Genomic DNA, 70,449 nt, shown 5'->3' on the forward strand with positions numbered 1-70,449 from the left:
TAGGTTCGCCATAACTGCCCTATACACTTTGGTTACATATGTGCTTTGACTAACTGTGGTGAGAGTGGGCTAATAATCACAAGTGCTTCTCTGCAAGGCCTGTGGAAGGTGGGGTGGGGGGGCCTCTCTCTAAACAGCAGGCCTTCATCCCCATATACTTGTTCACTTATCTAGCCCTCAGCATGTGACTTGGGTCAGTGGAGTTGGAATTGGAGACCCACCTGCACTCCTCGCCTTCTAGCAGCTTGCGGTAGGTGGCAATCTCCACGTCCAGGGCCAGCTTGACATTCATCAACTCCTGGTAGTCACGCAGCAGCCGGGCCATGTCATCCTTGGCCTGCTGTAGGGCAGCCTGCAGCTCTTGAAGCTTGGCATTGGCATCCTTGAGAGCCATTTCCCCACGCTGCTCAGCTTCCGAGATTGCTGCCTGAAGGTTGGCATTCTGGGAAAGGAGGAGGTAGGAGAAGTGATGGGCCCAGTAAGAGTGTCCCAGGCTCTCTGAGTCTTAGAATAGATTATCCTAAAGCAAATGTCTTAAAGTCAGGCAACATCATCCCTTCGCTAGCACTTGTATCTTGTTTTCATCCATGAAGATATTTCTCTTGTGGATTACTAGTCATCTAGACTGGCTTGGTATTTGAACTCCCTAGAAGCCGATGCTGCCTGAGATGAACCCAGAAGTCCATTTCAGACTGTGAATCCTGATATTCTAGCCCCCACCCCTCACCAGTAATCCCAGGCACTAGCATTTATCACCATCCCACCTGCTTCTTGACGTTCTCAAGCTCGGCCCGCAGCCTCTGGATCATCCTGTTGAGCTCCATGATCTCACTCTTGGTGCTCTTCAGGTCATCCCCGTGTCTGCCCGCTGTGGTCTGCAGCTCTCCCAACTGGAGAACAGAAGGGAAAATAAGGTGTTCATGCAGCTTTGTCTGATTTGTTTCTCTATTTCTAAATCCACCCAACCTTGAGGTGCTTCGTAAGTATTTGTTAAAATGACATTGAGTCATGTTTCAGCAGGGACACCTCTGAGGCAGCAGGGAAAAGAACATCTGGTTTGTCATGATAGAAGGTTCTTCTATCCTGCAGTCCTTGAGCAAGCTAGAGTCAGTCCTGTGTGTCATGGCAGGGGGAAGTGGAACCACCTCCCCCAGGGGCAGCACTTTCTAGAAGCTAAACAACCAACCATTAGAGGGATGTCTTCAGAGAGTAGAACCAAAAGGGGTCTACCCAGGGACACTGGGGACTCATCACCCAGCAGCCCCACAGGCCTCAGACTCCCTGAGAACCTCAATGGATCCTCTGAGAGGTGCTCAGCTCCCACCTTGGTCTGGTACAGGGCCTCAGCCTCGGCCTTGCTCCTCTGGGCGATCTCCTCATACTGGGCCTTGACTTCAGCAATGATGCTGTCCAGGTCCAGGCAGCGGTTGTTGTCCATGGACAGAACCACAGAAGTGTCACTGATGTGGCTCTGCATCTGGGACAGCTCCTGCCAACACAAAGAGATATGTTGACTCTCAGGCCCCTACAACAGGCACACAGAGGCTCAGAGAGACTCTTGATTAACAATCCCATTCACTGACTCAGCTCTGAATGCGCATCAGCCCTACCATGTCCCCTAGCCCCTCAGAAAACCCTATGTCTGCAGCCCATCCTGCAGAACCCCAACAAGGGACTTATTTCTAAGCTCGGTCTTTCCAGACCTTAATACTAAATGTCTGAGCCTCAAATCTGTAAACATCTCACCCTCCTTCTCTCTCCCTCTTAGTAAGAAATATCTTTACCATATCATAGAGGGTCCTTAGGAAGTTGATCTCATCCATTAAGGCATCCACCTTGGCCTGAAGCTCTACCTTGTTCATGTAGGTGGCATCCACATCCTGAGAAAGAAAGAAGCATGGAGGCTTTGTTCTCCCAAGGACCAAACAACAAACCATGATCTCAGCATGAGTTAGGAGGACCAAGGCTGGTAATTGATTGGTCCTTTTCTGAGGCTGGTCTCCACATAACGAAATGATTCACATCTCACTGTGGAGGTTTAAGTTCAACCCTATTTTAAAAACTAAAAACAAATGAACTGACTCACTGAGGAATTTTTCCAGACTAAGATGCACCTGGTTTCTTTTTTTTTTCTCCAACTGCCTGAACTTGATGGCTCTGTAGTAATGGAGTAAGGAGATTTTCTCCAAAGCAGCCAGAAATCTGCACCTACAAGCCCCAGGAACCTCACACATTGCCCTTACCTTCTTTAGGGTCACAAATTCATTCTCAGCAGCTGTACGCTTATTGATTTCATCCTCATATCTGTAGGAGTTAAAAAGAAATAACTGAGTTTGGGTTTTGAGGTAGTCATAAACACAATTCTCTGAAACTCTGAAAGCTCATTTCTTCCAGCCCTCTGTCCCTCTCCCAACCCACTTAGATGAACATATCCTTCTTACTACCTCCTTATTAGTTAGGAGGGCCAATCATTCAAATTTGTCCAGACATACTATCTCAGTTTTAACACTGTAAGTCCCTTGTCCTGGGCAAACCAGGATGGTTGGTCAACACACTATGAGTTGTCCCAGCATCCTCCCGATCCTAGAACCAGGATCTTCCTCAACCTTGCTCCTGAATAATTGCTCTCTCAACTCTACACTCATTCTACTTGCCACAATTTCATTTGTAAAGGAGTACCCTTAAAGAAGGAAGGTGAGGAGTGAACCTAATGAACCAAGCTATCCTCTATGACAATAAGGAAAGGAAAATAGACTAAGTGACACCACTGGCCAGCAGACAGAAGGAATGCAGTAAGGGCTGGAACTCTGAGACAGTTGGCCCACGGCATCTGCCCACTCCTGCTCCTGTCACTCACTTCTTCTTGAAGTCCTCCACCAGGTTCTGCATGTTCCTTAGCTCTGAGTCCAGTCGGCCTCTCTCTCCCAGGATGCTGTCCAGGTAGCTTCGCAGGGAGCTGATATAATTCTCAAAAAGGGGTTCAAGGTTGTTGGTGCCTGTGATGGAATTGGTGCCCTGCTGTTGGAGCAGGTTCCACTTGGTCTCCAGGACCTTGTTCTGTTGCTCCAGGAACCGTACCTGCAATGCATTGAGGAAAACATCAGGCAAAGGATCAGAGGGACCTTGGCTCGGGTAAGACAGGTGTCTGTATCTGCCCATATCCCAGCACAAAGGCCTAGAAAGGACATGAAGATAGGCTTCTACTATGGTTGGAGAATATGGTCAGACAATCCTATCAGTCAGACTACTAAGGATGCAGCATGGTTTGGAAAGTTACAGAAGGAGGAAAGATGGACAGGGAAACTGAAATGAGCTCTGCCTGGACACAGAAGTAAAGATGACCCTTCAGTGTTCCCAGGGATTTCATGATTCTATCCTAACTTCCAAAAATACACTGCACTCTGCAAAACTGTACTTAAACCTTGCAGAGTCTTTTCCACCTAAGGCTCCATTGACACTCCAGTTTTCAAAGGATGTGAGTCACTGGGAACTGATACTGATTGACAGGAGAGCGATAGCCTGTGTGAGCTATCCTAGCCTGGAAGTCACTGACCGTCACTCCCTTTCTAAAAGATTGATTAGGGGTGCGGATGAGGTTGCCAGCTTCTCTGCAGCCCTTGGGACTAAGGTTCCATGTAAGCCTCTTTAATCCCTTCTCTTGGGCACCCACCTCCATTGCCTGGCACAGAGGCATAGAGGGAACAGGTCCCCTGGAAAGCCTCAGAGGGCAGCTTATGTTTGTAAAGCCCCCAGTTCTGTGTCAGACCTTTCCTTGCCATGAGCAGAGAGTCAGACAAGTAGGACTTGGGTTTGTCTGGGTCCAAATAGAGGACCACTATCTTTCCTACTCACATGTTCATGTGGATAAACTTATTGGCCCTAAACAAGTTCACAGACCCTGGAATGCTGCCTAACCCCACCCTCTCAACCTCGCCCATACAGAATTTATCCTAAACACTGTGTCTAAATGTCAAACTCAAAGTTCTCAGCCTAGAAATGGGGTCCAGTCAGAGCTTCATCACCTTGTCGATAAAGGAGGCAAACTTGTTGTTGAGAGTCTTGATCTGCTCCCGCTCCTGGGCCTTGACCTGCCCAATCTGAGGGTCGATCTCCACATTGAGGGGCTGCAGAAGGCTCTGGTTGATAGTCACTTCCTGGATTCCCCCAGGAAAGCCACCAGGACCACCAAAGCCACCGGGACCACCAAAGCCACCGACCCCTCCAAAACCACCAGCCCCTCCAAAGCCACCAGCTCCACCAAAGCCACCAGCCCCTCCAAAGCCACCGGCCCCTCCAAAGCCACCAGCCCCTCCAAAGCCTCCTCCCATTCCTCTGCCACCACCAAAGCCACCTCCATAGCCACCTCCAAAGCCACTGCCACAGCTGCTACGCCCTCCCCCAAAGCCACCAGTCCGGGAACCACCAGCCACACTGATGGAGATGCTCTTGTTGCCACCCAGGTTGTAGAGGCTGCGACTGCCAAAGCCACCTGCCCCGCTCCGGAACCCACAGGCTCCTCCACTGGCTCCCCCTGAACGGGCCACACAGCTCATCCTGCTGCTGCCGCTGGAGACCACAGCAGAGCGTCCGGAGAAGCCCTGGCTCCCGCTGCTGAAGGATTTCTTGCAGACTTGTCTGTTCATGGTGAGAAGACTTGGTGAAAGAAGAGTTCTAGAGTGCAGCAAGGAAGCCTAGAGTCAGAGGAAGAGGGAAGGACACTGAAGACTCTGCAGAATAAATCCCTTTATATACATCTAAGAGGTTGCTGGGCTCAAATGAAAGAGAGATAATTAATCCCAAATAGTCATGGGTTGGGTTTGCCTCCAAGGCAATAAGTTTGTTCCAGGCTGCTAAAACACACCTTGAAAATAATCTGAAATGGTAAAAGTGCTAAGGTGGCAGGCTTACCTGGAAGGGGGTGGTGTCTGGCGTTGCCCCATGATTGGGCCTGGCCACCTCCTAGCTTTGTCTGACAGGACCCAGAGGCACGCTCATCCGCATCAGGTGCCCTTAGCCCTACCAGAACTGGGCTCAGCTCTGGAAGGGATGGCGTGGAAGGTGGGTTGGGGAGGTTCTGGAGAAAATATCTTAATAGAAGGGATGATACATTCCACTCCATCATCAGTATATGGTCACTGAGTGCCCACTGTGTGCCCAGCTCTGTGCTGGATTTGGGGATGATGTGTTGATCTCTTTGCCTCCCTTCCTGGACACAAAGCCCAGAACCATCTCAAATCTGCCTTCCAGTTCCCCCTCTGTCCCAACCTATAGTTGGGGAGGCAGCAGCATGTGGGTTCACGACTATCTTTAGAGAAAAAGGGCAGTTAATACCTAAGCACTTTGATGAGTCATTAGCAAAATTCAACATGCAAAAAATTTATTTGTTTATTTGTTCATTTGTTTTGAAGACTTCCCAGAGAAACTACACACTATTCCACATCTTGGGGTATCTCTAAGGCTTCCTTTCTTGCTTCCCCCCACCCCCATTTTTGGTGCTTCTCTGGTTTCAGTCCAAGTCCCAAAGAACTGGAAATTCAATCATCAATTCTACCATCACTTCAACAAATTTGACAGATTACCTAACTCGTGCCAGCTATTGGAGACTCGGTCATGAATAAGGCACGCAGGGCCTCTGTAGGACCGTTCTCTGGGGGAGGGGCCTCGCTATCTAGACTCACCCACCAGCTTCAGAAGGACAGACCTGACAGAGCTGGCAGCACCACTGTAGGTGTCTGACTCCAAAAGCCTGAGAATCTGCCAGCTTGGTGTTTTTCAGAGGCTTAGCGACTGGGCTTGGCTTGTACAAGAGGAAAGCCTTCCTGCGCAGGTCTGGAGCCTGCCAGGGCAGCCGCTTGTCTCTCCAGGACAGGCCTTTTTTCCTTCTGTCTGCTGTGCACAAGGCCCTGCCAAGGGTGTGGCCTGTGTGGCCTTGGCAGGAGGCTCCACAGAATGGGCCGAAAGGAGGAAAGAACAAGGGATTCTTCAATGTTCACCGGGAAGGACTGGAGATGGCCCAAGGGCAGAGGAAGGAAAGTGCTCTTCAATGGCCTGGTTCTCCCACCTGTCCTTCTCTCCCTCATTTGTTACCCCTAGGGCCTAGGCTATGCAACATTCTAGCCCAAGCATGTCAAACTTGCTGTGGCGGGCCACATGCCAAATAAACGAGGCATGCGGCCCGCCGGCCACAAGTTTGACATGCTTGTTTTCCCAAAATAAGGCCATAAACTTTCCAGGAGCTTATGGTCTTGTTAATATACTGGATCCCTTGGTTTTTAGCACAGTGCTTTGCCAGTAATAAATGTTCATAGAGGTTGGTTGAATGCATCAATCAACTGATGAACTAATGAATGAATCGCACCTTTATACTGAATTACAACCAAATAAATCTGGTCAAAAGCTAGTTCAAATCCCATTACACGAGGTAGCTCAAGCTAATTGAGACCATCTGAACATGAGGAATCCAGACCTCTCAAATTTGGTGTTCAGATTTAAGAAACGTACATGCAAAATGGATGTCACCGCCTCTCTAGTGGGGAAAATGTGATAGAATCACAGGATCAAGAATCAGTCAATCACAGAATCAACTTGAAGTTGACTGGGTATTCGAGGTCACATAATCTTTCCCATAATCTTTCCCATGCCCAGTACCAAGGTTCCCTCCCTAGTATGTCTAACTTACAGCCCTGATCTTCCATGGCTGCTGTCCAAGGCTTAATGGCATGTGAAATTAGCCCAAGGCTACACACAGACACCCTCCTTGTCTTTGCTTCCTCAAAGGAACCAGAGTTTAAAAAATGAACCAAACCCAGAGCTGGACCAGCCCCTCCCCATTACTAACCATGACCAAGGCTGTTTAAATAATCTGTACATCAGCATCATTAACCATTAAAGATGGCCAATCATCTCTACCTGTCTGGGTCTCACAGGAACATAGCAGGATGAACAGAACCTCTGACAGGTGTTTAAGTAAACATATAAAAATTTAGCCTCATTTTTCTCTTAATATTTAAGAGTATGCACTTTAGAGTCAAATAGATCTAGTTTTTTAATTCATTTATTTTTAACTGAGGTATAATTGACATACATTATATTAGTTTGGGGTATACATAGACCCAGTTTTTAAATCTCAGCTTTGTCACTACATGTACATGAGCAAGAGCAAGTTCATTAACTTCTCTGTGCCTCCGTTTCCTCATCTATAAAATTATTAATGGTACATCTCTCATAGAGTCACTGTCATGCCTAGACAGTACCTAGCACATTGTAAGTGTTCAATCAGTGTTCACTATTATTTTTAACTATTTTGGTTTGCAAGTCACACAGAATTTCAGCTTTCATACCTGTCAAAACAATTCATCCAATAAAATGATGCTTCCATTTTCAGATAATCGAGTGAGCCCCACAGGGAATGTGAGCACAAATAGAAATCATATAAACTCCACAACTTGGGATGAGCGGAAGCAAGCCTCAGCTTCCAGCACCACAAAGAGAAATCAGTGAACAAATAGAAGGAGTGTTTACTGATCAAAGACTCTCTCAGTCACCATGTGGTAGAGAGAATGGTTTACAACGAGCTCACAACCTAGATAAACCAAACAACACAAGACTGTGTAAAGCTAAGAGCTTTAGGAAGTGAAGACTGTGGGAGACATTTGTCATTTGTGGCTACACAACATCTTTGAACACCCTTCCTATGGTCTGGTCATGTTCCACATTGTGATCCCGACCTTCCTAAGGTAGAATCTAGAAAACACATTCCCAGACACTTTGCAGCTAGAGACCAGGTCTTGTAATCTTCCAATAAGATAGACCTCTATGAGACTTGGGGACAACATAAGGAGATGGACACAGAGAGAGAAAGTGATCTTTCTAGAGAGCACAATGATGGAACATCTGGGTCTCCATGGGCAGAGGTGGAGTTTTGTCATTTTGCCCCAAGCATCATGGGTACAGCAGCAGTCGTCATGATGTTTTCACCAGAGCAGCCCCCAGGTATGGCTGGTGTGGTTCCAGGCTACAAAGCTTCCAGAGATGCCAGGAGCAACTTTAATAAATTATTCTCAGTTTTCATTAGACAGATCAGATATTCATATTTGAAGTCCTGGGCAATGGGTCTCTAGGAATCCTTAAACCCATAGTGAATCAAGGCACCTACTGCCCCCCACCAGGGAAGATACCAGCCATCACCAGAGCCCACTGATTCTGCACCATACTTGTCATTTTTTTAGAGATAAATCACTTGGAGAAGAATCTTTGAGAAGTAAAGTCACAGCTAGGATTGTCATCAGCTAAACCTAGATCTGGGACCTCCCCAGCAGGTGGTAGAAGGAGTGGGAAGAGGGACTTAATCTATTCTTATTGTACAAGCAGGATTGTGGAGAAGACATTGCCCATAAGGAAACAAAAAGCAAAACAGGGATTAAAAGTACATTAGCAGGACTAGAATGTCCATTCTGATTGGAGAGTCATGAATGATGCAGATGATGGAAGGGGAGGAACCAACCGCTCAGTGAGTTGAAATTCTTGATAGTCAGGCTCACCCCCCTGCACTTGGGGAACCCAATAAATATTTTGAGAAAACGGAATTGGTTTACACTCACCCCCAACACCTGGATTATTTGAAGCTTAACTAAGTGTCCTAAGTACTTTCTCCCTGGAAAAAAGAGCTAGTCACTGTATTGCAATATATCAAATCAGAACCTTATAGGGTGCTCCAGCCAGGAGGCTATCCAGTCCACTCCTCCACATGGAGGCATACCTCCGCACACACAGCCTTTCCTACTCTTCAGGATCCCTATGGAAAGCAATTCATCAAATCTCCTGGCTTGCCCGAGTCAGCAAGGCACCACCCTGACCTGAGGAAAGTCTTCATGATCTAGCTTTAATGCTTTCTGCTCCAGTGGGAACCTGACTCCTTCCTCTCCATGGGATCAGTGAAGTTGGGGTTGGCAGGTGCTTCACCCACCTATCTACCATTACCACGGCACCCACCCCTCTCTGGATCTAAAAATCACTTTTAATGCCAAAAAGTCATATTGACCTTCATATATGTCAGAACTAATGTTTTCAATATCCTTTGAGAACATACTGTGATTTCAATAGTATCTATACTAATATCTATACTAATAAAAGCCTAGGTGGCCCTTGCACCCTCGTGCCCTCACACCCTCGTGTGACGCCCTCACATCATCACAAGATGGCTGCCCCCACATTGTCACAAGATGGCCACCACAAGATGGCCGGCAGGGAAGGGCAGTTGTGGGCAATCAGGCTGGCAGGGGAGTGCAGTTGGGGGAAAACAGGCCAGCAGGGGAGGGCAGTTGGGGGTGATTGGGCTGGCAAGGGAGGGCAGTTGGGGGCAACCAGGCTTGCAGGGGAGGGCAGTTGGGGGCTACCAGGCCTGCAGGGAAGGGCAATTAGGGATGACCAGACGGGCAGAGGAGGGCAGTTGGGGATGACCAGGCCAGCATGGGAGAGCTGTTGGGAGCCATCAGGCCGGCAGGGGAGCAGTTAGGGGGCAATCAGGCTGGCAGGCAGAAGCAGTTAGGGGCAATCAGGCTGGCAGGCAGGCAGGCAAGTTGTTAGGAGCCAGCATTCCCGGATTGTGAGAGGGATGTCCGACTGCCGCAATCTGGTCCTGACAGGCCTTCATTGGATGTGGCCTGAACTGAAATGAATTTGCTCTCATCTGGCCTTCCAGAACAATACACACAAACTCCCCTGGCTTTTGTCTGACAACTCTTCCAATATTAGAAACCCGTTGAATTTCCAGAAGCTGTTCTCCAAATTAAATACAACCAGTTACTTCTCCCAGTCCTCAGTACACATAGTTTCCAGGCCTCTTCACTCCGTTTTGTTAATGTACCTCTTAAAGCCATGGTGCCTGATTGAGATGTAATATTTATAGGTGGTGTAATGTACACCAAAACTACCAGGAGAACCCTTATTGTCTGTGATGTGGACACTGCTTCTTTCAATGTAAGCTAAGATTTTATTCCCTTCTTTAACTGCTGGTCCTGGGTTTGAATCTCAGCTTTGCCTCTTACTTGTGTGATCTTGGGCAACTTTCCTCATCCGTGAAATGAAAATAATAGCAGATTTATCTTTCATAGCTATTGTGAGAATTGAATTAAATAAGGTATGGCAAACACTAAGAATGTACCTAGATATAGTTAATACTCAGGGAACATTTGTCATTTTGTGTCACTTTGGAAGCTGCTTGTGTCCTAACATGAGAATAGGGCTTCTTCTGTTGCTCTGGAAAAATCACAGGTTAATTCAATGAATTAATTGCTCCTGTGACTACGTGTCTGCTGGTGCAGCAGAGATGTAATGGCCTCCATAACAAGAAGGTATCTTCAAACCAAAAAACAAAGCAGGAAACTCCATCCTATCTAATAAAAGAGTAATATGCAAATTAACCATCACTCCGTGACAAAAATGGTGACGCCCATGGCCACAAGATGGCAGTGCCCAGTCCTCTTAGCCCTGGAGAGTGTGATCGCTGGCAAGTGGCGGCGGCTTGGGCTGGGATCTCAGACCGGCAGGTCCTGGCACCCAAGCCGTACAATCCCCTGGCCATGGAGGCTGCCTGGGCTGGGGTCTCATGCCTGCAGGGCCGGGCACCCCCACTGCACTATCTTCAGGCCAGCGAAGGCAGCCTGGGCTGGAGCCACGCACCCCCACTGGGCTATCCCCAGCCAGGCTGAGATGGCAGAAGTTTCAGCCTGGCTGGGCTGAGGGGGTAGCCTGGGCTGGGGTCTCAGCCTGGCCAGGGCCTGATCCCCTTCCAGCGGTGGCAGCCTGGGGTCTCAGCCATTGAGTCACACCAGCCAGGCAGATATGGAGGAATATTAAATGTTTCTTTTTTTATAATATATATTTTATTGATTTTTTACAGAAAGGGAAAGGGATAGAGAGCTAGAAACATCTATGAGAGAGAAATATTGATCAGCTGCCTCCTGCACACTCCCCACTGGATATGTGCCCCCAACCAAGGTACATGCCCTTGACCAGAATTGGACCTGGGACCCTTGATTCTGCAGGCCAATGCTCCATCCACTGAGCCAAACCAGTTAGGACTGTCCAATATGCTAAAGAAAAAACCCTATCCAATAAAGAGAAAATATGCAAGGGAGAGCATTTGGGGGTGACCAGGGTATCAAGGAAGGGCAGTTAGGCATTGATCGGGCTGGCAGGGGAGTGGTTAGGGGTGATCAGGCTGGCAGGCAGAGTGGTTAGGGGCAATCAGGAAGACAGGCAGGTGAGAAGTTGGGAGCCAGCAGTCCTAGATTGTGAAAGGAATGTCCGACTGCCTGTTTAGGCCCGATCCCATGGATCAGGCCTAAACAGGCAGTCGGACATCCCCCAAGGGGTCCCAGATTGGAGAGGGTACAGGTTGGGCTGAGAGACACCCCCCACCCCCGTGCACGAATTTTGTGCACCAGGCCTCTAGTAGAATATAACAAAATTTATTATAGAGTAATTTACCTACAGGAAGATTGGGTCGGAGCAGAAAAGACAACCCAGCATTCTATGCAATCATTCTCTGCTAACAGACCCCTGTTAGAGTAATTTTTATGATATAACTTTGGTACTAATGACTGACAAGGCAAAGGGATAGAGAATGCAGTAGTACCAGGGGCTTTATCTCCTGGTAGTCTTATGATAGATGGCTGCTTATCATTGATAATATCACCAGTTTGATATTTATCTTGGCTGTCATGCCATTCAGTCCCTTACTAACAAAACTATTTATAGCTACATTTTAAGAAACACAGACAATCATCAACTATCAAGATTGCTAAGGACAGTGAGGTTGGTCAAAGGTCACAGCACAAAACTTAAAAATGAAATGAAATTAGACACAGAGATGGAGTTGGTTTTGTTCACGTCTATATCTGTACATGACCCAAGCACCCATTTTCTTCATCATATTCTTGACTAAATGTCCTGCTTCTTCCACAGATGCAACACATCAACCCTGATCAGCCTGCCCTGGCTCTCTCCATTCATGCAATGAACACTTACTGAGTACTTACTGTTTACTAAGCACTGTTCTAGGTGTGAGGAATGCAGTAGTGGACAAAACAGATGAAGTCTCTGCTCTCTGAGAGCTAACATACCAATAGGAGACAGACAACAAAGAAATAAATAGATGTCATGTCAGGTAGTAAAAGGTGCTATGAAATAGATGCAGCAGGAAACAGGGGTAGACATGACAATGGGTATTATTTCACAGAGGGTGGTCTGTGTAGACCTGAGCAGATATCTGAATGCAGTGAAGGAGCAAGGCATGCAGACATATGAGCAAAGGGTGTCCTGGCAAAGGAAACCACAAGTGCAAAGGCCCTGAGACAAGCGTGAGAAGTGTTTGAGGAGCAGTGTGGGGCCAGGACAGCTGAAGCAAATGGGAAAGGAGGACAGGCATCAGAGATGAGGTCTGAGGCAGCTGGGAGGCAAATCACACAAGGCTCTGAGATGCTGAATAAGGCTGTGTTTTACTCTGAGAGGTGAAGCCCTTGAAGGGTTTTAGCAAAGGTGAGACAAGAGCTGACTTTTTAAAGGTTGAGTCTAAAGACAAAGCTTGTGCACAGCTTCATACAAGAGATGGGATGCAGAAGTGTCCACTCAAGTCCTGTTTTCCCAAAAGGAACGGAGAACAGGGCTCAGTGTCCTAAGCTGCATGGTAGAGTCCAACCCACCAAAAAAGAAAACAGGGACCCGGTTTCTTCTCACACAGCAAGGCTCAGTCACAGTCTTGGTTCCTGGACAGTGCTGTGAGGCCAGGAGGAAAACCCTCTGCATGCTCAGCCAAGTTCAAGTATCCTCACTGCAGTGTTGACCAGAGCGCTCTCTGCAGGGCCACTGCATTCTGGAAGCCCCAGTGTTTATCCCTCTCTGCTTTGTTAGCTTTTACTAAATAGACATTTACAGGGGCTATCTCCTGCTAGTCTCTTTCCCTCATTCTGCACCAGGGGTCTTATTGAACCTTTATGTAGAAACTAGGGGCCCAGTGCACAAAATCCATGCATGGGTGGGGTCCCTAGGCCTGGCTGGCAATCTCGCCCAGTCCCGATTGGGGCCAGGCTGGCCGGGGTTTGCCGGCCAGGGAGAGGAACAGGGGAGGTTGGCTGTGGGAGTGCACTGACCACCAGGGGGCAGCTCCTGCATTGAGCGTCTGCCCCCTGGTGGTCAGTGTGCATCATAGCGACTGGTCAACCAGTCGTTCTGGTCCTTCCTTTCATTCCGTCAAACGATCTCTTATGTTTTTATATATATAGACTAGAGGCCCGGTGCACAAAATTCGTGCACGGAGGGGGGTTGTCCCTCAGCCCAGCCTGTACCCTCTCCAATATGGGACCCCTCAAGGGATGTCCGACTGGGATCGGGCCTAAACGGGCAGCCGGACATCCCTCTCACAATCCAGGACTGCTGGCTCCAAACTGCTTGCCTGCCTGCCTTCCTGATTGCCCCTAACCGCTTCTGCCTGCCAGCCTGATCACCCCCTAACCATTCTGCTGCCAGCCTGTTTGCCCCCAACTTCCCTCCTCTACCGGCCTGGTCACCCCTAACTGCCCTCTCCTGCAGGGTTGATCACCTCCAACTGCCCTCCCTTGCAGGCCTGGTCCTTCTCAACTGCCCTCCCTTGCAGGCAGGGTGCCTCCCAACTGCCCTCTCCTGCTGGTCATCTTGTGGTGGCCATCTTGTGTCCACATCGGGGCAGGATCTTTGACCACATGGGGGCAGCTATATTGTGTGTTGCAGTGATGATCAATCTGTATATTACTCTTTTATTAGATAGGATAGAGGCCTGGTACAGGGGTGGGGGCCAGCTGGTTTGCCCTGAAGGGTGTCCCGGATCAGGTGGGGGTTCCCTTGGAGCATGGGGCGGCCTGAGCGAGGGGCCTGTGGTGGTTTGCAGGCCGGCCATGCCCCCTGGCAACCCAAGCGGAGGCCCTGGTATCTGGAATTTATTTTCCTTCTACACTTGAAACTTTGTAGCCTGGAGCGGAGCCAAGCCTGGGGCTCCCTCCGTGGCAACAGCCATTTCTGTTGGGGTTATAATTGAAACTTTGTTGCCTTAAGTGGGTGGGCCCGGCCAGGGTGTGTGGAAAGCTTTGCTTCCCCTGTTGCCGGCGGCAACCCTGGCCTGCTCTCTCAAGCTCCATTCTGCCGCCATTTGTTTGAATTTGTTTACCTTCTATAATTGAAACTTTGTAGCTTGAGTGGAGGCTTAGGCCTGGCAAGGGCAGGCGGAAAGCTTGGCTTCCTCTGTTACCTAGGAAACCTTGCTCTCTGTGGCTGTAGCCATCTTGGTTTGGGTTAATTTGCATGCTCGCTCTGATTGGATGGTGGGTGTGGGTTGTGGGCGTGTTGGAGGTATGGTCAATTTGCATATTTGTCTATTATTAGGTAGGATGACTGATAACCAACTAATTGTCCTGGTTAGGGTGAGATAGGGTGGAGTGGGGTTGGAAACAGGAGTAAGTTACTGAAATGCTGAGCCCCCACTCAGACACTCTGTAGGACCCCTTCTTTTCCATAGCTGGGTTCAGGCCCCTCACCCTCCTGCCTTGCACACAGCTCCTGGGAGCCCAGGCCAGTGTCCACCAGCCTGTGACACACAGGGTCAGGGATTCTTTACTCCTGCTACAAAGGCCGCAAGAACTTTTCCTGGCTAGTACTGGGAATTAGAATGCTATTTCTTTTAATATTGTGAATATTTTGCTGTGGTCTGCTAATTCCCTGTTTTCCTGAGGGCAACATCTCAATAGTAACTTCAATATTATATATTGGATAAATTTTTTAAATATTTTTATTGATTTCAGAGAGGGAGAAAGAGGGAGAGAGACAGAAACATCAATGATGGGAGAGAATCATCGATTGACTGCCATCTGCACACCTCCCCACTGGGGATCAAGCCTGCAACCAGGGCATGTGCCCTGATGATTCTGCCAGGAATCAAACTGTGATCTCCTGGTTCATAGGACAATACTCAACCATTGAGCCATGCCAGCTGGGCTTGGATAATTTTTTAAAAGAATGTTTTAAAAAGCTTTTTGATCCTCAGATGTCTGTTGATTTCTTTCCATATGAACTGGGTTTTTTTGTATAAAGTACATTCTTAAAATTTAAATAAATAAATAAATAAATAAATAAATAAATAAATAAATAAATAAATAGATGAGCCTAGCTGCTGTGTGGATATTCAATCACAGGAGTCAGGGGAGAATGTGTGGAGACTACACTGCCTTCCTTATCTTCTAGGACAGACACTTGCCTTCCAGTTTCAAGCAACTCACTTCTACTTCCTGCTATAAGAAGAAGGAACAGCAGCCACAGAGCACTGCAGAAAAGATAAACAGGACAACAAAACAGAAGGTGAGGCTTGCCCTGAGGAAGCCTTTATTTATGTAAGATTCCTCTGTGGCCAGGAGCTCGCCCCATCGTTGTGCTGAATCCTAGCTGTCTGCTGTGCCTCCTCAAACCAGTGGTCCTCATTGCAAGGTTTAATAACAGAGAGTTATTAAATAAGTTACTTGAGACAAAAGGAAAGAGATGGGGAGGAAAAATTAGGTGATCATTTGACCTGGGGAAGAGAAAGTTAAGAGGAAAGTTAAAGTGCAATGGTTTGAAAAGCACAGATCTCACTCCCTCCACTGGAGAATCTAAGGGATTCCACTTGGACTTAAAGCAAAGGGTGTGGTCATGGTAGGAAATAAGATGACCATGAGATACTGTGTAAGTAATCTAGGGAGATTTAGAGACAGTGATTCACAACCCCTAGCCCATGGAAGGTAGGCAACAATTATTGAAGGGATATATGTCATTCTGAGGGAGATGATTCTTCCAGACCAAGGAATGGCAATAAATCTCCTAGTCCCTGAGAACATCTTTCATAGTAAACAAGAAAGGAAAAGAGTAGAGCAGCTGCAAGGCTCAGCATTACCGCTCCATAGAAGGGGAGTGAGGTGCAGGGGCAGTTCCCAGACATAAGTCCAAAGCCCATCATGGACCTAAAGGCCACATCCTGAAAGCAGGTGACCCAATGTCCCCTCTTCATCTCTTTCAGATCTTGTTCTCTCACACATGCCTCGTCCTGAGCTCATTCAGTCTTGGCACATGAAGCCCAGCCCCAAACGAATTGGACCAAATGGTCCTCCAAGTGTGGCCTAGACCTACCTCTTCAGCCTCCTCTCCCACCACTCCCTGCTCTTCATCTTGAGGGATGCTAAGTTGCTTTGGGTTCATAAATATACTGCGCTGGGCCATACTTCCCTGCCTTTACTGTCTAGAGCACCCTTCTCCCCCGCACACCTGCATCTCTCACCTCAACTCCAAGACTATACCCCTTTTACCTGGCTGACTCCTTCTCAGGCTTCAAGATTTATCAGAGGTGTCACCTCTTCAGGGAACCTTCCTTGAATCCCTAGGCAAAAGTAAGTGCTTCTCCCTTGGTCTGACAGATTCTCAGGATTTACATCTATTATCGCTCTCTTTCCTGAAAGTAGGAAAAATCTGTATTTAATGTCTGCTTACCCAGTGCTCCCCATACCCATGCACACATGCTATATAATAAAGATGTAATATGCAAATTAACCCTCACACCCTCATGAGATGGCTGCCTACGACTAGCTTGGCAGGGGGTTAGTGAGGAATGACCAAATGACTGAACAGCAGGCTGCGTGGGGCAACCAGGCCAGTGGGAAGGGAGGGAAGTTGGGAGCAACCAGGCCAGGAGGGGGGCAGTAAGAGGCAACCAGACCAGCGGGGGAGAGGGGGGCAGTTAGGGGCGACCAGGCCAGCGGGGGGGGGTGCAGTTGGGGGCAACCAGGCCGGCAGAGGGGTGCAGTTAGGAGCAAACAGGCCGGCAGGGAGAGGGCAGTTGGGAGTGACCTGGTCGGCAGGGAGGGGCAGTTAGGGTCTATCAGGCTGGCATGCAGAGGCAGTGAGGGGTGATCAGGCTAGCAGGGGGGTGGCAGTTAGGGGCAACCAGGCTGGCAGGCAGGTGAGCAATTAGGAGTCAGTGGTCCAGGATTGTGTGGTCCCAGATTGGAGAGGGTGCAGGCTGGGCTGAGGGGACATCCCTCCCCCCCCCCCGCCTGCCCGTGCACAAATTTTGTGCACCAGGCCTCTAGTATTCACATAGAACTATATCCTCCTCAAGGGCTAGGACTCCTGTGTGATGCTTGTCGAGCTGAAGCTTTTGGTGGATTTGTAGACAAGGGAGCTCCCAGTCTTATGAAGGAAATGCTGCAGACACCTCACAGGATCAGAATGAGGCCTGAAGAGGCCTGTGGGTGGCAGAGCAACAGGGTGAGCCAATAAGGTGGAACGACTCAGGGAAGCTTCCTAGAAAAAAAGGATTTCCCCTTAGAGGAGATTAGAATCCTGTTCTCAGTAATATTGAATATAGCCTGGCTGGTGTGGCCCAGTGGTTGAGCATTGACCTATGAACTAGGAGGTCAGGGTTCAATTCCTGGTCAGGGCACATGCTGACCTATGAACCAAGAGGTCATGGTTCAATTCCTAGTCAGGACACATGGCCGGATTGTGGGCTCAATCCCCAGTTTGGGGTGTGCAGGAGGTCCAGGCTTGATCCCCAGTGTAGAGTGTGCAGGAGGCAGCTGATCAATGATTCTCTCTCATCATTGATGTTTTTATCTCTCTTTCCCTCTCCCTTCCTCTCTGAAATTAATAAAAATATTTTAAATAATAATAATAATATTGATGCTCTGGCTGGTTTGGCTCAGTGGAGAGAGCATCGACCTGCGGGCCGAAGGGTCCCAGGTTCGATTCTGGTCAAGGGCATGTACTTTGGTTGCGGGCACATCCCCAGTGGGGAGTGTGCAGGAGGCAGCTCATCGATGTTTTTCTCTCATCGATGTTTCTGACTCTCTATCCCTCTCCCTTCCTCTCTATAAAAAATCAATAAAATATATTTTTTTAAAAAAAATAATAAATAAATAATAATAATATTGAATGTAAACTATAATTGAAAAATAAAATAGAATCCTGCTCTCTGTCAGATCACTTTTCTCCACCTTTAGCACCCAGACTTACATGTCCTTAAATGCCACCTCCTGCATGAATCCCCCTTTGTCCTGGGCTGGCCCACTAGTACCATGCCCTGGAGGGTCACAAAGAGGGAACAGTTTCCTCAGTTATTTCCTCAGTTATTTCCCCTTGACCATCCACCCAAGAAATAATAATGGACATATTCCAAGGTCTTAGAATCCAAAACCTGGGTTCCAACAGTAAGCTAAACCAAAATCCCACAGTAAGACAACACTAATAAACTCCTCTTTGCTATCACCTTCTGGTTTTACTAGCAGCAAGGGAGGGACAATTTGCTGAAACTGAGAAGGTGGGACCACAGAACAGAGGGTTTTGGTAAAGGCAGAGGGACCTATGCAAATGTGGTCATTGCTTGGGAGCCCAGAGTCTAAGCCAAACCAAGGGTGAGGTTTCAGCCATGACTAGAAGTCAAGAGCTTGGAGAGCAGGGATCAGGGCAGATGAATCAAATAAATTGAGTTAAAGATTTCCCAACTCACATTATGATGTGATAAGTGATTTAAGTATACATCAAGGTAAAGCATTGGCGGAGGGGCGGGGGGGGGCAGGGAGCTTCCAAGGGACAGGTAATGCAACCTGTGTCTCTATAGTTCCCCTGAACACAAAGAGCTGGCCAGAATTCAATTTAAAGGGTCTGAGGGAAGGGAGGCACCAATTATTTCAGAAGTGGATTTTCTCCCCAAATAATTCCCTTCAATTAGCCACCCAGCTTCGAACCTATGGCTCATGACCAGGATCCACTGCCTTGGACTGTTCTGGAACTAGAGAACAACATGAATGTTATTTCTCTTTTTTGTAAAATAGGAATCTTCTTGTATAAATAAATAAAAAACACTCACATAGCCACATACCTACAGATATAAAACCTGGATCAGCAGTGGCACTTGGGGTGGTTTCTCTCATTCTTCGCTTGCTCAGAGGACATGACTAATTCATTAACCTGCCCAACAACTACCACCACCACCACCCCTGACCTCTCAATGTGGTCCATCACAACCTGCAGCTTCCTGGTGGGTGAACTTGAGAAGCTTCTCCCTTTGTTCCAACCCCTGACTCCTCCCCTCGTAGGCACCCCAGAAACTCAGAAAAGAGCCAGTTCAGCATTTTCCCAGGAGAGGGGTGCAGTGGTGGGAAGAAGTCAAAGACTTCCTGTTCTGACACTTGGGGTGAACCCCTGAGACAATGGGGAGATTAGGGCAGGGTTTTTGAAGAACCAAGGAGTCCTGCCCAGGGAGTGGCTGCTCCTGGCAAAAGGCTTCAGCCCAGGGAGCCCAGATTAACTCTTTGCTGCTCCACCCTTGCTGCCCTGAGCCTACCTCCAGGTCTGTGTGAAGGCCCCTTGGGCAAGGACTGGCCCTGAGCAAACTGTGTGCCTTCTATGTATACACAATCAGGGCCCCATAGGCACTATGCTGGAGGGATTGGAGTCTGAATGAACGCCCCAGAAGTCAAAGGTCTGAGGCACCAATTGGGTGGCCAAGAGAATGAGTGTCAGACTGCACATGGGGAGCTATGCAGTCTTTCTCTAGTGAAGGGAAGATTATGCTGCTCCAGGTATCCTGGAATTGGTCCAGTATAGAAACAGGGTGTCCACAAAGGCTATGCCCAAACCTCCACCTCTGAGTGCCCTCGCCCCCATTCTTCCTTTTACCAACAGGAATCTCCAGGGTTGGCCCATCAGGCAGCTTCACCCTCTATTGCTCGCCTCCCCGACTCTTGCATCAGAACACAGTCACCTGAGGAGCTGGGGAAGTGGGCACAGCACAAAAGCTTTGTGAAGAGGACAAGCTTTCACTCCTCCATCCAACAACCATGACCATGTTGATTCTTAGAACAAGTTTCTGAAAGCCTTGCTGGTTTGGTGACATTTAGGCCCATACATGGAATTTCGTAACTAGGGAGGCCTTGCTAGATAGACTCTGAGTATAAACACCCAATTATTCCATATTCAGTAGAGACTCCTGACGGCCTTTCTTCATACCATTCCTACACCCCACACCTCCCAGACTTGGACCCCTTCCCTCCAGGTTCACTGCAGGCTCAGCACTGAGCTGGCCTGGCCCTGATTCCCTACAATGGTTTATCTTTGTATAATTGTTGATTTTTTTGAGTCTGTGTCTCTATTCCAGATGCAGCCTTCAGGCTCCATACACTTCTCCCTCAATATTCTGAGTATTTTTTTAAAAAAAGAGACCTGAAAAATTAACTGATGACCTTGATCTACACAGACAGAGCCCTCAAGCCCCAGATTCCTTCACTTTCACCTGAATTCGGAAGACTTCTTCCTAATGAAGAAGAACAATTACTCAGAGTGAATGACAAAAGCATTTTATTGAAAATTCACCCATAGATGGATAGAAGGAAGGAGAAGGGTTGGATGGGACACTGAGTGGTTCTTGTTCTGACCTTGCAGGGCCAGTTGCTGCCAAGTGATGGAGAAGGAGTTGGTCCTGATGTAGAGAGATATCTGGGATCCGGCAGGAGATAGCACCAGGCTGGGATGGCACACATATGATCCCAATTATTCTGAAGATGAAGCGTGTGGTTGTGTTCTCCTCTCTCCATGTGGGGTGAAGAGTCAGCTGACAACCTCCTCATTCCAGGTAAGTCACCAAGCCCACATTGAGAAGAAACTACCAAACTCCAAAAGGGCAGAGTCCACACCCCGGCACTGAGGTGACACTGGTGAGATGAGTCCCAGAAAGGTAGCGTGGAGGCAGAGGTGAAGGAAGCACAGAGACACCAAGACTGGGCCCAGCTGGGCTCAGGGGGCTGCAGGGACCTCATCTCCTCTATCGGTGGGATCTCTTGGTCAGAGTGGTGGTGGAAGAGATGATCTTGCTGCCGGAAGCACCAAACCCATAGCCACTTCCAGAGCCAGAGCCAAAGCCACCGCCCAGGCCAAATCCAGAGCAGCTTCCTAATCCTCCACCAATGCCTCCTGCGCTGGCAGCACCACCGACCACGGCTGTGGGAGAGAAACAAAGGACACGGTTATTCCAACAGTGTGGGCAACCAAGAATTGCAGCTCAAACCAGGGTGAACAAATGGGCATGGCAGGGACTGAAGGTACTTACAGATGCTCACAGCATTCTGGCATTCTCCAGACATTCTGTGGGAGAGAAAAAGAGCAGTGAGCCACAGCAGAGCCCAGAGCCACACTTCATTCAATAAGGGGGTGTCGAGCACCTTTCCCATCATTAAGCAGACAAATATAAGGCCTGACTATGAACCTGTTATCTAATAGTGTGCTTGTTTATAATGCACCAGAGCAGCATTGAAGCAGGTGGCCCAACAGAAGTGCCCCGGACCTGCCATGGCCCCAGACCTCTCCATTCCTCATGTTCCCGCCCTGCCTTCCCCTCCTCACCGGCACTCCTCGCCCTCCAGCAGCTTGCGGTAGGTGGCAATCTCAATGTCCAGGGCCAGCTTCACACTCATGAGCTCCTGATACTCCCGCAGCATCCGGGTTAGCTCCTCCTTGGCCTTCTTCAGAGCAGCCTCCAGCTCTGCACGCTTGCTGTAGGCATCTTTCAGGGCCAGCTCCCCACGCTGCTCAGCATCAGCCACGGAGGCCTGCAGAGTCTGACACTGTAGACAGGGCATGAGACAGACAATCGTCAGTATCCTGCTGTCAAAAACTCTACATCTGTCCCCTCTCCTGTTTGCTGGACTTAACATGTCAGGGTTTGTCTGTCCTTCTCCCCACCTTCCCTGATGCACCTTCTTATGCATTTCATCCACTCCACCAGGGCCCACCAATGCCCCCACCAGACTGGCTAAAGAGCAAAAACTAATGTAAAAGAGCCAAGAAATCTAATTTCCTGGGGTGGCATGTCATGTTAACTAGGATACTGCTGAAAAGATCTGGGTATGGCTTATGTAAAGAGCTACAAATCCCCTGCAGACAAGCTCAGGATTTTCTGGCCTGATGCCTTACCTTCTCATCTCCTGTGGAGACATCTTTTAGGCCTCGGCCCTGTACTGCAGCTGGAAGGAGGTGACACTTACCTGCTTTTTGACGTTCTCAATCTCAGACCGCAGCCTCTGGATCATCCTGTTGAGCTCTGCAATCTCACTCTTGGTGTTCTTCAGGTTGTCACCATATTGGTCAACTGAGGTCTGGAGCTGCTGGAACTAAGACCCAAGAGACACAGGGAACCAGGGGTTAGAGGTGTCTGAGTAGGGTCTATTCTCAAGTCATCCCAGCAAGAATTGCCACAGGTGGAAGGAATAAAACAAAATGTCACATAATCTCAAATCAGACCTCAAAGAATCAGTTCATCTCTGACTTCTCTTGGATTTGAGCTGATAATCACCTGCTTGCTCACAGACATCAAAAGCAAAGCCCCAGAAGCCACTCCGAACTCCCGAGAAATCTTCAGGACCCACCTTGCTCTGGTACAGGGCCTCTGCCTCAGCCTTGCTCCTCTGGGCGATCTCCTCATATTGAGCCTTGACTTCAGCGATGATGCTGTCCAGGTCCAGGCAGCGGTTGTTGTCCATGGACAGGACCACGGAAGTGTCACTGACGTGGCTCTGCATCTGGGACAGCTCCTACAGGGAAAATGTCTCACATCAGGCCACCTGGAGAGTCTTCCCTTATCTGAGACCAGAAATCTGCTGTCGTCACAGAAATGGCCATGCCACAGGCTCAGATGGAAGCAGAGTTAGCATTCCCAATGGGGAGGGGGGAAATTTCTATGTATAAATCAAGTGGTTGTGACATTTCAAGACAGGACAGTAATGTTTGTAGTCCTTACTGCTCCCCAGGGACTATCAGCCAATCCATGTCAGTGGGCAGCCAGTTCATTGGATGAAAGAAAATGGAATAAATGCATTTCACTAAAGAAATGCTAAATGGCAATAAATTCTATCCCATGCGATCTTTAGATCTAATCACCTCTTCTAAGACATCTGGTTTTGAGAACCTCTCACATTACCCCTTTCTATCCATGACCTTGCTGAGAACCCACCCCCCGGAAGTAAAGAGTTAGAGTCCTTTCAAAGAACTGTGAACTCCAACCAGCAGCCTCGTAAATGGAGGATTCCCTTCCCTGAATAGAGGGGGCAATGGAGTCCTCACCGCAGCATAGAGGGCCCTCAGGAAGTTGATCTCATCATTAAGGGCATCCATCTTGGCCTCCAACTCCACCTTGTTCATGTAGGCAGCATCCACATCCTACAGAGGAAGAGTGGGGAGAAGAGATGCGCTACAGTAATTATAATAGGGGCAGCGATGTTAAGTGACACAGAAAGGCTTCTCAGTACCAGGTGAGGTAGTGAGGAACTAAGCCATTAGACATATTCTGCCCCTAAAGCCATGCAGGCATGGATGTTAATTATCTAAACAGGGTTTTTAACCCAGCCTTAATTCCTTAGGACCCTGTTCAGGTAGATCTGGATAGTATCAAATCTACCTGTGGTGGAGATAAGGCAGAGATAGACCAACCCCACGATTCCAGCCAAAGACCACTCCCAAGGGAAGGGTGTCCTCCTTTATCCCCTACCTTCTTGAGCACCACAAAGTCATTCTCAGCAGCTGTGCGTTTGTTGATCTCCTCTTCATACCTGGGGTGGAGATGGAAAGGAAAAGACAGAAGCCCCACAGTGAGCTAGTGTTTCTCAGCAACCTGCTACTCCTTTCAAACATCTATTTGGAAATATCAGCTAAGTGGCTACATTTCCCCATGTTCATGCAAATATTCATTGAACCTACATTTATTGAATAATGACCAGGCATGAGGTACCAGTCTAGACCCTGTTTTATTCAGAGAAGTGAAAACAAAACTTTAAGAAGACTGTTTTCAAGAGATAAGATATGAGGGGGGGGGGGAAAACCAGCAATGATCTGCTTGATTTTATTTCCATAGAAGTTCTCTTTGTTTCATGTGAGAGTGAACTGAGAGAGAATGTTGGTTTCTTCTCAGCTGCATCCCATAATGAGTCAGCATTATAATAAGAGCTACTATGGAAATAAGTCCATTGCTAGCTGCTTTCTTTTCCTCATTTAATTTCATTTAATTCTCAACATATAAGGTAGGACTATTACCCCCATTTAAATATTAAGAAACTAAGGTTCAGAGAGGTTAAGAAGCTTACTCAAGATCACACAGCCAGTGAAAGATTCAGTATTTAATCCAAATCCAACTGCCTCTACAACCTATATTCTTCTGATCATGGTATTGTATTTTCCATCTGTTTGATTTCTAACCTGTTTGTATATGGCAAGCCCAGCTCTCTGAATGTATCATTCATTTTATGTTTGATAAATTGTTGGGCAATTTAGGATTACTAGACCTTACCCCATTAAAATGTAACCGTGGCGATACAGGGGAGCAGACTAGAGGACCTTCCTGACACCTTTGGGATATCTTCAGAGCCTGGGATTCTAAATGACTGGAGAGGAATCCAGGAAGCCTGGGACATGGCTGGGCACACTTGTGAGATGGCATCCCCTCTTCCTCCCCCACGTACTTGGTCTTAAAGTCCTCCACGCTGTCCTGCATGGTCTTCAGCTCAGACTGCAGGCGTCCTTTGTCATTGACCAAGGAATCCAGCTGCTTCCTGAGGGCACTGAGGTAGGCCTCAAAGAAGGGATCCAGGTTTTTGGTGGATGTGGTGGTCGTCTGCTGCTGGAGGAGGTTCCACTTGGTCTCCAGGACCTTATTCTGTTGCTCTAGGAATCGCACCTGTGTTTCAAAAAGGTACAGAATGAGGGCCTGAAGATTTGACAGGAGAGTTGGCCACGGCCAACACCAACCCCTTCAATTCAAGTCAACCAGGAGGCCCAAGAGCCATTCAAGTAGGGCCATCATGTTGCAACTTCAGGAACCATCCACTGGGTCAATGTGGTGACCCCCACTTGTGAGCTCCTGGCAACCAATGGGCCATGTGGGTTGTGAAGAAAAGAGCACAGACAGAGCAGTAGAGCCTGACCATGCAGCACGAACAACTTCCTGTACAGGGATCCTGGGGCCCTGGGATGAATTACTAAGAATACTGAACCTCTATGAAATAATAAAATAAAATAAAATAAAATAAAATAAAATAAAATAAAATTAGGGGATACACCCATAGTCTGAGTGATTGCATTCAAAGTGATTCAGACCCATAGCAAAGGAATGATAAATTCATTGCAGATTTTTTAAAAACACTTATTCATAAATGCACTTGGTATGTCCCTGTGAACTTGTGTAGAGCTGAGTATACTTAACTAAGATCAAGGCCCTAGACATATTCTGAGTCTCAGCTAGATTCAGTTCTGCAAGAGAACTTCCCAGAACTTTCCCTTTTTCTATGAAAAGATCTAGCCAGATAAATCAAGGTAGCAGCTTAGCATGACATTTCCAGTTTATGTGCTTAGAATTGAAATAAAAGCAGGTAAGGGCAACTGATCACAATTTGAACCAAAAAGGTGAGATGAAACAAGCACCAAACCTTTGGTCTTGCTATTATATCTGTATGCCCTAGGGTCGCAAAAAAAGCCTCTTTAAGCTACTATTGGTTTATTCAAATTAGCAAGAAGAGCAAACAATCCCACTCAATCTACTCCAAGATTGTTCATTCTTGCCTCATACAGCTAAGCGGACTCAGACTTTGAAGCATGGAGACCCAGGGCATCCTTGACTGAGTGTGCTACACTTATCCATTCATTTATTAGTCATTGGATGCCTCAGCTCTCTGAGGCTAATCTGCTTGCTATCATCCATCATACTTGACTATAATTGAGTTTGAGGACTTGAATCTCTAACCTTGTATGGAAAAGGAAGTTGGACTACTAAAAGAACAGGAGAGACCCATCCTCTCATCTCTTTAAACAGACCCCGATAAGCAATTTTGCCCAGAGTCAGGAGGGGACCTAGATTCTGCCATTGAAGTAAGCCTCTTTTTTATTTGACAAACCAGCCTGGTTTCCTTTTGTTACAACAGAAGTGCCAACAGTTAAATCATTATATTAACTACAATTAATTGTTAGTTAATTATTAAATTATTAACTGTGTTATTTTAAAACCAAAATCTGAGAAAAAGCAGGGTAACAATGAACCCACTTTATAGCTGGGGTAATTGGACCCAGAAAAGTTGAATGATTTCCCAAGTACCACACAGCACATCTAGAAAACTCCAAATATTGAACTACTTTGACAGCCCACCCAGCATGAAACAAGAGACTCAGAACACTGACTCCCCTCCAGCTGGAAAATGGAGGCCCGGGTAGTTCAGTGGTTTTCCCATGGCAGGCTCAGGTCTGAGATTCTGGGACTCTAGAAACCCTGGTTTCTGCCACCTTATCTGGCCAAGGGGATGCTCACCTTGTCAATGAAGGAGGCAAACTTGTTGTTGAGGGTCTTGATCTGCTCTCGCTCCTCAGTTCGGACCTTCTGGATCTCGGGGTCGATCTCCACATGGAGTGGGGTCAGCAGGCTCTGGTTGATGGTGACCTCCTGAATCCCCCCAGCAGGGCAGACGGGGAAGCCAGAACCACCTCGTCCACCAAACGAGCCCCCGAATCCACCACCAAAGCTGCCAGCGCCGAAACCAGCACCAAAGCCACCAGCCCCAAAACCTCCCCCAGCCCCAAAGCCGCCACTTTGCCGGCATCCGGCCATGCTCATGGAGATGCTCTTGTTTCCCCCGAGGTTGTAGAGGCTCCTGCTGCCAAAGCCCCCAGAGGAGCAACGGCCTGCACCCCCAGACATGGAGGCCGAGCTGAAAGCAACCCTCTTGCCCCCACCTACGACGGCCGAGCCACAGCTAAAGCCCTGGGACCCGCCTCGGACACCCTGCTGTCTGGAGATCATGGCTGGAGAGAGGAGAGTGAGCTCCGAGTTGTCAGAGAGAAGCAAGAGGGGCCAGGCCAGTGAATGCCGCAGCTCTAGCCTGGGTCTCTTATATGTGCTGGAGCAGAAGGGCTTGGTTGCAGGGGCATAAAGGAAAAATCTGAAACATTTCTGGGCTTGGCCTTTGGCACCAGCCCATCCTTCTCACACTTGCTGAGCATGTCACTAAACACACCTACAGAAGTCAATCGGAGGGCACAGGTAACTGGATCCCAACACACTCCCCTCCAGGAGAACCTGAACGGGTGCCTCAGGGCCTCCTGCATCAGAGGCCCTGCCTGGCCCCACCTTCCAGGTCCCCCACCCACTACCCTTCCATCTCACCAGCTGCCAGTGGCCTCCCTGCTCCAGACAAGACAACCCCTTGCCTGTTTTCTCACTCCACAGAATTTGGAACCTGAGGGCCTGGGTTCAAGTGCACAACCTGCCCTTACCAGCTCTGCAAACCTGGAGCAAGTCACTCTCTGAAACTTATTTGCTTCACCTGTAAATTAGAAATGTTGCTTGGTAAACTGTCAGAAGCTGCACATATATTTGTTATTATTGTCATTAATATTCCTCCATGTACACTTGGCCCCATGTACACATGCCAAGGGGGAAATCCGTATTATAGCCTATAGCCTTCCAAAGCTAGGTCAGGACAACTCTGCTCCGTTTGCTGCCCAGACGTGTGCTTGCCTCCACCAGGACAGAGCCTGTTGTGTTTTCTCATAATTAGTCCCAGTGTTCAAAAGTGTTTGTAGCTTTTTTGGTGCTGGGAACCCCTTTGGCAGAGTGGCGAAACCTACGAGCCCCTTCTTAAAGCAGTGTTTTCAAATACAAAATCCGACTTTTAAGCCCTAACTTAAATTCTTCCCCACTGAGTGCAACAAACAGACCTATGTTCAAATCCCACCTGTTGCCACTAACTAGGTGTGCAGTCTTGGGCAGGTTAACTAACCCTCTGAACCCCTTCAACCCATCCTCTCATCCATAAAATGGGAAACCTGCCTCATAGATAATAAGACAACGTACTTATAGTGCCTGGCACTTAGTAGGTCAGTAAGCATTCATTCTTTTCCTGCCCGGGTTTTGCCATTGCCACTCATGAGGAGACATTAGCTAGATCTGTACCCCTCTCCTCTTCTCAGTTCCTCATGACACTGCTAGTCCAAATCTAGGGAGCAGCAGTGACCAGGGCCTGGATATTTCCCCCAGACCTGAGCTGACCCTGACTGAATGAAAGCTGATTACAGCAAAAAATGAACAGCTCCCACCACGCAGAGAGAGAGAGCAGGACCCGAGGGGTGAGAAGAGGTTGGTCAATGGATCCAGGCTTTGGGGGCAGGAGTGCAGGGAAGGCTGAACTGTCTGGGAAATCTCTCCTCTCTGCCAGCCTCTCCTCTTCCCACTCTCACCCTCCCCACCTCTACCTGCCCTCCTCTTGCCTCTACCTCTGATCTGCACCCTCTCTCTGGCCCAGCTACCTCAGCCTTTGCCCAGGTGGCCTCTGAGTGAATGAAGCGTGGGTGGAAGAGCTGTGGCAGTGAGGACAGGAAGCCGGGCCCCATCCGAGGTCCATGGGAGAAAGCCCAAGGGATGGTCCATCCGCCTGTAGTAAGTGAGCATTCTAGAGCCAGGACCATCTCCTATAAGGGATGGGGTTGAACATGTCCTCATCCTTTTAATGAGTATTTAGTGAGTGTCAACATTGTGCCAGGCACTGTGTGGGATGCTTTATGTACATGTGACTATTTAATCTTCCTCAAGCGCTATGCCGTCAGTATGATTAGCCCTATCTTCAAATGATGGCCTGGAAGCCCAAGGCGGGTAAAGGAGCCCCAGGGTCACACAAGAGCATGTGTGGAGCCAGGACTTGGACCCACATTAGTCTGATCCCAAAGTCTCTGCATTCCCTGGCCTCTCACCCATACCATCCTGCAGGTATAAGTCAGTTTGTCTGATGTGTGCAGCAGCCAATCCAGAATTCAGCAACTGAACAAACCTAATTGAACTGATTGATCAGGCCAAGGGCCTCTGAGGGCCCAGCATCAAAGAGTCTACTGATTTCCACCCTGACTGCAAGGATGGGCCCAGCTGGTAAGGAAGGTAGAGCCACTTCAGGTCTTTGGGGCTGCTGCTGCAGGAGCAGAGGAGACCTGGTGCTACCCCTTGGGGAGCTGAGTCTGATTGTCTGGTTTCCTGCCCCAAGAAGAGGTAGGAAGGTCATCAGAATCATAGCCTGAGAGAGGGGCCAGGGGCTCAGACCCCTGGCTACCTCACCTGGATCTCTGCCCTTCCGTCTCATGGCTCTATTCTCCTGGCTGTCCCTTGGGGATTGCCAAGGACATTTATAAGCTAACAGGGGTGGGGAACCATTTTTCTGCCAAAGGTCATGTGAGTATTTATAACATCATTCACAGGCCATACAAAATCATCAACTTAAAAATTAGCCTGCTATATTTGGTCAAACATTTAATTAACTCTCCCCTAATACCTTGGCAGGGCCAGACCAAATGATTTCTCAGTCCTTTTACGGCTTTCTCGGGCCAGACGTTCCCCACTCCTGGCTAAGAGGAGGGGTTGCATCTGCAGAGATAAGGCCTCAAGACATGTCCCTTGTGTCTCTTAGTCTGTGGCAGTGACACTCCACCACTAGGAGAAATGATGTGTGTTGTACCTAGAGTTGTATCCACATGTCTAGTGCCCATAACAAAAAGCAGCAGTCGGGAAGGGATTTGGGGGAAAATAATATATAATATACAACCAATCTTATTTTGTGCTTGTGGGGAACCCAAACCATGAGGTATTTCCCATGAAGATAACTCTAAATTGATTTATACATCATCTCTTAAATAAAAAGTAAGATGAGGAAAAAGCCACAGTGGTTTTCTGGTAAAAGGGACTCTTATTTATTTATTTATTTTTAATAATTCTTTATTGTTGCAAGTATTACATATGACACTTTTTCCCCTCATTGACTCCCTCCAGTCCACCCCCATCCCCGCCTCATTGTCTGTGTCCATGGGTTATGCATATTGGTATATGCATACAAAGTCCTTGGTTGATTACCTCCCACCCACCCACGCTCCCCCGCCTTCCCTCCAAGATTCCACACTCTGTTTCATGCTTCCACACTCTGTTCATCAGTTTGTTTTGTTACTTAGATTCCACATGTGAGTGAGATCATGTGATACTTGTCTTTTCCTGACTTGCTTATTTCACTTAGCTTGATACTCTCCAGATCACTCCATGCTGTCTCAAAAGGTAAGAGATTCTTCTTTTTTACTGCTGCATAGTATTCCATGGTATAAATGTACCACAGCTTTTTTATCCACTCATCTACTTACGGGCACTTGGGCTGTTTCCATAGCTTAGCTATTGTAAATTGTGCTGCTATGAACATAGGGGTGCATACATTCTTTCTGATTGGTGCTTCGGGTTTCTTAGGATATATTCTAGAAGTGGGATCACTGGGTCAAATGGCAGTTCCATGTTTAATTTTTTAGGAAACTCCATACTGTTTTCCATAATGGCTGCACCAGTCTGCATTCCCACCAGCAGTGTACTAGGGTTCCCTTTGCTCCACATTCTCACCAGTACTTATCATTTGTTGATTTGTTGATGGTAGTCATTCTGACAGGTGTGAGGTGATAACCTCATTGTCATTTTAATTTGCATCTCTCTGATGATCAGTGACTTTGAGCATTTTTTCATATGTCTCTTGGCCATCTGTATGTCCTCTTTGGAGAAGTGTCTATTTAGGTCCTTTGCCCATTTTTTTATTGGATTGTTTGTCATTCTTCTGTTAAGTTGTATGAGTTCCTTATATATTTTGGATGTTAACCCTTTATTAGATGTATCATTGCCAAATATGTTCTCCTGTACAGTGGGCTCCCGTTTCGTTTTTTGATGGTTCTTTTGCTGTGCAGAAGCTTTTTATTTTAATGTAAGGATTCTCATTTAGAGCTGCCACTGTGTACTGGACACTGGGTGCTTTTCTTATAACACTTCCATTCCTCACAACCATGCAAAAGAGGTGTTGCTGTGCTCAGTTTAGGGCTGTAGACATTGAGGCTCAGAGAGGTTGTATATTGTGCCTGAGAACACACAGCTAAGAAGTGGTGGCAGTAGGAGGCCAATCCTGTCTAACTTCAAGCTTGTAACCTTAACCTCTACACCACAATGTTTATATCGGTGACTGTCTCACACAGAGACTTTGGGGAGGGAAATTATATTGCAACTTATACAGACCCATCACTTATGGTCCACCAGGGCAGCAACTGGGTCTTGGGCAGCACACTGCATTTTCCACAGAGGTATCTCTGCTCCTTCTGTCCTTGCTCTTGACACATGATTGATTGTTTGGTTTATGTAGACCTGATCTTACAAGTATTCAATAAGGTATGACACTATCTGGAGGGGCCATTCTGTGTCCTCCAATTAACTAAATCCAAATTAACTTAATTACAAATCCTATAATAAACCCAAACCAAACAGGAAGGAAGTTCTAGTCTAGAGCTATATTCTGTAGCATTATTATTAAATCAGAATTGCCAAAGTTCCCTAAATCCTAAAACTATAGCATGAGAAACCTAAGCTAGATAAAAGGAAGAGCTTCTTATACAAGGAGCATTTACCCTAGAGTGAGAGAGGTAAAGAGAGTTTCTTTCCTTGAGAATGGGAGAGATGTCTCCTGCCTACCTGGGCCAGAGGCAAGGGGTTGGGCAACATGACTCTACCTGGCAGCAACGGCTGAAAGCTGGTCCCCACCCCACCCCCACCGTGTCTGCTATTGTCCTCCATGACCCTTCCTCATCTGGCAACTAATCCAGACCTTGTCAAGAGGGATGAGCAGCTGACAGGGGTGTGGAGCAGAGGAGTCATGTTTGCTCGGGACTCTCTGGGTGAGGGAGGCAAGTCTCGCTTTCAGCCCTGGGATTATGGGAATCCTGAGGTCTTTCACTCTCAGCCCCAAACCTGGTGTGTGGTGTGGCAAAGCACCCCGCCCTCCCTGGCCAGGCCTGGGCCCTCACCGGTTTGGTCACCATCACCTGGTCTTGGCCTTGGCAGCCCCACTGTGCCTGAGTCACTCTGTGTGGAGCCAGAGCCAACTTGGGGATCAGATACCGCAGAGAAGACCTAGTCAGCATTTTGGGAAGGAACCAGTGAGGGCAATGGGAGGGTGGGGACTCCTTAGAATCAGGAAATGGGGGTGAGGGGGGGTCTGTGCACAGGGTCCCCCCCACTTCCCAGGGGTAGAGAGCAACCTCTCCTGGTCATCCATGCTGAGCATGTGCAAGCAGGGGCTACCCAACATGTTTCGCAGCAAAGTCATTCTTGCCCTTAAAAATGCCCAGTCCCACTTGTAAAACAGATAATTGGACAGATGCTCTGCTTGGTGCACAGGAGGGCTCTGTGAGCCATCTACAACCCCCTGAAAGCACCCTCCTATACTAAGTTGAGGGACAGTTCCTTCTATACCTAGTTTGTTGAGAGTTTTTATCATGAACAGATGTTGAATTTTGTCAAATTTTTTTCTGTGTCTATTGAGATTATGCTGATCTTTATATTTCATTTTATTAATATGATGTATCATATTTATTGATTTGTGTTTGTTGAATCAACCTTGCATCTCAGAGGGAAATCCCACTTGATCTTGGTGTATGATCCTTTTAACATGTTGCTGAATTTGGTTTGCTAGTATTTTCTTGAGAATTTTTGCCTCTATACTCATCAGAATACTGGCCTGTAGTTTTTCTTTGTTGGGAGATTGTTTATTACTGACTCAATCTCTTTCTTAATAATAGGTCTGTTCAGATTTTCTATTTCTTCCTGATTCAGTCTTGGTAGGCTGTGTGTTTCTAGGAATTTATCCATTTCTTCTAGGTTGTCCAGTTTGTTGGCACACAGCTGTTCATAGTAGCCTCTTATGCTCCTTTGTATTTCTGTGGTATCAGTGGTAAGGTCTCCTCTTTTCCTTATAATATTGTTGATTTGGGCCTCTTTCTTTTTTTCTTGGTTAATCTAGCTAAATATTGTCAATTTTTATTCTTTTCAAAGAACCAACTCTTAGTTTTGTTAATCTTTTCTATTGTTTTTCTATTCTCTATTTAATTTATTCCTGTTCTAATCTTTATTATTTCTTTCCTTCTGCTAAATTTTGGCTTAGTTTATTCTTTTTGTAGTCCCTTGAGGTGTAAAGTTAGGTTGTTTATTTGTGATCTTACTATTTTCTTGATGTATGTGTTTATAACTAAAAACTTTCCTCTTAGAATTGCTTTTTTTGCATCTCATAGGTTTTGATGTATGTGTTTCCATTCACATTTGTCTCAAGAAACTCTTGTTTTCCCCTTAATTTATTTTCTGGTGCATTGGTTGTTCAAGAGAGTGCTGCTTAGTTTCCATGCATTCATGAACTTTCCAGTTTCCCTCCTATTATTGACTTCTAATTTTGTACTATTATGGTCAGCATAGATATGCAGTATGATTTCAATCTTCTTAAATTTGCTAAGACTTGTTTTGTGGCCTAACATATGATCTATCCTAGAAAATGTTTCATGTACCATTGAGAAGAATGTGTATTCTGCTGCTGACAGAAAAATGTGAATTTTTATTGATGACTGGATGAAAAGGCTGAGAGAGAAATCATCTGACTCCAAGATGATGAGCTGGCAAACCAGAATCCAGGGAGAAGGAAAGCAAATTCTTGTTGAGGTCCTCATAAGCCAGAGGCTTTACACATGTTCTCATCACACCTGCTTTTATAAAGGAGGAAACTGGCACTCAGAGAGGTTAAGTAACTAACCCAAGGTCACACTGCTAGTAAGTGGCAGAGCTGGGATTTAAACCCAAGTCTATCTAGTTCTGAAGCCCAAGATCTCTCCACTAAACAATCATGCTACCTGCCCTACAGAGTTAGCGGAGGGCTCAATAGCATCAGGGAAGGGGCTGGGTGATAGGCTGCTGCTCAGTACCTGGGTCCTGCCTTGAGCAACTTACATATTCCCTCCAGCCTTCTATGAGCTCTACAAGGGAGAGAGAATAAGCCAAGGCCAAGAGTGCTGATAGCATTGCTCTGGTGTGCTTTCAGCATGATGACTGGAGCATAGTGAGCATGTGGTTATTGCTGCCTCAACCATTGTAGAGCTAATCAATTGACAATTTCCACTCCCCAGACGAGACAGACTGGAGCCACAGACAGTCAGCTAGCTGCAGTTGCCATTTATTGAGATACATCACAGGCACAGACAGTGAAGGGGGCTGTGGGTACATTCAGGGAGTGGGTGGGTTTGGTGGGAGACTGGGGAGGTTGAAGGGTATTTGGGGACCACTCCTGGCTTCCCTTCCTCCTCCCCTAGCCTGCCCTAAGCTCAGACCAGATGAGCAGAGGTGTGGAAAGCAAGATGGCCTGGGAAATTCAGTCTCCTCTCAGTGGTCAAATGGTCACCCCAAATCACCCAAACACATCACTCAAGCTGGTGGCCTTAACCTCCCCTCCTATCCCATCGCAGAACAAAGGAGAAACCTGGGTAGAGTTGAGCCCTTTCCAAAATGCAGATCACATGCAGAGTGTGACATGCAAATACACTGAATCTGTGGTCCTTGGGCTATTCCCGCTCCTAAGGAGGCAGGTGGGGAGAGCAGCAGAGGTGGGCGAGTGGGGTGGGGAGAGGACTACAGGGCCCAGCTTGCAAGGTTCAGCAGCTAATACCTCCGGCTGGACGTCTTGACTGTGGTGGTCTTCCGCAGGATGGAGGTGCCCCCAGAAACGGGTCCTCCCTTGACGGTGCCGTAGCCCACATTGGTGCTGAAACCACCCTTGCTGGCACCTCCACTCCCGCCCAGGGAGATGCCACCCCCAAAGCTGGCTGCACCACCTCCGCACATAGTGGTAGAGTTGCCAGTCACCGCTGCAAAGCAAAGGATTTGGATGAGGAAGGGCAGCCATGCTGAGAGAGGGCCAGGGACTTTCAGAAATCAGTGAGGGGCAGGAACAAAATCAGGCAGTGAAGCCATAGGAAATGGATGGAGAGCTGGAGCAGGAAGTTCATTTTCTGGGGACCCATTGAACCTGTCTCCAGGGACTCAAATGGAGGGGATGTGTGCTTTTGGCCAAGGACAAATTGAGTGGACTGAGCTGAGGACAGGGGCCAGCCTGTGGATGGGGCAGCAAAATACTCACAAATGCTGACAGCACTGGGACATTCTCCAGACATCCTGGGGAAAACAGAAAGGCCAGGAAAAGGGTCAGCAGTTCCAGAAGCCTGAGCAAAAGCCCTCTCCTTCCCTCTCTCTGCCTTTACAGTGGTTCGATTCAGGTGGACAACTCTCAAGAACCAAGACCAGGAGACACGAGAAGAGTGTGCGTGTGGCCATCTGGACCTGGGGCCCTTCTGCAGATGCTAAAGCCAGTACAGCAGAGAAGCAGAGCCCAGCAGACCATGCCACCGCCCTCCTGCCCCTCCCCATGCACGCCAGGGTCAGCACCCCTGCTCTGAGGGAGGGAATACAAAGCCCAAACAGAGCTGCCCAATTTCTGGCTAAAGTGACTGACTCCACATCTCAGGCCTTCCCTGAAGACAGAGATGATGGATCTTTTTCAAAGCTTCCACTGATAATAGAGTCTAGTGTTGGAAGAAGAAGCCTCACTCCTCTTAGCCTACCAACTACCATAAGAATTACTGAGGGTTGTGCCAACCAAGGGGATGTGCAGCAGAGGCAGCAAACACAAGTGGAGTGTCTCCCTCAGGTGATGAGTTGGGAGCTCCCTGGTTCCTCCCTTATCTATCTGCCCCCCACCAGAGCCAACTACACAGCCCCCTAAACCCCCCTGACAGGACAGGGCTGGGAAGCCCTCAGAATCAGGCAGGAGGGGTCGCCACCTGCTCTCCTCGCTCTCCAGCAGCTTGCGGTAGGTGGCAATCTCCACGTCCAGGGCCAGCTTGACGTTCATGAGGGCCTGGTAGTCACGCAGCAGCCGGGCCAGGTCTTCCTTGGCCTGGATCAGGGCCGAGTCCAGGTCCCCAAGCTTCTTCTGAGCATCCTTTAATGCCAAACCCCCACGCTGCTCTGCGTCCACGATGGCAGTCTGCAGTTGCTGACACTGCCAGGGGAATGAAAGGTGTTGAGAGCATCCTTCAAGGTTATCGTACCCATTTCTCTGCCCTTAAGCCAGGCATCCCCATCTCCCACCTGCTCCCACCACAACCAACTGGAAAAGAAGGAAATCAGAAGTATTCATCTGAAAGAGGAGATGCTATTACGCAAGTAGGATCATGTAACACCAGTGGGAAAGTCCCTCTTGCTGCAGCTCATCCTACTGTCCCAAAAGAGATAAAATAAATAATACAACTTCACCAATAACCAGATGCTTCACTCTGATCTAGGGATGAGCCCAAACTTTTCAGCCATACCCTAGATCAGGCGTCCTCAAACTACGGTCCACGGGCCACATGCGGGTGTTTTTGCCATTTTGTTTTTTTACTTCAAAATAAGATATGTGCAGTGCGCATAGGAATTTGTTCATAGTGGGTTTTTTTAAACTATAGTCCGGCCCTCCAACGGTCTGAAGGACAGTGAACTGGCCCCCTGTTTAAAAAGTTTGAGGACCCCTGCCCTAGATGGACTTAGCTGCTATGACCTGGACCCTTGAACCCTGGGCCTCTGCTCTGATTTCCTGGAGATGGGGTCAATCTCCCTGGAGGAGGTCATCCCACCTGCTCTACCACTGATATGCTGTGACCTTGGATAATCCCTTTCTGCCTCTGGGCCTCAGTTTCCTCTCTTGTAAAAGGAGTGTGTTGATCTTGATGGTCCTGCATTTGTGCCCTGTCCACGAGGAGAAGAGCAGATCTCATACCTCAGAATGACAGTAAGAAGGCCCCTCCACCTCCACCAGCACCTGAGCCAGGCCCTTAGGCCCCCAACCAGAGGTTTACCTGCTTCTTGGCTGCATCTGCCTCACTCTGCAGCCTCTGGACAGTGCGGGTGAGTTCAGCAATTTCATTCTTGGTGTCCCGCAGATTGTCCCCATGCTTCCCAGCCGTCACCTGCAACTCTTCATACTAGAAGCCAAAGAAGTGGCAGTGAGCTCTCAGATAGCTCCAGACGCACATGGGTAACCACTGGCCCACCCTCATAGCTGGAGGTGTCTGACCCCAGGCCTACAAGGAGCCCAGGGGCCCAGGCCTCTCCCAGTGGAGGAAGGTCCAGTCCCAGCTCACATACTTAAGCCAGCCATTCTCCTCACCTGGGTCTGGTACCAGGCCTCAGCCTCAGCCCTGCTCCTCTGAGCAATCAGCTCATACTGGGCCTTCACCTCAGCGATGATGCTGTCCAGGTCAAGTTTACGGTTATTGTCCATGGAGAGGATGACATTGGTGTCAGAAACATTGGTCTGCACTTGGCTCAGTTCCTGCAGAAACAACATTAGCTGCCACCGGGCCCCCAGGAAACAGCCAAAGGATGAAAGGCAGGGGTCCAGGTGGCATCAGGCCAGGCTACAACTGCAAGAATGGCCTCAGTCTCTCCAGCTGTGAAATGGGGCTCTAATTTTAGTAAACAATATTTCCCTTTGTGGATTTGTAGGTTTCCATGAGTGAATGAGGGTGGTCTTGTTAGAACCATGGGACAAAAAGTTCAGGCTTTCCAAAAATATGGGGCCAATGCAAGTAGAGGGGAAAGAGCCTTGTGGATTAAAAGGCATGTGCCTTCTTAGACACCAGGGACCCTGAAGGAAAGAGTGGGTGGAGAGTAAGATGAGGCCAAAGTGATGGCACTGGAGCAGGGCCTGGAATCCACAGGGAGGCCCCCAGGCCAGAGGGAGGTCACGAGGCTCCTTTCCTGCCTGGTAAGACATTCCAGGAATTGGTGGTTGGACCTCCAGATTTCCCTAAGATCTGGCTGTGAAAAACAGACTATAAAATCCATTACCAAGTGCCACAGTGGCAATCACAGTTGATTTGCCCATGAGGCAAAAAGGGAACGACTGCTCTGGCCTTCATTCTTACCCAACCCCCACCCCCAAAAGGAGGTGCAGATAGGCAATGAGGAACTTTGACAAGTGACACCGGCTTGGTCTAGCTCACCTTCCCTGTTCACCTCTTCACCTTTTTCTCCAACACACTCAATGCCCAACCCACCTGCTGCTCTCCAGACACACCGTGCTCTTTGGTGCCCCCATGTCACTGCACAGGCTGGGGCCCTGGATGGCAGTTCTTCCTGTTCCTCCCTTGAAAGTCTCACCCTTCCTTTAAAATCCAACTCAAGTGCCATCTGCTGTGAAGCTCCTCTAGTCCCCCAGGAAGGGTCAGCCACAGCTTGCTCCATGCACCTTGTCCCTGTCACTGTGATGACTCATCGCATGATAATCCAGGCCCATCAAAGATAGCGACTTTGTCCCTCTATTGTCCTGTGGAAGGTACTCAGTAAATATATGTCAAATAGACAAGAAATATCAAAGGAGGGAACACTGGGTATGCCAGACATGTGCCTTAGAGAGTAGGGAAGCCAAATGCTACACATTCAGAGAAGAGAGGGGTGGGAACCATTGATCTGAAAGAGATAAGAACCTAAGAGAGGAAATGTGGAAGCCCAAAACAATGAATGACCATCAATGATCCCAGTAAAGAAGAACTGGGAGACACCTAAGAAATCAACATGATGGCACAGAACATTTCCCAACAGGCTCCATCCAGACTGGTCACATAGAGATGTTGAACAGAGAAAAACACAGCCAAAGATGAGCCAGGGAAATGCTAAAGCCAGTGAACAGGGGCTGTTAGATAAGCTCTTGGAGAGAACAGGAGAGGCAGAAGACCCAGACAAAGCCAACAACTCAATTCAGTCATGTCATTTGTTTTTTTCCATCAAGGGGAACAGTCATCAAATTGGACAGAGCAGAATGCTTTAGAACAGCAGTCGCCAACCTTTCGGACCTCACAGACCACCAGTGGTCCACGGACCATCAGTTGGCAACCGCTATTTTAGAAGAAATGGAAACCCAAGACAAATATAGAGATGAGAAGCCTTGGCCTTGTTGGGGATCTTAGGGGTCAGAGGAGCATATCCTAGGAGACAACGGGGATTGCCAAGAGGATGAACACCCCAGGTGATCCTGGAGAACTAGGGACAGCAGGAAAGTTTACAGAATCCAGAGCCCCAGACACAGCAAGTGTCTCATGTTCAAAGGGGAGAAATTTTAACTTCTCCAAGTTAAACTTGATATCTATTTCTTGTGAACTTCTAGTCTAAATTATAAAATGTGTGTGAGAGGCTTGGAGCCAGCAATATTTCCCTAAGGAAAAGTCAAACCAAATGGATTTTTTCCAGGGTTGTATTTCTAAACTGCTAAAGGACTGCCATGGACATTGTTTGACCAAGCCATTTGTGTGTGTGTGTGTGTGTGTGTGTGTGTGTGTGTGTGTGTTTGGAAGGCACATTTTTCTCTCTCTTTGGAAATTCTTTTTTAGTCTGGCATTCTTAAAAATAAGACAGAAAAATGTGGGCCAAATGATGACATGGTAACTAGATTTTAAAGTAGCTGAGCCAAAAAATTAATTAATTAATTGAAGTAGTTCGGCCATTTAAACCACAAATTACTAGTTAGTGGTGTGAGGCCAGCCTAGTGGGAAGGTACCACTGAAGATCTAGTCCTGGGACTAGGACTCTGTCTCACAATGACCTGCAACAATGGGACTAGGATTCTCACTCTGTCTGCCTTAATGCGATTGTCAATAATTTACACTGAAATATTATCAAATAACTAAACTGAAAGTTTATCAAGTCTGCAGATAACCCAAAGCTGATGCATCACTAATATATCCAATTGGGCATCTCCAATACATGGAGAGGAGAATCCAGTTTCAATGTGCCCACAATGACCTGCAACAATGGGATGAAACCTCAGTAACATTTCACAAGAAAAAGGGGGAATCATTAGCTCTTGCATTCAGTTTCAAAAATTCAACTTCCCAAATACAGGAAGCTGGAGGACAATGGTTGCCTGTCTCCCCTGAAAGCATTGATGTGGAAAAAAATCCAGGAGGATTTTAAGGAACAAACATGGTGAGATGGTTTTTTAAATAACACATAAGCTAATACAATATTAGGTTGCATAAATAGAAGTCTGTATCTGTAGCCTCCCTCCCACCCTTCTGTTTTCTGAATTCTGGATTCAGAACCTTGTTTCCTAAACTTCTGCACATACCACAGATTTCAATCCCCTAATCATCCTGACCTGTAAAGGGTTGTCATATGAAAAAATATGTCACATGGAAGGTAATTGGATATGTGCAGCCCATGGGGCAGAATCGAGGTCTATCAAGAGCAGAAGCCATGAGAAGATGATTCAAGTCAGCTTTCTAATAAAGTTGTTCAGAAATGGAAATGCCTGGCCCAAAATAAATATATATAGAAGTGGAGTCTACATGATCCCCATCAGGTAAATTAGAGAAAGTGCTTTAAAATGAGTGGGAGGCTTACTTTGAGGTCCCTATATAGAGTCTATTATTCTAGAATCAACTCATGTTAAGTTCAACCCTCTCACCCAAGTCTTCAAATTCCCTTTGTTTCCTAGAACCTCACCACCCACACCTCATCTCCTGCTCCAACCTGGAATGTCAGTCCCCATCTCAGCTCTGCCAATCTCTGCTCCTCCATCCCTTGCTCTATTACAAACTGGGCAAGAAGGGGGACACAGTATAACATAGTAGCAAGAGTCAGAGTTTGAAGTTAGAGAACTAGATTTTTAACTCCAGCAGTGCCTCTAACTAGCTATGTGGCCATGAGCAAGTTGCTCTGAGCCTCAGTGTCCCTGACTATACAATGGAGACAATAGTACTTATAGAGTTGTTGAGTGCTTAGCCCAGTACCTGGCCCATTTAAGCACTTAATAAATGGAAGCTAGTATTAGTCAAAGGTCCAGGTTTATCTTCTATCAACTAAATGGCACTGGTGGATTCAGATCAGTCCTCTGGAGGGATCCCCCATGCTGTATGTAATGATTCCTGCCCACTGGCCGCCTCACCATTTCATAGAGGTGATTCAGGAAGTCGAGCTCCTCGGTCAAGGTGCCCACTTTGCCGTGTAGATCCATCCGGCCCATGTACGCAGCATCCACATCCTGGGGTTGGGGAGAGAGCAGGGCAGATGGCTCAGCCCCCAGGCCCAGGCCTCTCTCAGCATCAGCCCAGCAGTCTGGCAACCAAAGGACCACCCTCCCCCACTCCCTGTCACCCTGCTCACCTTCTTGAGCACCACAAACTCGTTCTCGGCTGCAGTGCGCTTATTGATTTCATCTTCATACCTGTTACACAGACAAGATTCAGTCCAGGCTTACCCATGATGTACCTCTTAAGGTACTGGACCCTCTTGGCTTTAAGGAAGCCTTGATGGGTCCCCTACTGGTCAAGAACACCTTTGGGAAGCAGTTCTGCAATGCAGCCAACCGGTGGAGAAACTTGGGATGCAGACTTCATTCCTCCCTGCATCTTGTGAGGAAATGGCACAGAATTTGTGCAATACTACACCAGGTAAGAGAAGCCATCTCTTTGTATCAGAGCGCTTAGGAGGCTTTATAGGAACAGGTGGCGATGTGTCAACAGGATGGCATCTCAAACAACGAACTTCTCTCCAACTGCTTTTGCTGAGACTTTAAGGTTTCCAACAACTCAAGTCAAGTTGTTGGAAAAATTATGAAAACGTATGCCTTAAAATTATAAATATACATATTGACCATTCATAAGATGTGAGCCTTATTTGGATCTTGATTCAAACAAACTGTACTTTTAAATGCTATTACTGTAATGGAACAATTGAAAATCAAAATTGACTATTTGATGAAACTGAGGAATTAACTGTTTTAAAAGTTTTAGGTGTGATTATGGCATTGTGTTTATGTTTGCTAAGTCAAGTTATGAAGATGAACTATATGAACATACCCAGTAAAAATTTTTTGTGAATTAAATTACATGATGGCTGGGATTTGCTTAAGACAATAAGGGAGGAAAGAAAGTAAGTAGGGATATAGATGAAGCAAGATTGGCTGTTGATAATTATTAAAGCTGGGTAATGAGAGCATATAAGTTCATTACACTATTCTCCCCACCTTACAATAAAGACTTTTCAAAATTATTGACAAGTGTGACAATTCTCCAGGAGGCTATGGGTCCGGTGTCTGAGCACCGAGGGAAGCAGCTCTGTCTGTGCATCTCCCACGTGGGCCCCAGGACCCTGCAGATGAGATGGCTCTCTCTGCGGAGATTTCCAAGTGCCCCCGCCCTCCCCACATCGCCCCAGCCTGCCCAGCCCTCCTCACTTGTTCTTGAAGTCCTCGACGAGATCCTGCACGTTCCTCAACTCTAAGTCCAGCCTGCCCCGCTCGCCCTGGAGGTTGTCCAGTTGCCTGCGCAGGCTGCCCAGGTAGGCCTCAAACAGGGGCTCCAGGTTGTTCCTGGTGACGCCCAAGTTCTGGCCCTGCTCCTGTAGCAGTGCCCACTTGGTCTCCAACACCTTATTCTGCTGTTCCAGGAAACGCACCTGAGCCAGAGCAAGAAGAGTGGTGGGCTGGCACCATTCCCTTTCCCCAGGAGGGACTGAGAATGGGGCTCCTCACCACCATCCATCCACAACCAGGACATCACAGGGGCAGTGCAGGCCTACACCTTGCTGAAGGGAGGAGTTCCTGAGGGAGCGGTCTTTGCTGGAAAAGATGGTCCTGATGACAAGGGCTCTAAAGAGTTAATAAGCACAAAGCCCCAGCTCAGTCATTTACTACTTAGTGACAGTCAAGTCACTCCTCTCTGGGTTTCCCTTCCTCATTTGTCCTGGATAAATTGGATTAGATCAATGTTTTTTAACCCAATTCTACATCAAAATCAACTGTTAAACATATGAATGCGCCCTAGCTGGTTTGGCTCAGTGGATAGAGTGTCAGCCTGCGGACTGAAGGGTCCTGGGTTCAATTCCAGTCAAGGGCACATGCCCAGGTTGTGGGCTTGGTCCCCAGTGGGGGGCATGCAGGAGGCAGCTGATCGATGATTCTCACTCATCATTGATGTTTCTATCTCTCTCTCCCTCTCCTTTCCTCTCTGAAATCAATAAAAAAAATATTTTAAAAAATATGAATGCATATATATGTGTGTGTATATATATACATATAGACAACTATATATGTATATATTTATGATTATGTATACACACACATTAAAAAAGAGAAAAAACAAATGTGACAAAAACATTTTAATTGATGAATCTGGCTGAGAGTATAAAAGAGTATGTTGTATTCTTCCTGCAACTTTTTTGTAAATGAGACTTTAAAAAAAAATTTTTTTAATAGCGGTGCCCAGCCCTATCTCTAAAGATGCAGAAGGGGGCTCATGGCAAGGGTTTAACAGGCCCCAGGGAGGGTTCTCTGCAGATCTAGGGTTCCCAGACACCAGACACAGACAACCTCTTGGCCCCCAGCTCTCAGACCATGATTCTGAGAGCCTGAAAGGGGTTTCTGCTTCTTTAGCCTCTGGGACAGTCCCATAGAAGAACCAAAAGTCACTAGGGCAGAAGGTGAGGAGGGTGGGTGGAATGGCTTGCTTCACTCTCTGCTATCCAGTCTCTCCAGGTCCCACCCCCACAGCACCCCAGGCCCACAGTCATGTGGCCCAGGAGCACCACGCAGCAGGTGCACCTGCCATAAGCAGTAAGGAGCCCTTTTAGTGCCAACCTCTGCCTCCAGATACCTGTATGATCCTGGGAAAATTATATGACCTCTCTAAACCTGTTTTCTCTTCTTAAAAATGGACACAATGTTACCTTCTATGGTTCCTCGTGGGACACTGTGGGTATCGCATGAGAAAGGGACATGAATGTCCTTTTGGAACCCACAAATCACTGAACCCAGGTACAGTCATCCACCAGGATTTTCCCCATCATGGTTCTTCATGGAGGCTCGGGGTAGAGATAGACACGGCCAGCAAAACAGACCTGGAAATGCCAGCGAACAGGACAAGAGCCTCCCAGTCCTCCTGGATGCCAGGGAGGGAGTCAGGACACTTCTAACCTGGGACAGATCAAACTCCATGCCCCAGGTCATGGAGTTTGGAGAAGCAAAAGGGGGCCTTCCCCTAGGACAACCTCCTCCCCCATTGTGTCTGACCACGTCTTTGTCCTTAGGCCTCCACCAGACTGAGAGAATAGGGAGCAGATGGGGCTTCTTGGGTAATTTTCACTTGAGTCAGTTTCCTAGCTGTCAAATGACAAAAGGTAATAAGGCCCACCTTGTTAAGAGGAGCAATGAGGACAATCCGCTATGTAACTGTGAGCTAAGGCTGCTGTGTAATAGTATTAACTATGACCCCAGGAAAGGCTGCAGCCGTCAGGGTGGGCTTGGCCAATAGGCCGCATGAGTAGACCCGAGATTCACCTGAGCAATTACAGTAAAAACCTGAAGATTGTCTCCAGGCACCCAGGTCTGAACATCCCAGGCTCAGGCTGAAACAACTCCAAAAGTCATCCCAACGACGCCACCCAAAGGCACATGGGCTGCAGCAGCCTCCATCCAGCCCACCTTTCTGAGAGGCCCTGTCCCTACTGCAGACCCCTCCCTGCCTCCTTCCACCTTGGCCCACCTTGTCGATGAAGGAGGCAAACTTGTTGTTGAGGGTCTTGATCTGCTCCCGCTCCTGGGTGCGCACCCGCTGGATCTCCGGGTCAATCTCCACATGGAGTGGGGTCAGCAGGCTCTGGTTGACAGTGACCTCCTGGATGCCACCAGGAGGACAGACGGGCCCGAATGTCTGCCTTCCCGCCCCCAGGCTCATGAAGGCCCCACTGCCATGGCCGAAGCCGCCTAGGGCCCGCCCTGAGGAGGCCCCTCCAGCCACACTGACGGAGATGCTCTTGCTGCCCCCCAAGTTATAGAGGCTCCGGCTGCCAAAGCCGCCTGTGCTAGGGCCACAGCGGGCCCCACCACCACTGCCACTGCTCCGGGACATGGTGACAGAGCTGAAGCTGGTGTGGGCCCTGGGCCCACCCCCTCCGCTGGCAGAGTTGGAGCTGAAGCCCCCTTTGGTGGTGTACGTCCGCCGAGCCACTGAGGACCTCATGGCTGTCAGAGGGGCTAGAGCACAGGCTGAGAGCTGGGAGGGAGTGTGGTGAGCTGCTGGGCCACTGATGCGCTTTTTATCTTTACCCAACTGGGCCGGCTCCTCACCTCCACAGGTGCTCCTGCCCCATCGCCCCAGGAGGAGAGGGAGGGGCCCCGTGGGCTGGGGCGGGAGAGTCCCTTCTCCCCCAGCAGGAAGGAGGGGCTACTCCCAGTTATCACCCGTGCCCCAGAGCTGAGGCTGAGCAGAGACCGTCTGGGGCAGGATGCCACCCCCTGGGGCTCCCCTGCCTTGGAACAGGATGATACGGGCTCCCACAGCCACCTCCACCACGCAGTGGCTGGTTTGGTCTCCTCCCACCCAGCCCTGGTGGCCGCTATCAATGGGGCTCTGTTCTGTGGGGTTTATCCCAGGCCCCTGTTGTAAGCCAAGGCCCCAGGGCCCGGGCTGTGCAGGTGGTGAGTGAAGGCGCATTGGGCAATGGGTGGTGGAGAGAGCGCCCAGCCCTGCTGCAGTCCCACCTCCCAGCCCACGGCCTCATTGCCCCCTGGCAGGTCTGGGTGGGGGGCACCGGGGATGGAGTGGGCGTGGGGCAATCTGTTTCCTTGTCATACACCACAGACTGTGTGTGGCATGGAGAGTCTGTGCTGGGCAAAGTGGATGGGAGGGCAGGGTTCCTGCCCAACCACAACACCTGCGCACTTCAGGAAATAGGAAGGCCTGGCTCCGCAGGCAGTGCCCAGACGCCGGGAAGGTGAGGGGGGCAGAGAGAAACAGTGGGCTTGGACTATCACCCGAGACCCCCGACCCTCTGCTTTACAGCAGAGCCTCCCAGAAGGGTGCAGCCACTCTGCAGGGAGCTGGAGGGGGTAGAGGACACATCCCATCTGGCTGGACATAGGTACAGATCCAAGAAGTCTGTATTCAACAAAAGCCCCACGAGGCCCATGGAGCACCCCAGCATTCCCATCTTCCCAGTCCATAAGGAGCCCCATGCTTGATTCAGAAGGAGCCAGGGGGTGGGGGGGTCCTCAAATCACTTCACACAGTCCCCTCCTTGTTTCACCAACTCAGGCTACTGGGACCAACGGCCACAGGGAAGCTTGGAAATGTTAGTCAAACGCTAGGACTGAGGGAGGACTGAGGGGTTGACTTTAGAGACTGTCCCTTCTCACCTACTTAGGGGGGAGGGGGAGGGGCCCAGAAAGGAGAGACTTGCCTGAGGGAAGGAGAAAGGTGGCACTGGCTGGGCTCCTCACACAGCTGCCAGGGCTAGAGCTGGGACTCTCACCAGTCTGTGTTCCCAGGATCCCAGAGGACATGGGACCACCCTCAAGGGAGGCAGGAGGAGAGCAGGCCACGTCTCTCAGTGTCAAGAAGCTGAATATCCTCCCATGAGCAGTAGGGCAAGGGACACTGACAAAACCAGCCCCTTAATTTCCTCCCTGCTTAGAGCTAGGGTAACATGCGTATGGGGAAGGAATCGGGGAGGGGGAGATGAATCCCCACTGAGCTGTGTGTCCTCTGGCAACTTTCAACCTCTCTGGGCCTCCTTGCTTCTGCCTGTGAGCAGGGCCCGCCAGGGAAGTCCTTTCAAAAAGCACCTGCCTGTGATTGCAGAACCCGCCTGTCACTTCCCTAACCTTTGTCTCCTGCCCCTGAGGCTGTTATCACTTTCTCAGCCTCTCTTATCTCTCCTTAATGGGGGTGTGGGAGGCAAAGACAGTTGTGAGTGGGGCCTCCCTCCCTGGGGAAAGGAGTGATGTCAGTCCTCTGAGTCAGGAGCAGCCCTGGTGGTGGGAGTAGAGTGGGCTGCAAACACACATTCCACCCTCCACAGCCACACATATTTACCTGGTGCTCTGTGCCAGGCTTTGTGTTGGGAGCTGATGACAGACACACAGGCAACCCAGGGCCTGCTCTCGCAGTTACTTCCTGGGTAGCCTCCCTCCTACCCAGCAGGACATCTCACCAGTCCCATCCCAGACAGTGTGGGAGCCACTGTGCCTCCTCCTATCCTGCCTCTCCACTTTCGTGCAGGCCACCCAAGCTCACACCTTCTCTGTAGCCCAAGAAGGAGCAGTTTCCTCCCCCTGCTGCCGCTCACTCTGAGAGCATCCATCTCTGGAGACTGTCACCTGTCTAGGGCCCTCCCTGTGGCAGGACAAGAGGCGATGGAATGATGGATGAAGTGGGACAACTGGGCACCCAACATGGGTCAGGCTGGGTGCTGAGCAATAGTAAAGATACAGGGGTGAATAAAACACAGTCGCTGCCCTTGAGGAGCCCCCATACAAAGGTAGGACTGTCATGGTTATATAGGCAACACGTAATTGAGCACTCACCATAGGGCAGACAGGAGCCTATACGCTTTCCATGCAATAACACCTTTCGTCTCCATTCTGAATATGCTCCCTTTGCGTCTTTCCAGATCCACTCACCTGCCCCAGATCCATCGCCTCTTCAGCCTCCCCTCACCAATCTCCTTGACCCTGGTAGGCTGCTCCCTTGTTCTCTGGCTTCCAGCTGGGTTGGCCAAAGGGAGACCCCATGGGGAGGTCTGGGAGGGAGAGAGGGCCAGTATTTCTTCCCGCTCCCTCCTGTTTCTGCACTGGATGTCTCCTTCCACGTGATCTCTCCACAGTTCCCCAACTCTATCACCTAGTCACCACTTCTCCCCCCTGTGTCTCCAGCTCTCCACAGGATGTCCACCTGGCCCTGATTTTCCCAGGACCGTCCCGCGTTAGCACCAAAAGTCCCACATCCCAGAAAACCTCTCAGCCTGGAAAACCAGACGGTAGCCTCCCCAGCTATGGGGTAGCAATGGCTTCCCAGCACTAACAGCCTCTGGCCTCTGCATCCTATGCTTGTTCCCTTAGCCACGCCCACACCTCTGTAAATAATCCTTTCATTAAAGTCCACTTAACTGAACTGTTTTGTGTGAATTTGTTTGCTTTGGGGATCCTGAATGTTACCATCCCCACATGGCCCTGTTAGTATTATTAATGTCTTTTCACAGATGAGGAAACTGAAGCACAGGGAGAAGTTAAGTAACTTGGTCAAAGTTCCGCCACTAGTTAATGGCAGAGCTGGGATCCAAGCTCCAGAGCCTTACGCTCACCCACTCATGTCTCCCTCACAGAGGACTGACAAGGCTCCTTCTTGGATACTTTTGATGGAGAGACCCATGGATCTGGAAAAAAGGCTGACCTCTCTCTATTAACCTGGGACCTCTGGCAGGCTCTGGAGTTGACCCAGGTGGAGAGGGAGAAGATGGAAGGAGCAGTGCAAGAGCCAACACAACTGCTGAGGTAGCACCTGGCCCTGATGTCCATTCTCCTGGCTTCCTGCAAAAGAGGGAAGGAGGAGAAGCTTCCAGTCTCATGTTCAGACGGGCCCATGGGTAAGATAGAGCCAAGAGGTAAGGGGGATGGGGCATAGTTCCAGTCCCAAGTCCCCATCAGAGCCCCCATCACAAGCTGAGCTGCTGAGCCCTGTCCTGCGTGCAGGAGAAAAGCCTGCCCAGAGGTCCCAGGCTAATGGAGAAGCTGAGTCCTAGACCAGAACAGACAGAAACAGAGCCCAGGACAGCAACGGGTGCAGCCAGGCTGTGCTGGGAACAGGAAGAATCTGGTGGATTCAGACACAGGGAGTCAGAAAGGTTTACAGGAAGAGAAAAATCTGGTTCAAACTTGGGCAAAAGGAGAAACAAGGATGAAGGGGACGGTCCTGAGTCAGAAATGGAGCCTATTCTGGAGGATTAACCAGGGAACAAGCTACAAGAGATGCTAAAACATCAGTGGAAATGGAGGGTACCCCAGGGAGTATACTGGGGGGCTGGGAGGAAGCCTCTGATAAGCTTATTGGGATAAGAAGTGAGATGACCATAGGATATAACCTGAACAAGCCTAAATATTTCACAGATTGCCTTCTGTGGAGAGTGGGCTGGGCAGTGACACACCTTCTTTTTTGCAGGTTGCGCAAGCCTGGAGGCCTAGCTGAATTGCTGGAAGGAGTGACAGAGATGATGCACGTTGCCACAGGGAACCTTTGACCCTGCCCTTCAGCCTCTCCTCAAAATGCCCTTGGAACACATATTGAAGGCTGTGGCTCAGCATCACTGCTGAATTATTAACCTGACTGGGGCACCCCTGTCCAGGAGGAAGGCCAGATTAAAGCTCAGAGATGAAAGGTGGGGGTGAGGTGACAAGACCCAGCCTTGCCACCTTGGATAGAGCTGGAGCCAGGGCATCAGGAGGAAGGGATTAGAAGAAGAGACAAGACACAAAAGGGCCTCACCACCCAGCTCTCAACCAGGGTGTCTGAATTAGCCATAGGAGGCTGGCCTCTGGCCCTGGAGCCAAGGGCTCTGAGAAGGAAGACCTGGTCCTCATGGGTGGGAGGGGTTACGCTGGACACATCAGAAGCAGATGTCTCCAGACCCACTAGGAGGGCAGGATGGTTTGGTCTTGCTTGCCAGAGTAGCCCCAGTCTTGGAACAGTGGCTCAAGTGTGGTTTGTACCCAATACAATTTGTGGGAGGGAATGGAGAGGTAAAGAGAGGAAGGAAAACTCATCCCCAGAGAGAACTGGGGCTGCTTCATTTCACAGAAAAGCTAGAGAAATGGAGGCTCAGAGGCAGATGAGTAGGACAAGGGCAGGTGCCTCTTGGTGTAGCCTCTAGGGTCTGATCAGTGGCCCTCAGACCTCTCCCCTCCCCTCAAAGGACAATACTTGGATAGGATGCAGACTGGCCAAGCCAAACCCAGAGTTTTCCTAGCTCAGCTTGGAGGCCATGAAGAGAGAAGAGGATGAGGCTGGCTAGCTGGAGGATGGAGCAGTATGCACTGGGCAGATAGCAGACAAATTAGACAAATCACTAGGCACGACCAGGCCAGCACTCAGAACAGCAGGCAGACATGACTTTATTAATTTTTGCAGCATCCCCTGTGGGCAGTGGACATATAACTGGCCATGCAGGGATGGGACGATGGGGTCGGGGTAGGGCTGAGAATGTTCAGGAAGGCAGGAAAGCAAGCGCTGGCACGGCACTCAGTATGTGATGGACGTCTTGAGACTTGATTCGACAGTCTTCTTCAGGATGGTGCGGCAGCTGGAGCCGGAGCCAGAGCTGGACACAGAGCAGGACCCCATCACAGGGCCCTGTCCAGAGCCCAGGATGATGTTGGAGCCTCCAGTCACGACGCTGGAGCAGCTAGACCCACCTCCGAGTCCACAAGTTCCTCCAGACAGGATGGCACTGCCTCCCCCCATGGCTGCAAGAAATACACCAGTGTCATAGCAGGGTTCTTGGCTCCCCATGGGGATCCCTCCCCAAAAGTCCCCTGATACTCACAGATGGTGACCTGGCTGGTCCATTCCCCAGACATCCTGGGGGAGAAAGAACAAGAGAAGAACTGTTGAGAAAGGCGCAAGAATGCCTCTTGGAGCAGCTCACCTACTTTCTCAGCAGATAAAGTCCACGGTCCCCCATTTAAAACCCCTCCCAGCAGAATGGGTTGCCCTCAATGGCTTAGAACGTGAGGAAATCTCTCAGGATTCCCCTCACAAGGAAAGCTCTGTGTTGGCATTCCATCCTCCACCACCACCTTTCCTCACAAGAAACATATCCCCAGGTCCTCTGACTGGCCCCACCTGCACTCCTCGCCCTCCAGCAGCCTGCGGTAGGTGGCGATCTCCACGTCCAGGGCCAGTTTGGTGCTCATCAGCTCCTGGTACTGTCGGAGCAGCCGGGCCATGTCCTGCTTGGCGGTTCTCAGAGCGGCCTCCAGCTCGGCCACCTTGGCCTGAGCATCCTTGAGAGCCAGCTCCCCACGTTGCTCGGCATGTGCGATGGCAGCCTCCAGGTTGGCATTCTGGGAGGGATGTAGACATGAGGGAGAAAATGGCTTAAGCACAACACAGCCTCCCAAAGCACTTACTACGGATAAAACTTGAAGGCTGGAGTGCACCATAATCACATGAGCTCAAAAGTATCCTTAGCCCCTCCCACAGCTCTTATTCTAAGGAAGAGTATGGTCTCTTCTGCTTCCTTAACTCCCATAATGGGTTGAATATTGTCCCCCAAAACTCTCATGTCCACCAAGAACTTCAGAATGTGCTCTTCATTGGAAATAGGGTTTTTTGCGGATGTAATTAGTTAAGGATCTCAAGATGATATCATACTGTATTTCAGGTGAGTCCTGAACCTAACGACTGGTGTTCCTAGAAAAAGATGAGAGGGCACAGGCACAGAGAGAAGGCACCACATGAAAATGGAGGCTGAGACTGGAGTGATGCGGCTACAAAACCAGAAATGCCAAGAAATTGCCGGAGCCACCAGCAGCCAGGCAGAGGCCAGGAAGGATTCCGGCTGGCTCCTTCAGAGGGAGCATGGCCCTGCCAACTCTGATTTCAGACATCTAACCTCCAGACTGAGAGAATAGGTTTCTGTTGTTTCAAGCCACTAACCTTGTGGTACATTGTTACAGCAGCCACAAGAAACTAACCCACCTTTTGCCACCTCAAGTGATCTCTCCTGCTTCTTCCCTCTGCCAAGCCTCTTTCTGTCCTGTTCCGTTCACTACCTACCAGGCTCAGCTTGTTGGCCACCACGGCCCTTGATATTTTTGGAGCAGCCCCATTTCAAATATTTTGTCCTGTTTTCAGAGTTTATCAAACTATGTGCCTCCATTTGTTAGTTTGAAAAATATACTCTCTGTACTTATCTCTCCAATCTCACAGAAAACTCTTAGATGAAGATCCCTGCCTAATTGGCCATCCAGCTGATTGGCCCTCATGTTTGATTTGGAATGAAGGCATTCCCTAAAGGTTCTCATTATTCTTTCCCACGCAAGCACCCTGTGGATGGGGAACATCATCTCCATTCCACAGATGAGGAAACTGAAGCTCAGAAAGGTGGGTGTCAGGGTCAGGACCCTACCTAAAGCTGAAGTCCAGTCCACCACTCTAACTGTAACCCGCAGGGCTCTGCCTGGGGCCTGGCACAGGGGAGCCCAATTCATCAGGCTTGTGTGCATGAAGAGGAGGAGTAATGGGAGCAGGGGAGTCATATCCCCAAGAAGGGTTCAAGCCTTTTGTGGGAGGAGCTCTGGTTCCCAGACAGTTTGGGACGTAGTTCCACCCTAAGTTCTGGCAGCTGGGCTTTGAGACTCCCCGTATTCATGTCATCTGGGCGAACTTAGTTTAGAAAGCAGGTTTCTGGGCTCCACCCTTAGAGACCCTGATTCCCTCCGTCTGGCAGGAGGCCCAGGGAACTATTTTAACAGGCAACCCAGGGAATCCAAACTTAAGGGCAAAGCACGATGGCAGCAAATTAAGTAACAGGTTCTGCATCACACTCCAAAGAAGAGCAGGTAAGGATGGTTGGAGTCCGAGTCTGGGCTTTGAGTGATCTGTACTCTAAGGATTTTCCCCTGAGGGTCCTGCTGGCAATGGATGGGTCATGTGCAACTTGGGAGTCAAGCCAAAGTTCTTAGAGGGGACCTGACTTGGTGGTCTCAGCTTTCAATGCCCTGTTGACCCCAAAACCAATTATTCAGATTTGGGGAAAGTAAGTACAAAGACACTTGAAAACTTAAGAACTGGAAATCCTTCACATCTAGCAATGAATTCTCCGAGAGGAATAGAAAACCACCTCCCTGCCCTTGCCACCCTCTCTCTCCATCCATCTCACTCCTCCCCACACCAGGCACCAACAGCATCACTTCCTAAAAAGGGCTCAGTCCCCGCCCCCTCCATTCTACTGCCCATGTCGCCTGCTCCCTGAGGTCCTGGCTCTCACCCTCCCCAAAAGGGAACCAGGAAATTCAGTGCATGGCCTTAGAGGCCCTGCTGGGGATAAGAAAAGAGATAAATTAACCAAAGTCAAAAGAAGGGATAAGAAAAGAGATAAATTAACCCTCTCCCCAAGGAGCCTAAAGCAAGATGTACACCTGGACGTGGAATTCAGCATGAGCAGAGCCACCTGGAGTTGTTCGATGCAGAGCCCATGCAGCTAGAATGCATAAGAGGAAGGCTGAAGTCTCCTTAAATGTGGCTTGAGGTTCTCTCTACCCCAAATTACTTAAAGTCCAGCCAGTTATCAAGGTTCACACCAGCCCAGCGGTGACCGTGGCACAAAGGCAGCAAGAGGCAGGGCTCAGGGAGCTCTGGGACCCTCACCTGCTTCTTGAGGTCCTCAATCTGTCTCTGCAGTCTCTGGATTGCCTGCTGCAGCTGAGAGATCTGAACTTTTATTTCCTTCATGCCGTCCCCATGGAGCTGGGCAGATGCCTGCAGCTCCTGGTACTGAGGGGGACAGAGGTGACCATGAGTTGAGAGGACCCTCACCTTTGACGCCAAGACCCATGCCCCCCATTCGTTGCTTCCTCGCGTCCTCATTTGGAACATGGGTTAAACACTGAGACCAGGACATGGTGGAATGCGCTTGCAGAAGTCCAGGCTCATCTCCCACAGGTTTCCTGCATTGCCCCCCTCCAGGAGAATGGAGATGGTCACGCCCACCCAGCTCTGGAACTTCAGGAAGGTTATCAGAACTGCCCAATGGAACCAAGGTGGACAACCCCCCCCCCCCGGGGTGTGGGCATGAAGACCCAGTCTTTTCCAGCACGGTGCTGCCCCTGGCCCTGGCACCTTGGTCTGGTACAGCATCTCAGCCTCGGCCTTGCTGGTCTGGGTGATCTCCTCATACCGGGCCCGGACCTCGGCGATGATGTCACTGAAGTCCAGGCAGCGGTTGTTATCCATGGACAACACCACGGACATGTCATTGGCCTGGGTTTGCAGCTGGCCCAGCTCCTGCCAGGAAGACTGACTCAGTGTCCACTTGCCCCCAGCTTCCTTTCCCCTTGGAGCCCCGGGGAAGGTGGGCAAGAAGCCTGACTCTCTGCCCACACTCCATCAGTGGGCAGCCCTCATTCACACAGGGTGGCACTGAGCACTCCCTGCCATCTGCGGGGCTGTCACCTTGTCTGGAATGAGGGCTGTAGGAGGTGGTCTCAATGACTCCTGAAGCTTGGAATTTTTTTATATTGATCTTAGAGAAAGAGAAACATTGACCTGCTGTCCCACCTACCGATGCACTCTTTGGTTGATCCTTGTATGTGCCCTGACTGGAGATCAAACCTGCAACCTTGGTGTATAGGGACAATTTCTAACCGAGTACCCGGCCAGGGTTTGCAGCTTGGAATTTAAAGGAAAATGTCCTGCAAGGCCTGAAATCATCTGGTCCCCATCACTCTCCTGACCTCTAATCACCTGACCTCCCTCACTCTGGCTGTTCCAGCCACACGGCCTCCTTGCATTTCCTCGGACACCAGCACACAGGGTGGGGGGCCACTCCTTCACTCTGGGATCCAGGATTCCTATCTGCGAGGATAACTTCCTCACCTTCTTCAAATCTTTGCTCAAATTTTATCTTCTATATCAGGCCATCCTGACCACCCTATTTGAAATTGAGACCTGCCCTCCCCCCCACATTCCCAATACTCCTTTCCCTGTTCTAATTTTCCTTTTATCTCTGGCATTTATCACCTTCTAACATACTTATTTACTAAGTCTGTCATTTATTGTCCATCTCCCAGTAGAAAGCAAGCTCTGTGACTTTAGGTGGGTTATTCACTGGTGTGTCCCCAGAACCTAGCAATCCACATAGTAAATTCTCAGTAATTGTTTGTCAAACGACTGAATGACCAGAGTCTACATCACCCTAACTAGTCTTCGCCCCTCCTGGCCACTCCCACAGTGGCCACAGGGAGGCTGCCCACCCTACCCCCTCCCCTCACTACCATCTGCCCTCAAAGACCACCACTTCTGCCACTGGCAGATCCTCACTTCTTCATACAGACGCCTCAAGAAGCAGGTGTACTCTCTCAGGGACTCCAGCTTGCCTTCCAACTCCATCTTGCTCAGGAAAACCTCATCCACATCCTGGGGGAGGGAGACAGAAACCATGTACCCTACTTCCTCTCTGTGGCCCCACTCTAGCTGGCTCAGGAGTTCTGTTCACAAACTGTCCAACATCCACCCACAGCCATCTCCAGATACCTGCTTCTTCCTTCTCCACCCCGCCCTGTGCTTTTGTCTAACATTGACCCATACCGCCTTCAGGAACCCTTCCCTGATTAATCCCACCCAGTTCTGCTTCTTCTACTCTCCCCCGCCCCCTGCACCCTCTCCCACAGTGACACCCAAAAACATCACATGATCCTTCTATCATATCTTGTCTTGGGGTCCCTATGTCTAAGTAGATGTCCCATTTTTCTGAGGGACCCCGGCAGGCAATATGACAGCGTATTCTTCTTGAGGATCTCCAACTCTTTGCCCTCCTAACCCAGGACTGGGCTCTGCACTCCGGGTGCTCAGGATGCAAATGGAGCAGCTGACACTCCCCCTCACCTTTTTGAGAACCACAAAGTCATTCTCCACCGTGGCCCGCTTGTGGGCCTCCTGTTCATACCTGCCAGGTAAAAACAGAGAGATGCTGAGCTCAGAGCCAATGTGCTTCCTCCAAGCACGACCTCCCTGAAGAGGCCACTCTTGACTGTAGATGCTCCAAAGCAGGACACACAACCAGCCTGTGTCTCTACCTTTCCTATCAGGAAGTTTTGGTCACATCCTAGCTATCTCCTCTCTATTCTTTCAGCCCATGTCCTCTTAATGACATAGGCCCCTCTTCTTCACATTTACAAGGCACACACACCTTTTCTCACCACTCACAATGATGGGGCCTGAAGCAAGCAGTTGGATTTTATCAGAAAGATTCTACAAATCATGTTGCCCGAGTCATAGATGATTAGGTGGCCAAGCAGACCTAACACCTAGGTCTCCTGTCCCCAACCTTGGGTTCCTTCCAGGGCCCACTCCACCTCACATCCCACCTTCCTAACAGCCCTGGGAGGGAAGAAGGGCAGGTGACATCTTCCCAGTTTTCAGATATAGAAACTGAGGCTGGGTGAGGTAAAACGCCTTGCTCAAGGCCACACAGCTGCCCTTTGCCCACAGCCACTGAACCCAAGCCTCTTGTTAGTCCAAGGTTCTCGCCACACCACCAGGTGACTTAGGTGGGAACCCAGAACCGCAGCTGAGCTGTGAATCATGCCAGGGGCCTGGGGATGGTCCCACAAAATAAATTCCCTTCCACCCCTGATACCAGAAAACATCTGAGTCACTTTAGCCTACAGCCTGCTCAACAGGAATTTCTCGAGAAAAAACCCATTGAGGCATTGTTTAAATAAGCCCCTCCCAGTGCTGGCCAGAAACCTGGGTCTTGGAGCTGGGGCCTGTTGGCTCTCAGATCTGGGCAGCAGGGGCAGTGGGCTACTTACCTGCAGCAGGTGGGGCATACTGAGAGTCAGGGGGAATGAGATGCAGAGGGGCTAAAGGGAAGCCCAGTCAGCGGGGGCCAGGGGAAGGCCTCAGCTGACAGCTCTGATCCAGCCCTCTGAGACCCCACTCTGTCCCCAGGGGGAACTTCGGTCTACCTACTTGACCTTGTACTCCTCCTCTTGGTCCTGGCAGGACTTCAGCTCAGCATCCAGAGCCCCTCGTTGTCTCTGGAGCTCCTCCAGCCACTTCCTGAGCTGGCCCAGATAGTCCTCAAAGAAAGACTCCAGGCCTCGAGGGTTGTCACTCACCCCCAGTTGCTGCAGCAAGTGCCACTTGGTCTCCAGGACCTTGTTCTGCTGCTCTAGGAACCGCACCTGCACATAAGCAGAGGGTCCCTGAGGCCCCTGTGGGACTCCCTGGGCACAGCCTCTGGAGCATGAAGCCTCAGGGACCCTGTAGTCAGCCCACCTTCCCCTGCCCCCCAACCCAGACTGGGCACGGGCAGCCTCAAGACTCTGAGCACATCAACACAATCAGAAGGACTAACGGGGAAGGGTCTTCCCACTGCTGGCTGGCAGCTTTCTGCTGCTGAGCCCCAACCATGGGACTGCAGGGTCTCCGCATAACCAGGGAGACTCCAGTTAGACCAAAGAGGGACTTCTTTGCTGCAGAGGTAGATAGGAAAGTGGTAGACCAGACGCCCCCATCCCCAAGTCGGTCAGGAAGTTCCTCCTAGGGATGTGCTGAGGCAGGGCTTAGCTGAGTTGACCCTCACCTTGTCAATGAAGGAAGCAAACTGGTTGTTGAGGGTTCTGATCTCTTGGGTCTCCTGAGTCCTCACCACTTGGAACCGGGGGTCAATCTCAATCTTCAATGGGGTCAGCAGATCCTGGTTGATGGTCACTTCCTGGATGCCCCCTGGAGGGCACAGGGAAAGCCCAGGCCCACCACTCCCCTCCCCAAATTGTACCCCTAGCCTTCCCCCTGACCCCCAGGCCATTCCACGGGAACCTCCTCGGCATCCCCCGAAGGAATTGAGGCTCCTGCTGCTGAAGCTACCCCTGCCTCGGCCCCTGAAGCCAGCAGAACAGGCTGAGCGAGCACCGAAGCCCCTCTGGGCCCTGCCGGGGGAAAGAGACATGGCAGAGACCTGCAGTCACAGCAGCACACAGGCAGAGGAGAGTCAAGGTGTGTGAGTTCCTGCCCCGAGGCCCTGGCACAAGACTTTTATCCCCTCCCGTGCTTGGGCTGGGCCTTGGAGAGCAAGATGTTCTTGGCCTGACTGTGTCTGTCACTGGCTCCAGCTGACCTGTCTGACACACCTGGAGAATAAGTGCCCTGCACGTGCAGAGCCCCAGGAAGGAGACCCAGACCCTGAGGGAGAGCTGGGCCTGTCCCCAAGACAAGGAAGTAGCCAGAGGCCTGGACTTCAGTGCTGGGGATGGAGAGCAATGGCCCTGAGCAACATCACTGAGGGTCAGTCAAGGAAGACTTCCTGGAGAAGGAGACAGGGAAGAAGGGAAGGACATTCAAGGGGGGAAAGGAGTGGAGGGGGTTCAGACAGAGAACCTGAGTGCCTTGGAGATGTTAGATAGAGGTAAGTAAAGCTTCTCAAGGAAAAATCTACCTATAAGAGCTGGAGAAGGCACTTCACAGCACTGAGAAGCCAGGAGGTGTTACTGTCAGGGTTGACTAAAATACTTCAGGGTTTGGAAATGAAACAGAAAAACAGGGTGTCCAAGTCCCTCCTCTTGCCCAACCCAGCAATCATCCATGAGGCACCACCCCACTCAAACCGGGCATCTCCATCCAGGATCACGGCCAATGGAGCATGAGCCCAGCCTATGTCCCTTCCACAAACACCCAGTGCCAGCCCCTCTCCAAGTCAAGCACCGCATTGTCAGGTTACAGATCAGAGGCACCCAGACTATGAAATAAAGTGCATTTAGAAACATGTTGCCTTGGGGAACTGGGAGCAGAAACAGGAGCTTGGGGTTCCCCACGGGATAGATACTGTCTCTGCCCTGACAGTCTGCTAAGTGGCAGAGCCCCAGGGTGCACCTAACATTGAGTGGGCCTCCTCTGCTGCAGGACCCCTGGAAGGAGGCATCCAGCCCCCACCACCACCACCACCCCCACCCCTGAGGCTCCTCCACTGCTGGTGAGCAGTATCAGGCAGCTCTGGTTTTTTTTAGAAATTTCTAAAATGTCTTTTTCACATGGCTGGAGAGCTCTTTTTCCCTGTCCCCCCGCCCCCCACTCCTTTTCTAGAGCCTGGTGTACTCCAAAGCTACAATACTGGGGCCTTTGATAATGCAACTCAAAGCAAGGTCAAAGAGAGACTCCGCATAACACACACTCAAGACCAAGACATGAGGAAGTCAGTCCTAGCAGTGCAAACCATCCCAGAGATACTCCACCCCTCCCCCAGCCAGACAAGGGGAGCAGGTCACCCTGCCTTCCAGAGGATTAGAAGCCCCTTCCTCCTTCCCCTAAATGAACCTGAACCACAGATGACCTCAGGGGAAAGAGTGGGAAGAGCAAAGGAGATCAAGGGACTGAGGGGGCAGGTGAAGAAGAGAAGAGGAGAAAAGACCCAAGGGAGGCAGGGAGGAGAGGGGGCCATCTAGAAAGAGAACCTGGAAAATGGGTTGAATTGTATTGAGGACCCACCTCCAAGCCCTAACGCCTAGGACCAGTTTGCAGAGGCAAAGAGGTCCAGGTGCCTTTCTTCTGGGTCCCACGAATATGCCTGAGAATGATCTCCATTTACTGGACTCTACCACCCCTACTACCCCTCCCCCTGACCCTAGTATTAAAAAGTGGAACACTGCTCAGTGGTTGAAGTCATGGTTCAATTCATTGTCAGGGCATATGCCCAGGTTGCGGGCTCAATCCCCAGTGGGGGCGTGCAGGAGGCAGCTGATCAATGATTCTCTCTCATCATTGCTGTTTCTATCTTTCTCTTTCTCTCCCTTCCTCTCTGAAATCAATTTTTTTTTAATTCTTTTGAAGTTGAAGACAGAGCTCACATACTTGGGATGGGACCAAATCCATCTCCTTGGAACTTCCCCATATTTGAAATATTATTGAATATTTGAGCCCAAGTGAGCTTCAAGGTTCAATGCCCTCATTTTACACTTAAGGACTCTGAGGTCCCATTGGCTGTAGGGCGGGTTGCAGACTGTGCACCCTTGAGTAACCTAAGAGATTGCACCAGGTGGCCTCTAAGCCTGCTCTGACCCAGTGCTCTGTGGTCTGAGTAACTTGACTAAGGCCACCCACACGGTTGATGAGGCTAGATCCAGGACCCCCAGCCAGCACAGACCACGGCCCACTAAACCTTTGACCAGTACTCCACTTGTCTGTCTTGTCCACCAGCCTATCTAGCTCAGGGTCTGGCATACCCTGGGCTCCAGTAAGCACTTGTTTTAGGAGATGGGTTCTTACTAGTGGAAGGACCTTCTTAAATGCCCAGGTTCTCAGATGCTGCTGTCACATGTGTTTCCCGCGGTAGAAAAAAAACACACACAGTGATGGGGAGAAGGACCAAATTGTTTGGAGATTTGAATGCTCAACCCCTCACAGTCTGAGTACACAGGGATCTCAATCTATGCAGCAGCAAAGGTGCAAAGGGCTCAAACCCTGGATTCAATATTAAGCCTGGCAAATGCAAAGGCTCTAATGGGTTCTATCTATGGGGTTATATTCCTGCTCCAGGTTAACCATTCTCACCCACACCTGGAACTCTGCAGTCCCTGCCACCTTATCCTGCCTTAGAGAAAGCCCCTGGCCAGCCCAGCTCATTGTAGCTCCCCAGAGTCCCCATCTCTCACTGCATTTCTCACAGCATCCCTATAAGTTTCCCCTAAGTGAGCCCTAAGTGCCCCCTGGCCACAGCTACAACTCCCCGGCCTCTTTCTCTCTAATTGCTCTCAAGCCTGTTCTGCTTATGTAGTAGTTTTTGACCCAAAAGCCATTTATTCACATTTATTCATTTACTCAACAAAATATGGTTGAGCACCTACTATGTGCAGGGCCTGTGCTGGGAGATAGAAGTTTAGCAGAGAGCAAGGCCCAGCCCTGGCACCAAGAAAGCCTAGAGCCTAGTAGAGAAAGAGACACTGAAAAGATAATTAGACAAGTATTTAATTGCAATTATGATAAGGAAAAATAAGTATAGGGCATGAAAGAGGCCTAGCCTCGTTTATCCCTTAATTCGTTCTCCAGAATGCCAGGAACACGCCTGCCTCAGGGCCTTTGCACGGTTGCTTCCTCTTCCGGGCATGCTCCTCCCTGGATACCCACGTAGCTGAAGTCACCCTCCCTGGCTGCCCTCAACCAAAATTGCAACACTGAGGCCATCCCCCCTCTGACACTTCTTATCCCCCTCCCTGCTTGCTCGCTTTCCACTTCGCACTATCGCTTCCTACCATACCAGGTGTTTTACTCATGCCAGTCTCCCTGCACTAGAATGTGAGCTCCACGAGGGAGAGATTGTGTCTCTTTCCTCACTTCTGTGTCCTCTGCACTTAGAGTGGCGCCTGGCTAGTAAGTGCTCAATAAGTATTTCCTAACTGAATGAATTCCCGTTCAATTTCCTCTTGTTTTCCTCCCATCTTTCAACCTCTGGAGATCCTTGTGACTCTCAATTCTGTTCTCCAAAGCGTGAATCACTCCCCACCCACCCACCCAAGATTGGGAGATGCATACATTTAATAAATGTGGTCATGTGTATATGTGGTGTGTGTGTGTGTGTGTGTGTGTGTGTGTGTGTGTGTGTGTACGCGCGCGCTTGCGCGCTGTCTGCCTTTAGCCGGCCTCCCCTCTCCAACCACAGTCAGCCCAGTGACTTCCCCTGATTTAGGCACCATGGAACCATCCCTCAGTTCAGCCTTTGCAGCCGAGAAATACATGCCAGATTCTAACCCAGAATGTTCCAAATATCCCAAACATCATTCGTTCTCATTTAATCTTCACCATCGTGGCCTATATAATTCCATAAGACCTGTTATGTGCTTAATATTTTTCTTTAAATCAAATCTTATTCTGACCCCCAGCAATAATGTTCTTAAAATTGTGACCGTTGTGTGCTAGTTCTAAATTTTCTAATTTATATTCAAATAAAACATAACTATTAAAATGTGAACTGCTCGTCCATGTGCCGGCGGCTTACACTGCACTCTCAGGAAACACCGGTCAATCCAACCCTGTCTTTGCTGCACCAAAGCCAGTGAGGGCGGGAATGGAACAGCAACCTTCCCGCCAGGCCTTCGATTTCTAGCCTCCTCGTAGTGTACCTCCCTTGGCCTGTAGGGACAGGAGAGAGGAGGGAGCCATAAAGCCCCCTCACTCCATCCTGGTCAAGGAGAGCATTCACTCCAGCACCCTCTGTGCTGGTGCCCTCCTGCCTGCTGGGCTGGGGGCAAGCAGCCCCTGCCCTCCTCACTGCACTGGCCATGGAGTGTGGTGGCACCAACCAGAGAATGGGCTCATTGCCACAGGAAAGGGATGCCCACAGGTGAGCCAAGCAACTGCCCCCACAGCCCAGGACATGAGACGCCAAAACTCACAGGCAGCACATTCCCAAGACAGAGGCCTCGAAGAAGGGTTTTCGAAGTCTCACCTGGGAGTTCAGAATGTAAATGTAGGGCTCCAAGTTTCAGCTTGAAGATGGAAGAGAGGATGATGCCCAACTCTAACTCTGGAACACAGACAGACCCTGCCTAACGACAGGGATTCGTTCTGAGAAATACGTCGTAGGTCATTTGTCATTGTGTGACCTTCATAGAGTGCACTTACACAAACCTACATGGTACAGCCTACTACACACCTAGGCTATATGGTGTCACCTATGGCTCCTAGGCTACAAGGAGCAATAGTGCTGTGCTGAATACTGTAGGCAATTGTACCACAATGGTATTTGTGTATCTACATATATCTAACATAGGAAAGGTGCCGTAAAATATGGGATAAAAGATAACCCACACAGGGCACTCACAGGAATGGAGCTGGCAGAACTGGAAGCTGCTCTGGGTGAAGCTGTGAGTGGGTGAATGTGAGGGCCTGGGACATCACTGTCCACTACTTAGACTTCATAAACACTGTACACTTAGGCTGCACTAAGTTTATTTTTTAATTGCACTACAACATTATGAAAGCTAGATCACTAGGCAACAGGAATTTTCAGCTCCATTATCTTATGGGACCAATCTGTATATGCATTTCGTTTCTTACTAAAATATCATGTGACACATGGCTGTAATAACCTATTTACATGTGTAACATGATGGTGTTTTACATTCAGAATATTGAGGACCCTCTGAGTGCCATCACTGAGCCAGGCCTAGATCTTCCATCTTCTTTAATCCTCCCCACAATCTGAGAAGTGGGCATCATTGTCCACAGACACAGAAACAAAAACAATTCTCAAAGATAAACAGGGGCCACGTCAGTCTGAGAACTCAGATCTTCTAACTTACCCTGCAGTCTCGCAGGAACACCACAGCATCCCCCAAGAGTGTTTTTTTTAAAACCTCACCCCAGGATATGTTTTGTTATGTGTTTTTTCATTGATGAGAGAGAGAGAGAGAGAGAGAAAGAGAGAGAGAGAGAGAGAGAGAGAGAAAAAAGACATTGATGTGAAAGACAAACATTGATTTGTTGTCTCACACACACCCTAACTGGGGATCGAACCCACAACTTGGGTATGGGCCTTGACTGGAATCAAGCCTATGACCCTTCAGTGCATGGAACGATGCTCTAACCACTGAGCGCACTGGCCAGGCCCCCAAGACTGCTTTGTGCAATATGTATCTGTCCGTTTTTTTCTTATGCAGCAGAGAACTGGAAGCTTCTCCCACGCTGATGCTGGCAGAGAGCTCAGAGGGGACTCGCTGGGCTTGCTGGCTGGACAGGGTGTGCTGCTATGTGCCTAACAGCTGGCTCTCTCTGTTTTGTAGTGTTCGCCATTTTCTGGGTGTAAACGACTCTCACCATGGCTAATTTTAAGCTACTAGTGTGATGTCACTAACTATAGTGACTGTCATTGACTACAGTGATGTCACTGGCTGCAGAGTCAGGAAGAGATGAACATAGTCAGGAATCCCAAGTTTGTAGGGCTGGCTCCAACACACACTGGGAGGAAGAGCTGGAGGGCCTTCCTGTGGAGAGGAAACTGTCCCAGACTGGGGAGTCAGGAACACACATTGGGAGCAAACCAACGATGCCTGGGAGAGGGAAGAGGGCTAGGCGGAGAGGGAAGAGGGAAGTGCTCAGAACAGAAAGCCTGACTTGAGAGTCCAGACTTGCCCGTCCAGGGCTCAGCACGCAGCCGCTGCCACTCTGACCCAATCAGGTTCAGCCAGTCGGATGCCCTGCTGCTAGCAACTGCTCTTGGTGTGCAAATATTTATGAGGCGTGTTACCAAGGACAGCTTCCCAATACCCCAGAGGATGAAGGCCATGGGGCAAGTTCTAGGGCAAAGTTCTGAGGATTCCTACAAGCCCAGGAAAGTAAGGTCAAGGCCCCGACAGGAACTCCTGGACTGGGTGATGGGGTGGGGGGTTACCTGGACCAGCTCCTTGCTCCTCAGCTTCTCTCACCAGCCTCCCTCCCATGGCCTTCTGAAGGTCTGTGCCCTGGGCATGGAGGATGTGGGGTTAGAGATTAATCTTCTGCCCCCATCTCCAAGGAACTTCAGTCTGAGAAAATAGTATTTTCAAAACCATGGAGACAGACCAATTCAGACCACGTGCCTGCCCTTGGGGAATGTAGACTCTAGTTGAGAAGACCATAAAAAACACAGCTAGGGAGCGACTTGACAGCAAAAACACCCAACACGTGCATAACCTGCCAGTCGCTGTAGAATGTCAGAGCAGGGAGACATAAGCGGTCATCTTGTCCAACATCCTTATTTCACAGTATAAGAAACTGAGGCCCAGGGAGGGAAAGCAACCTGCTCAGGGCACACAGCAAGGATGGGGCAAGAATCCACTAAGCGAGGACTCACTTCAGAGAGCCAGGAGACTAAGATAGAGACCCACAGATGAGGACCCCAAACCCTCACCCACCTACCCACCCCCACCATCCCAACAAGTGCTATCATCCACCTGTAACTTTTACTAGACACTTCTCAGCACCAAGCGCTGTGCTGGGTGCTTCAGAAACAACTATTTCCCTCCAGGTAGAAATGGAGTGCACCTGCACCTGCTGCCCCTGGGAAGGAAGACTGGCTCGTTGACCTCCTTGACCTGTTCCAGACTTGTTACTATTAGGAAGTTCTCAAGTGTAACCTCACTCCTTCCTGCTGCAACATCAGCCCAGTTTCAGCCCAGTTTCTCTGGCCTGGCAGGTGGGGAGGGTGCCCGGGGCCTCCTCCTGGCTCCTGAGTCAGCCTGTCCATTGTTCCGACGACTGCCTGCTCAGGTGGCATGAAAGCACAGGGAGAGCTGTGCCAGCAGAAGCTTGGGGGCGGGGGTCAGAGAGAGAAGAGGACCAGCAGGAAGATGTGGAGGGGGAAGAAAGCCACCCACTGACCAGCTTCTTAAAGTCTATGCTGTTGTTTTGAAGATGTGGAGGAAGACCATTCTAAAGCTTATGGCATTTCCTTTTCCTTATACAAATAATACAAAGTCTTGTTGAAAATTTTAAAACAACAGGTAAGAAAATAAAACTAGAAAAAAAAATGAAACTGTTCCAAATTACTACCACCTAGTAGTTAGTCACTACTAACCTTTTGGTGTGTAATCTTCCAGAGTTTTCCATATGTAAACACATTTCATTATTCAGTCAACCCATATTTACTGGACACTTTTAATGTGCCAGATATTGTTCTAACTCTAGGGAGAAAGAACTAAACAAAACAGTTAAAAGTGCATGCTCTCAGCCCTGGCTGAGTGGCTCAATTAGTTGGAGTATAATCCCACACACCAAAAGGTCACGAGTTCGATTCCCAGTCAGGGCATAAACCAGTCAGGTTTCGGGTTTGATCTCCAGTGTGCACACGGGAGGCAACCGATAGATGTTTCTCTTTCACATCAATGTTTCTCTCTCTCTCCCTTCTTCTCTCTCTAAAATCAATTTTTTTTAATGTATCATTGGGTAAGGATTTTTTTTTAAATTCATGCCCTTGTGAAGTTTGTACTTCATGCTTATGTGTATGTGTAGTCAGCCCTCCATAGACACCGTTCCACATCCGCAGATTCAACCAACCTCGACACTTAGCATTTACATTGTATTGAGTACTATAAGTAATCTAGAGATGATTGAAAGTATATGGAAGGATATGCTTGGGTTATATGCAAATTCTATGCCATTTTATATCAGGGGCTTGAGCATCCATAGATTTTGGTATCTTGTTGGGGGGAGTGGAACCAATCCCCCGCAGATACTGAGAGACAATTGTATATTCATTTGTCTAGTATATTCTACAGTAATGAGCACCATTTATTCATATAAATGTGTATTTCCCAGAAATGGGATCATATTACACATATGAATTTATAGCCAGTTTTTCCCAGTCTGTGTCAATAAATACACCCTTAGATTATTGTGAATGGTTCAGAATATTGCCTTTCGTGGATTCTCAGGGCTTTTCATCAAGTCCGGTGTCTGATTTCTTTCCCACAAGAGACATGAACCTTGCTCCAGAAGCCCCCTGTGAACATCCGTGTGTGTGTGTGTGTGTGTGTGTGCGCGCACACACACACACACACACATACACGAGCATGCATGCACACACCGTAGACCCTGGGAGCCAGCCGCTGGCTCACCAGACAGTGTAGTCTAGTCCAATCCTTGTCCCAGACATCTTTCTAGTATTTCCCAGGGCACAGACCCATTCCCTGCATTCCCTTCCAGGCTGGAGCAGGAGCCTGGCTTCTCTCACTCTTGACTCCCCCTGCAGGCCGCTGGGGCTCTCGCAACTGGAATGGGGCCTGGGAGCCGCGTGGTAGGAGCCGTCTGGCAGCAATACCTGGAACAGAGCGGGGCTGGTCATGGTCTCCCTGAAGTCCTTTCTTTGCCACCAACTCCCTGGTGCCTGATGGGGGTATAAAACCCCCAGATGGGGACCTAAAGCACCGGTGGTTCCTGGGCGTTTTTCTGGACTTGAAAAGTTCACATACATGGACTCCCTGGATGCTAACTCCTGAGATCCTGGAGGTGCCTTGGGCAGGGCACAAAAGTGAGGCTGAAATCAGGTTAAGAGCATGGGTCAGACTGGCCAGGGTTCGGATGCTGTCTCCACTACTGACTAGCTGTGTGGCCTCCAGCAACTGACAACCTCTCTGTGTGTCCACAGTCCAGACAATATGAGAATAATTCCTATTTCGTGGCATTGCTATGGATGTCAGACAAGATGATACACACAGAGTGCTCCCAACAGTGCTTAGCACAGGGTAGTGGCCACCAACTAAGAACCTTTATTATTATTATCTTCTGAGCCTGCCCTCGCCCACGAAAGGGTGACTTGTCTGGGACTTTTCTTGCAATCACTGTCATGGGAGGACAATCAGACCTTCTGACCTCCTGGGGCAAAAGAGAGAGAGTAGGGACATGTGTGTGGATATGTGTGTGAATGCCTGTGGGGAGTGTATTGAATGGAGCTTGTAACTGAATGTGGGGGGATGGATGAGAATGTGCCTGTAGGAGGAGCAGGTGCTCATGTCGGACCTTCCCTGTGCACACACAAGTAAAAGGGTAGTGGCTGTGAACGTATAGTTTGCATGCAAACGTGTAGCTAGTTATGTAGCACAACAATGGGAGTGTGAATGTCCAACTTCTGTGAATGTGTATCAAGAAGACAGTTGTATACATCGGTGGGTGAGGGTGTATGTGAGACAGAGGGGGTACGGGGTGTGAGTGTGCAGTGGGGTTGTGTTAGGAATGTGTAAAGGGACATGTGTGCATGGAGGTTATGTGTGAATGTCCACATTCCCCAGCCCCACCCCGGGCACACATCTCCTGGAGAGGGGGATCCATCGGAGACACAATTCCCCATCCTGGGGGGATGGTGCCCTGACTTGATGTGGAAGAGCCTTGATGCTTTTCTCTCTTCAAAGCTTTCGAGTTTCCTGGAGAAAAGCCTCAACAGAGCCCAGCCTTAACCCCGCCCCGCTGATCGAAACTCAGGAGAGGAAACAAGGGCCAGACAGCCCCGCCCTGCACCCCCACCCACCCCCGCCTGGGAATGCACCCACAGCTCTCCCCCGCCTCCCACTCACTGCTCTGCTGAAGCTCACACCCTCTCCCTGCTCTCCCCGCCCCTCAGAGGGTGCCGGGCAGCTGCCAGCCCCCAATAGCAAGCGTAAGCCCCTCTCAGACTTTGAGAGCATTTTGCCTACCTGCTCGGGCAGGCCCTACCTGGGGGCCGTGGCAACTCCCTGCCGGAGGGGACTTAAGGCTGGGGGCAGAGGAGGGCAGCTGCAAAGCCCACGACCAACCCCCTCCCAGTCAACAGGCACTCCACCCCACCCTGCATCTCCAAAGAAGGCAAAACCATGACAGAGGACTGGGTGGGAATGGTGTCTCAGAGAGAGGGCCACTGGAGGCAGGAATTGGACACGAAAAGGGGTTCTTCCTTTCACTTAGGGGTTCTAGAGAAGACCTCTCTTCCAGGAAGCTGTCTCAATTGTTAATACTATTACATGTAGTAAGAATAATTATTACAGTGCACGACTACTACATATTGTACCTCTATGTAACCCATTTATAGATGGGGAGACTGAGGCTCAGTAAGGTTAAATACGTGGTGGCAGAACTGGGACTTGAACCCAGGCCTGTCTGTAAAGCCTGGACCCTTTCTCAGGTCTGTGCCCACATCTGCCTGTCTGTTCACAGCTGGAATGGGCACCTCTGCTCTTCCCCTTCACCAGGGAGATGGGGGATCTAAAGGAAGACAGAGACATGCTCAGAACAACTAAGGATCATGGGCTGCGGCAGTTGGCAAAGACTTCCAGAGGAGGGGAGCATGGAGGGGCCTCAGGAAGCAAGGGGGAGATTGTTGAGTGGAAGAGGTTGAAATTGATGAGGAAGGGAACCTGTACCTCTGGACACCTGGCCAGGAAGGACAGGTGCATGGTGGCATGTAGTGTGGCAGAGAGTGGGGATGGTAGATGGTAGAAATTGCAGCCTGGTGGCTGAGTCCCCAAAATGCCTGTCCACTGTGCCATCACTACCGTAAGGAGGCCGGGGTTATCTGCCTCTAGCCCTGCTGGGCCAGGAGTCTCAGACCCCAAGGAGCCCAGGCATTGGGCAGCTGAGCACCTCCAAACTCTGGAATGTGCCAGGACCTCATTCTCAGCACCAGGGAGGAGCACTCAAAAGTCCCTGGGCTTGTCGGGGAAAGGAAAGCCAGTGAGACCCCAGCATGACCAGCCACGGTGCCCCGAGGACAGGCACAGAGAAGAAGACGGCCAGCTGAAGATTCAGCAGAGAGGAAGTGGGCAAGGGCCAGGGAGGGAGGGGAAGGTGGGAGAGGCAGCAGGGCAAAGTGAACGAAGGAGAATGTAGGGGGAGGAAATGGAATTAAGGATGCCATGGGGGGGGGGGGTGGAGGGTCCTTGCTGAGGCTGGGGCAGAGCACTCAGAGCAGGGAGATGTGCAAACCTCACCTGGTGTGACCCCTAGCCCCTTCCCAGTTGCCCCGGGCCCAGCCATGTGCCAGAGAGAACCTGTGTCAAAAACCCAAGGAAAGCTGAGCATCACTCCAATGAGGCCCTCTCTCTGGGACTGTACTCCAGGAAAGCGGCAAGTGTCACCTACAGCCCCCAGGCCTCATAAAGGCCTTTGGCGAGAAGGAGGTGCAGAAACTGCATCAAAACCTCCTTTAAAGCTCCTTGGAGAGCCTGGCCCACCATCATGGTAATGGGTTGGTGCTGAGCAAGGGGGACTGAAGTCAGACCCCTGACATTGTTAAGGAAAGGATAGAGTAACCGAGCAGTGGGAGTGGGTGGAGGAGACCCAGTCAGGCAGAGAGGGGCTGCCCCACAGAGGCGGGAACACTCACGCTGGCTTGTTTAGAGTCCTCCCCTACACTTGACCCTCAGGAAGGCTAAGGGCAGACCAGAGGCCCATCTCTCATTCCTCTCAAGAGGACTATGTCCTCCAGAGGGTGGGGTAGGGGGTCCTGTCACATTCTGGTGATGTCCATTTGATACCTGATTTGTGAGGGGGAAGGGGAGATGAGAAAACATTACTGCAACCCCGTGGGAAGGTATGTAAATGAGGCCGATGGTCCCTGCCAGTGGGTTACTAGGACAATTAAGTATGGTATCTATTTAAAGCATTTAGCACACACCTGGTAGTTAGTTACTTGAAGGGAGGGAACAGCAAAGATGGGATCCTAACACCCATAGATGGGTAGAAAGAAACAGGTGGACGAGGTCTCTCAGTACCCTAGGGCCACCAAAGAGGAACCTGGGCCCAAACATCCTCTGGCTCAGGCAGTGTGGGATAGCTGGGCTCTTTTGCATGGCATTTGCATATTCTCTGTCTTGCCTCCGACTCTTGTCACTCCTGTCACTTCAGAGCCTCTGGGCCCTTCCTTGTTTCTGTCCCTCCCTTGTGGCCCTTCCTGAACTCCTGAGGGCTGGAGGACCCCCATGGAGAAGAAAGCCTGGTTTGGGGCAGAGGGTCTAAGAGGGGACCCACCATCCGCAGAGAGCCAGTCTAGCAGCTGCAGGCAAGAAGCCTGGCTTAGGGCGACCCCTACAGGGCATTCTCAGAATAGACAGGAAGGAACAGGCAGCAAGGGCTCCTCCCCATCCACCTCGGGCACAGCTGCCCAGCCCCTTTGCTTGAATGCCTCCTGCTGCTCCCAGCACTGAGGAGTCTGGGAGCAGCCCCCTACCAGATCCTGAAAGAACCCAGAAACCCACCTCCCTCTGCCAATTAGCCAGTACCAAGGTGGTCAACGTGGGTTGTAGCAGACACCAAAGCTGCAGTATCTGGGAGCTCTGAGCTGTCAGCAACACCCTGCAGATACCATCAGGTCTGCATCAGTGCCCACCTCTGGCACCACACCCTCATCCTGCTGCCCCACAACAGAAGGGGTCAACGTTTTACTGGTGGAAGAATTTAGGGAACAAAGAGAGTTGT

The 70,449-nt window shown here is 49.6% G+C and overlaps 4 protein-coding genes across 4 annotated transcripts in view; all 4 read right to left on the reverse strand.

Moving 5' to 3' along the window:
- Positions 1-4,643, reverse strand: part of KRT3 (keratin 3) — a gene marked incomplete at both ends in the record, with an annotated part of 5,784 nt that extends 1,141 nt beyond the window's left edge. The window contains 7 exons of the mRNA XM_079773772.1: positions 222-442; positions 765-890; positions 1,325-1,489; positions 1,785-1,880; positions 2,244-2,304; positions 2,858-3,078; positions 4,023-4,643. Coding sequence (XP_079629898.1) covers positions 222-442; positions 765-890; positions 1,325-1,489; positions 1,785-1,880; positions 2,244-2,304; positions 2,858-3,078; positions 4,023-4,643 — 1,511 coding nt within the window. The remainder of the gene's footprint in view (positions 1-221; positions 443-764; positions 891-1,324; positions 1,490-1,784; positions 1,881-2,243; positions 2,305-2,857; positions 3,079-4,022) is intronic.
- A 15,755-nt stretch (positions 4,644-20,398) lies between these two features.
- On the reverse strand, positions 20,399-26,927 carry KRT4 (keratin 4). Its single transcript, XM_079774169.1, has 9 exons — positions 26,393-26,927; positions 24,558-24,772; positions 23,591-23,651; positions 23,167-23,262; positions 22,473-22,637; positions 22,092-22,217; positions 21,451-21,671; positions 21,158-21,192; positions 20,399-21,048 (listed from the first exon to the last, which is right to left on the reverse strand). The coding sequence occupies exons 1-9, from the start codon at positions 26,879-26,881 to the stop codon at positions 20,873-20,875; spliced, it is 1,584 nt and encodes a 527-aa protein (XP_079630295.1). The 5' UTR covers positions 26,882-26,927; the 3' UTR covers positions 20,399-20,872.
- A 7,679-nt stretch (positions 26,928-34,606) lies between these two features.
- On the reverse strand, positions 34,607-45,000 carry KRT79 (keratin 79; the record flags this gene model as incomplete). The annotated part of the gene is made up of 9 exons (XM_079774179.1): positions 34,607-34,812; positions 35,085-35,119; positions 35,785-36,005; positions 36,841-36,966; positions 37,152-37,316; positions 40,929-41,024; positions 41,147-41,207; positions 42,219-42,439; positions 44,524-45,000. 9 exons carry the CDS (start codon positions 44,998-45,000, stop codon positions 34,607-34,609), a joined length of 1,608 nt encoding a protein of 535 aa, XP_079630305.1.
- Positions 45,001-49,915: 4,915 nt separating this feature from the next.
- Positions 49,916-57,490, reverse strand: KRT78 (keratin 78; the record flags this gene model as incomplete). The annotated part of the gene is made up of 9 exons (XM_079774174.1): positions 49,916-50,276; positions 50,357-50,391; positions 50,656-50,876; positions 53,185-53,310; positions 53,656-53,820; positions 54,856-54,951; positions 55,420-55,480; positions 56,509-56,723; positions 57,125-57,490. 9 exons carry the CDS (start codon positions 57,488-57,490, stop codon positions 50,053-50,055), a joined length of 1,509 nt encoding a protein of 502 aa, XP_079630300.1. The 3' UTR covers positions 49,916-50,052.
- Between the last annotated feature and the right edge of the window lie 12,959 nt (positions 57,491-70,449).

This window comes from Cnephaeus nilssonii (assembly GCF_951640355.1).
Source record: "Cnephaeus nilssonii genome assembly, chromosome: 6".
Taxonomy (NCBI): Eukaryota; Metazoa; Chordata; class Mammalia; order Chiroptera; family Vespertilionidae; genus Cnephaeus; species Cnephaeus nilssonii.

Coding starts and splice junctions, on each gene's coding strand:
- KRT4 (XM_079774169.1), bottom strand. CDS start 26,881: ATGATCTCCAGACAGCAGGGTGTCCGAGGCGGGTCCCAGGGCTTTAGC. Junction 21,672..22,091: donor TTGAGAACGTCAAAAAGCAG/GTAAGTGTCACC, acceptor CCCTGTCTACAG/TGTCAGACTCTGCAGGCCTC. Junction 21,049..21,157: donor CCAGAATGCTGTGAGCATCT/GTAAGTACCTTC, acceptor TCTCTCCCACAG/CCGTGGTCGGTGGTGCTGCC.